The 60,933-nt window shown below is 39.5% G+C and overlaps 1 protein-coding gene across 1 annotated transcript; it reads right to left on the bottom strand.

Moving 5' to 3' along the window:
- Positions 1 to 25,781: 25,781 nt before the first annotated feature.
- Positions 25,782 to 33,811, bottom strand: LOC136850348 (uncharacterized). The gene is made up of 2 exons (XM_067123970.1): positions 33,564 to 33,811; positions 25,782 to 26,076 (listed from the first exon to the last, which is right to left on the bottom strand). The coding sequence occupies exons 1-2, from the start codon at positions 33,809 to 33,811 to the stop codon at positions 25,782 to 25,784; spliced, it is 543 nt and encodes a 180-aa protein (XP_066980071.1).
- Positions 33,812 to 60,933: the final 27,122 nt, after the last annotated feature.

Genomic DNA, 60,933 nt, shown 5'->3' with positions numbered 1-60,933 from the left:
GGGATGGGACTCCTGGCTTTTGTCCGGAAGCCCACCAACATGCTTACGGTGGGGAGTAGGTCCCCATTGGTGGGGGCAGAGCTCTCAGCAGGCGGATAGGCTTATACCTGGGCCACTGAAAGCGTGTTGGTGCTATCCCGTCAGGGTAGGGTATGGGGTGGACCATTGGGAGTCAACTCTCACTTGTGCCATTGGCGGAGAATCCCAATACCTGACTGATCCACGGTGCCTTCTTGATATAACCAAGCAGTATATAAAATGCTCTTCTCAAAATGGATTTGGCCTCATGTATTCCCTCCCCTGGATCTGGCGACTTACTGGCACGGAAACGACTTCTCCCTCCCGGCGAGACATGGACACGAGCTCGACCATGGATTGGACTAACTGTTGGACAGACTCCGAGACACCAGGGAGGTATCAAAACTGGTGGAATTGACTTAGATAGAGTGCTCTATTGCACTAACATTAGCCTATCATTGGACTATGAATGCTTGTTCAGTGTAGCCAAGCAATTTGGAAAAGTAGAAAGAATAAAATTGACTCTAGAAAAAGACAAGCGGACTTTTTCTGCTTATATTAAATTCTCTTCTTCCCAGGAAGCATATGAGGCTCAGAAGAAATTACATGGCCATGTCCTCAACGATGCAGTACTCAGCACGAAGGTGTTTTCAGTGAGAAATGTGAATGATGATCTATTTGATTTTGTACCAAAGGATGAAGAACGTGAATCGTCTCCATGCAGCAGAACACTTCCCCAATTTGGCATGTTGCTAGCTTTAAGGAGGGAAGGGATAATCTCATAAAAGGTGCCGAATGCATTGAGAACAAAGTGGGTACTATCCCCATCGGAAATTTGAAAAGGTATGGGAAGAACTTATTAATAAAAGCAGGAAACGAGACTCAAGCAGTATTGTTAACCAAATTCAAACCACCTGAAGATGGGAATATTGAACATATTTCATCCCATAAATTCTTTAACACTTTAAGAGGGGTGGTATACTCTAGAGATCTTCATGCCTTTAATGAGGAGGAAATTCTCAAACGATGCCCCCTTGCATATACCAAGTTAAAAACTGGGAGGCGATGCAGCCATCCTACTAACCTTCTCCTCTAGTTATTTACCTGACACCCTCATCGTCGGCCATGAAAGGATGCAGGTAAAAAATACAAACGAAAGCCAAAACAATGCCGTAAATGTTACGAATACGGCCATATTCAAATCTCATGTATTAATAAAAAGATGTTCTGTATGCTCTGTAGAGCACGACAACCCTGAGTGTGAAGCAGCCCGGTACTGTTTTCAGTGCGAAGGCGACCACACTCCAAATTCTAGGACCTGCCCCAGGCACAGGTTCGAAGAAGAAGTGCTGGCAGTGGCAGACAACGAACACATCAGCCTTAGTGCAGCAAAGCGGGTGGTAATGGCAGCAAACAGAAGTGCCAACTCCACTTATGCTTCTGTCATAAGGTTGATGAAGAATCCAATAAAGCAAAGCCTCCAATAACATCTACTAGTAGGCTCTGGAAACCTGCTTTTCATCGGCCAAAATACAATAATCAGAACCCTGAATCACGAAGTACTTTGAAGCCTAGTACCAAACACTGCACTTCAAAAAGCATGGACAATCTACACCACAAAGTGGAAATCTCCAAAAGTAAAGGCAGGAGATTCAGCACCCAAACAAAGCTTGCAAACATATGCTGAACATTCCCACCAAGAAAGAATCTAAGGAACAGCCCCAAATAAGGAGAGCAAACTCTAACCCTTCAATCGTTACTACCACTAACAAAAGGGATAAAACTAGCAGCTGCTTCCACAAGAAAGCGCACAAGGAACACATCCCCAGTGATGAGGGTTTTATAATAAAAACATCAAATGGGTTCAGTGTTTTGGAAGAGATCTCCCCTCCCAGAAAGGTGAGTCCAAATGTATATAAAGCCCAAAAACAGGTGAGTGCAATTCCAGTCATGCCGTCCTAAGACTCAAAGCAACAGCAACAACAATATTCAGAAGACCAGTGAACACCCTGACCATCAAAGGCATAACACAAAATCTGATGGTAAGCCAAAAACCCTGACCTTTAACAAGGACGAAAAGGGATCAAAAACCACCTCTGATAAAGGAGAACTTTCCTCTCCAACCTAGGATCAGCACTTCCCCTCCAGTGAGTGGGAAGTAGTACTTTAACTTTTTTACATTCACTTACGACATCCTCCAGTGGAACTGCAAAGGTCTCAGAGCCCGTTCTGAAGATCTTAAAGTTTTAATGAATGAATTCAGCCCAGGGATCGTATGCCTGCAAGAAACAATGATAGGAAACTCTCCTTACAACCCTGGACTTGATTATGCCATGTTTAATTCATACTCCCCCCATTGGTGATCGTGCTCATGGAGGTGCTGCAATTATTATCAATAAGTCTTTGCAGCACTCCACAATACAACTAAATACAACTCTCCAAGCGGTTGCAGTGTCTGCCATCTTAGACAAGAGGATCACAATCTGCTCACTATACCTCCCACCAGACCTTTCTTTTAACATTGGAGATATTCAGTCCTTGATTAACCAACTTCCCGCTCCTTTTCTCGTATTAGGAGATTTTAATGCCCACAACCCCCTTTGGGGAAGTCAGTGTTTAGACGGCAAAGGAAAATAATTGAGGACCTTATTGATACGAATGATGTTGCACTATATAATAATGGGTCAATGACCTTCCACAATATTCATCATAATCATCTTTCTGCACTGGACCTTAGTATTTCTTCAACAAATATCCACCTTGACTTTAACTGGTCTGTTAATGAAGATTTGAATGGCAGTGATCATTACCCGATCCATCTGAAATATGCTGTAAATGCCCCATCTGAAACATTACCTAAGTGGAAGGTAGAGGATGCTGACTGGGACAAGTTCAGTCAAGGAGTCAATCTAGATAAGGAATTTGAGTCATTTCATTCTCACCTGGATGCCTATGACTACTTCATTGAATCCACTCTGAAGAGTGCCGAGGGCTCGATCTCTAAGACAAAAGGTAAACCTCGCAGACCTGCAGTTCCCTGGTGGAATAAGACATGTGGTACTCTGAGGAAAGTCACTAGGAAGTGCTACAGACGATACAAAACTAGTGGCTCCCCTCAGTCTAAATTAATCTATAATCGTGCGTTAGCCAAGAAGCGGCGCGTTTTTATAAGAAAGCCAAAAGAGAGAGTTGGCTTTATTATATCAATGGAATCAATTCCAAAACTCCATTGAGAGTGGTGTGGCGCAAAATTAGGAAACTGAGTGGAAAATTTGTTGCGTCACCATTACCCTCATTAAAAGTCAATAACACTCTGATCACAGAGCCCACTGAAGTTGCCAGTGAGCTGGGAAAACACTTTTCTCAAGTTTCCAGCCCTGATAATTATTCTCTAGAATTTCAGAGAATTCGGAAGGCTGAAATGACACTGAAATTTGATTCAGGAAAATCTGAACCATACAACCACAAATTTTCCTTAAGAGAATTTCGGGAAGCACTCTCTTCAACTGAATCAACAGCTCCCGGGGGTGATTCAATTTTATATGAAATGCTTAAACACCTCCCAGATGATGCCAAAAAGTATCTACTCAAGATTATAAACAAAATATGGGAAACTGGAATTTTACCCAAGGACTGGAAAATATCCATAATTGTCCCCATAAAAAAGCCTAATAAAGACGCTTCCCAAGCCACCAGCTATAGACCAATAGCTCTTACCAGCTGTGTTTGTAAGCTGATGGAGAAAATGATAAACACCAGATTAGTTTGGCACCTGGAAACTAAAGGACTAATAACTCCATTTCAATTTGGTTTCAGGAAAAATCGTTCCACCCTTGATCCTTTGCTGAGGCTGACCAATCAAATCCAGCAAGGATTTGCCAAACGATGTCAGACTATCGGGGTATTTTTCGACCTAGAGAAAGCATATGACACTACTTGGAGAATTGGCATCTTAAAACAATTGCACAAAATGGGCATATGTGGAAGAATGATTAAATTCATATATTCCTTTTTAACAGAGAGATTTTTTAAGGTTAGAGTGGGCAACACACTCTCCCAACCTTTTGTGCAGGAGGAGGGTGTTCCACAAGGAAGTGTGTTAAGTGTGACACTTTTTTCAGTTGCAATAAACAGTATTGTGCAACAAATATCATCACCTGTTAAATGCTCGCTTTTTGTTGATGACCTTGCAATATACTGCACAGGATATGATGCCTCGTCAGTATGTAAACATTTGCAAAGGTCTGTTAATGCTATTACAAAGTGGGCTGATGAGAATGGTTTTAAATTCTCTTCCTCGAAAACAGTTTCTGTAAGATTTACTAGGTGCCAGCGTGTGGAAGAGGTTCCCACCCTTAGTTTAAAAGGATCTATCATTCCTTATGAAAAGGAAGTAAAATTTTTGGGAATGACCATTGACCAGAAATTGACATGGGCCAGCCACATAAATGCCTTAAAGACTAATGTTAAACAATCTCTCAATATTTTAAAGGTTGTCTCTGGATTTAGTTGGGGAGCTGATAAAAAATCCCTGCTGAGACTGTATGACTCGTTGTGTCGATCCAAGCTAGACTATGGCTGTCAGATTTATTCCTCAGCTTGTAAAACCAAGCTGAAGGAACTGGACGTTGTACACAATATGGGGCTGAGAATATGCTCAGGAGCTTTTAGAACTTCGCCTGTTGAAAGCATATATGTTGATACAGACCAACTTCCCCTTGATCTAAGGAGGCAAGAACTAGGATTAAGATACATGGCTAGAATTAAAAGTGCTCCCAAAAATCCCTCCTTCCAAGTGCTGAGGGAAGCAGACTCACGGGTCTTTTCTGGTACAAGAGCCTCTAGACCATTCCAAATTAGACTAAATGAAGATGTTAGGAATAGTCATCTTAAATCCCAGAAAGTCATGGAAGTGAAACATCCTGTGTATCCTCCATGGCTTATCCCAGCAGCATCCGTGTGCAAAAAAGCATATAACAAAAAAGACTGTCCTGAGGAAGAGATTAGGGGAAAGTTCTTGGAGCACGATACTGCCCATACTAATTTGACAAAAATCTATACTGATGGATCAAAGTCGGATAGTGGTGTTGGCTGTGCAGTTATCCTTGGTGATACAGCATATACAGCTAAACTACCTGACTTTGCATCCATATTCACAGCAGAACTAACAGCCATAGTCTCTGCCCTGGATATAGTTTTTGAAAGTAGCGACACTAATTTCGTCATCTACTCGGACTCCAAAAGCACTTTAGAAGCAATAAAAAAATTCAATAGCTTCCATCCATTAGTTCAAAAGTTCAGGAATCGCTCTTCCATTTGTATTATCTGGGTAAATCTGTCTCTTTCTGTTGGGTCCCTTCTCATGTGGGGGATTTGTGGAAATGAGATGGCAGATAGGGAAGCGAAAGGTGCTAGTGTCTATTCAGAAACAGCCTTTAGTAAAGTGCCTCATACAGACCTAAAAGGTCCTTTTAGATCTTATATTTTAAACAAATGGCAAGAAAGATGGACTTCTTCTCTTGCCAATAACAGAAAGTATAGAAAAATCAGAAATAGTATATTGCCGTGGCTTTCGTCTTTCCAGTCGGATAGACGAACAGAAATAGTTTTAAGCAGAATGAGGATTGGGCACACTTATTTGACCCATCAGTTTATTTTAGAAGGGGCAGCCTCCCAGAGTGTGCTTGGTGTGGTGAGATGCTAACAGTGGAGCACATTCTGGTTGTCTGCCCCAGATATTTTAACCAAAGAGAGAGATATTTTAGAGGTAAATCCTCTGATATTTTGGGAGATGAAGCAGATATTTCTGCTCTCATCCCCTTTTTAAAGTCTATAAACATTTTTAATAAAATTTAATTATATTTTATTAATCACATCATAGATATATATATATTTATTTATTAAGCATTTTCTTCATTAATTCATTCATTTATCATATTGTAATTTATCTATGAACCATCTTCATCATACACTCATTAACTCATTTTTCATAATATAATTTATTTAGTTTCCATTACGGCGCTGAATGGCTTCTTTGGCCCCAGTGCCTGGGCTTTTGCCCTAAAACTCATACATCCATCCATCCATCCATTGTAATTTTGTTTCATATGCAGGAGAGGCGACTCGGAATACGACTTTGAATGCCACAAGTATTTGTTGTCCAAAATTTGACCTCCTCATAACTATTCTCTTTAAATAACCGCCGACACGAAAAGTGGATGGGTCCGAGTCTACATTGAAGTAAGAGTTTCTACCGGTTGTATTATGTTTGTATGTTGGTGTCCATTGACCATGAACGTGTCGAGGGCAACAAACACTTTAATTCCTGTCGCTGAGATTTTATGGTGGTCTGGTTGCAGTGCACTTCTCGCTTCAATCGATTTTATGGCGTCCAGCGGCATAAAAAGCCTATGTGAATGATACTAATCACCCTATCCATAAAATTAATCAGTTTCGTCGAGGTGTGGGCAGATTCCCCGGGGCGACTTTTAGTATCGACCACCTCATCTCTCTTCCCTCACACACACACACACACACACACACACACACACACACACACACACACACACACACACACACACACACACACACACACACACACCTGCCTCCTTATGGAAGCCTCATACAACTCTTTCGCTGACGCAAGCCTCACGCCCTTCACCTTGCACCAGCCTCATGTGTCGCTTTCCGAATGACTTTTTATTTCATCGAATCACGTACAAGTTTGGGAATGTACGGTAGGTGGCGGGTACCGAGAGAAGCTGAAGTGGGAAGAAGCATTGACATCAGTGTTCTCTTTCTTTGCCAGATGGGGTTAGCCCGAAGTTCGATACGCGAGTATTACCATATTTGAAAGCCGTTTAAGAACACGGCAGCATTGAAATTGCAGCCGTTTCTTCCATAAAACTTGATATATGAACATAGGTGCGAAGTTCAAACGGTCGTGGTATCGTATAGTGTTTTATGGTGGAAATAGAGGCAGGAAAGGGAGGGAGCTGGGGAAGTTTGGCATATGTGTGTGTGGGGTGGGGGACCCATTTCGGCGAAGTCTACCACACTAACGAACGCTTAGTGCTTGATTCTACTCCCTTTGTATTTATTGCCGTTAGGTGTTCTAAACTGTTGGACATTTCTCGTCTTACGTTGCACCGTTCAGTATTTGATGCTCCAAAGTGAGACAAATTGACTTTACAAGACAGATTCTTCATGATAGCCATAAAATAAATGATGACATTGACAATAACGCTGCGGTGCATTTATCTTACAGTATCAGTTACGATGAATGCGGGTCACTGTTTCCATTTTTTAGTTGTTGTTGTTATTAGGTTTAAAAATTCTGCTTTAAGAAATGTTTTAGAGACACGGAATATTATTTGTGCTGTTTGACACCTTTAGTCCAAGGAGAAAAAACTGTTGGCTTACGTATAAAATATTGTTAGTATCTGTAACTTAGAATTTAGTTTTCCTGTGCTTTTCAGTTTGTCTATTGATTTCTCATATCCTAAACAATTATCATCCTCGCTCCCATATCCGAATGTCTGCTCATTCACATAGGGCTGATTTATTGAGCAAACCTCTGCGCAGCATACAATTGACTAATGCACCCGATATGTTGTTCTTTTTCTGAGAATTCTATTTTTACTGAAACTAATACTTTACAAACTAGTTATTATAAGTAAAAAGCGAAGTCTATTCCTTTAGAATTATGTTTATCTCGATGAAATTCTGTTTTTGTTCTGCCTAAGAAGTTCATCAAATGTTTTTCTGGCTGGTCTATACCGACACTGCAGGGTTCACAGATACCTTGCCCCCTCAACTTGGGACCACCTTGACGTGGTGAGGGGCGCTTCAACCCCACGAATTTGGTCCCGGGTTTGAGTACGAGAGTCCCATATATCATTATATATTTTTTTGGATTAATTTTTTGTGGAGTTTTCCACTTTTGCTAAAATTTATTGGACCTGATAAATAAGAAAAGATATCATTTATCCGAAGCTAAATGTGGGAACTGTGGTAGGACCATCAACTGCCCGATAATGTTCGGATCTGAGAGATATCAGGCGGAACTATTCTTCAGGGCTGGACCACGGATTCCTGGGGGTCTGGTTCTGGGGATAGGACTCTCGGTATTACATCCGGTTTGGCCCTGATGTGATTAGGGTGGCGACGATAGTATTCTTGCAATACTCTCAGTCCTAGCAAGCGGGTTTGGCTTACACTTGGGCCACTCTAATCATGTTGTGCCATCCCCTGTGGGGTAGGGTAGGGGGCGGAAATTTGGGAGTCGGTTCTCACTTGTGCCATTGGTGGAAAAATAAACTTCATGAAAGGCTGATGATATCTTTTTAAGGTTTTCAGTTTTATTTATTTTTGTATACTTTAATCTTTATGACAGGTAAAAATAGACTCCTGGGCCCTTTGATGGTACCGACTCGACACAGTTGATGACCACTGGAACCTCCTGTGACAACCTTTCTTTAGAAAATCCAAAAAAGATCTTAGTGTCATTACATTGGAACCCTATGCTCCAGTACAGAGCAAACCCCAAAAAAAGTAAACATCGTCTTAACCCAACATTGACTCTCTTCGACTCCCTCTTTGGGAGTGGAAGTTGGCCAAGGTTTCCAGCCATGGAAACAGAACGGAAAATTTCAGCCCTAAAGTTAGAAAACTACTTATTAAACAGACATTCAGCGGCAAGAATGTCGTTTAGACAGATAAGAGAAAAGACATGGCTTATAGAAGCCACAACAAAGGGTCAGTCTGAGGACTATATGTCTATAACAACAATAGATAATACAAAAGTAAAAATTAAAAATCATGACACTATGAACAGCATTCAGGGTACCATTGTGCTTCCTGAGAACAGTGACGAACCAATCGAAAAGAATATTCTCATGGACTCTTAAAAAGATATTCCAGAGTCCAAGATTGTGAGGTATATAATATACGGAGTAAGCAAAGAAATAGGCAAATGTTAAAAATCACCAAAATAAAATTTGAAGGTCAAGATCTACCTCAAAGAACTGAAATATTAGGCCAAAACAGAGAATTAAGACCATATGTCCCGAAGCCACTACAGTGTCAAAATTGTAGGAAACATGGGCGTGCAAAGAAATATTGTAGAAAGGAACCTGTGAGCGCGTACTGTGGATCTGACGAACATGCCACACAATGGAAGTGCAGTGAACCAAAGCAAAGTGTATAAATGGTGGGCAAGGCCATCATGCTACTTCCAAAGAATGTATGTACTATGTATACAATACAGAGTTAAAAATGTTACAAGAAAGAACCGGTATGTCTATAAAAGAAGCTAAATTAGCATTGAAAGTGAGAGGAATTCAAGGTCCGTCAGAGAAATATACATATTCTTCAATAACAAGAAGCATTAATGAAAGAAAAACGCATACAGATAGTAGTAACAGAGCACAGAAAAATAAATCTCATGAAGAAATTGATACTTTACAGAAAAAAACAAAAATTGTAAAGACTCTAGAAACAGGTGCAAATGATATGGGTATTTTATCAAATTCGTTTGGAATAGTAATGCAAATAGGAGCATAAGAAGATACTAGCACAGAAGTATCAGGAAAGTTGTGATGGACTAGAAAATAAAGATAAAAAAAAGGACCTTTGGACAGAACATCACCCAAATGCGAAGAAAACAACTATTATTAGACAAACATCAGTTAAACCAAAGACAAAGAACAAAAACAAAAATAAGCTAAGATTATACCTTTGTCTCCTAAAATAATAGTAAAACCTATGGAAGCAGATATCCAAAACACCGAAGCAGCAGAAGAGATCCATACCATAGATAACAATGATTAAGTCAAGGGAGAAGAAATTACATCACCTCCAATAATTGGTACAAGAACAAATGGAATAAGAAATATGCATGATAACAAATGTGGCTGTAACGATTGTTTCATTGAATTGTGCAGTAGTAATAAAAACATAACAAAAGATGGTTAACAAACATTATAAGAAATTATATGAAATATAGAAAAAAACTACTGATTTGAGCACCCATGAAAAAGGTTGCCTGTGCATTGCACACTCAATATATTATAGAGAAAAACAAGTAAATGTCGTGAGAAAATTATTAGGAAAAAATCCAAATTGATAATACCAAAAATGAAAGCAAAACTCGACCGCTATTACTTAATATTTTCAATAGCTATATTATACAATGGAACGTAAATGGTCTACAGACCAGATTACACCTCGGAGAAGTACAACGATTACCAAAAGAATATGAACCAGTGGTGTTATGTTGGAACACGTCTACAAATCTATATCAACAATAGCTAAATACACGTTAGCATCAACATCACGAGAGGAAGAAGGAAATTTAGGTGCAGCCATATATGTACATAAAAATGGTGAAGAAATAGATTTAAAAATCAGAAATCATTCCATACCAATTGACCAAACAACAAAATTTTTGGGATGAACATTTGATACTCAGTTGAACTGGAAAGCCCACTTAACATACGCGAAATCTAAATGTAAAAGATCATTAAATGTAGTTAAAAAAAACTATCGAACACTACTTGGGGAGCTGATAAACATGCTCTTAATTTACTGTATAAAGCAACAGTGTTGTCTGTCATTGATTATGGAAGCGAAATATATTGCGCAGCATCAGACACATCGCTGAAAACGTTGGATCCAATTCAAAACGAAGGTCTTAGAATGTGTTCAGGAGCCTTTAGACCATCACCAAAATCATCTTTACAAGTCGAATGTGGTGAACTAGCTCTGTCTCTCCATAGAGTTAAGTATACCTTAGTTTTACCAGACCACTGAGCTGATTAACAGCTCTCCTAGGGCTGGCCCGAAGGATTAGACTTATTTTACGTGGCTAAGACCCAATTGGCTACTTAGCAACGGGACCTACAGCTAAATGTGGAATTTGAATTTCTGTCACCAGAAATAATTCCTCTAATTCATTAGACGGCCGGAGACTCGAACTCGGGCCTAGCGGGTGCTGGTCCACAACTCTATCGGCTTGCCTAACGAGGAACTCTCTCCATAGAGAGTTTGTAACAATGAAGAGTGCCCGGAGAATTCAGAAAAGTGATTCTCCAACAAAAAAAAAATAATTTGAATTAAGAGATGTATATATAAACAATCATTCGCCACCTTTCCCTGTTAGAGCTAGAAGATTGTTTTGAGTCGGTGAATGTAAATATGCAATTGCTTTCAATAGTAATTACCTCCTCCGAGGACTATGAAAAAAATAAGAATTTCTACACACTTAAAATACTTATCAAAAAGTTACTCATATACCCCGGAACATCGTAGACAACATACAGTAGAGCATATAAGCCGAAAAGGTCCACATTACGCAATATACACAGACGGATCTAAATCAGAGCATGGGGTGGGATATGCTGAAGTATCCCAAGACCAAATGTATCAGTTCTCCTTATCAGATAGTGCCTCGGTATTTACAGCTGCGTTATGCGCAATAGCATCAGCCATAAAATTAATTAAAGAAACCTCATGTAATAATTTTGTGATTTTCAGCGATTCTAGAAGCGCCATCGAAGACATTCAGGGTTACAAACCAATAAATAACGTTGTACAACAAATAAAGTTGTTACTCCATAAGTTAAATAATAATGGGAAAAATACAGAAATATGTTGGATCCCTGGCCATGTCGGGATTAAGGGAAGTGAAGAGGCTAATAAAACAGCTAAAGAAGCAGCCCACATGACAAATATCCCTGTTAACGATTATATAAGACATATAAAACTAGGTATTATAAACAAATGGCAAAATAAATGGAATGAAGAACCTGAAAATAATAAGGTGAAGCAAATAAAATCTGAAGTTAAAAAATGGAGTTCATCATGCCAAAGAGAGAGACATACGCAAGTAATTCTAACACGTCTCCGAATAGGCCATACTTGTCTGACACATGGTCACTTGATGAGCAGCCCACATGAACCAGCTCCTGAATGCTCAGAATGCAAAGTTATAAAAACAGTTTAACATGTGTTATGCAAATGTCCCAAATATAACCAACATCGATTATCAACTTTTGGGAATGGATCGTTTGGTGACCCAATTTTAATATTCATTAGGAAATGCAAATTAATTGATCAAATATAAAATTAATTTATGAAAATACTACAGCCCACGGGGCAACTAATATATAAAACAATCCGTATTTTAAAAATCTCAAATTATTCTGGTTTTTATCATTACTCAGTTTTATCATTTTTTTGTGCATATGAAACTTGACTAAATGTATTTAATGTGTGCATGTGTTCCAGTGTGGAAGCATATGCCTTTTTTGCATATTTTTAAAATTTCATTATATGGTCTCATCATTTAGTCCCAGTTCTTAGCCTATGGCATAGACCTGGTACTCCATTTCATTTTAATCCTTCGGGCCAGCCCTATGAGAGCTGTTAATCAGCTCAGTGGTCTGGTTAAACTATTTTAAGAATAATAATTTGCAGCAACGTTGTGAAATTGTTAGAGAAAATCCTATTTGTTGCTTGGGACTTGAGCTGACGAAGACATGTGAACATGAAGGAAACGATCCTTCACTCGGCATTTTAACCGTACAAAATCTTCTCAGCTTAGTAACGTTTCTATACAGGGTCGCCGATTTGGAGGAGCCGCTGCCATCTGCCTCTGTGGTGCGCTTCTGCTTTGTCAAGTCCCTTCTCTGTCAAGTCTCCCTCACACAATCTCTCCATCTCCTTCATGGTCTTCCTCGTCTTCTACCCTCTACTTCCATCTCCATAGCATACCTTCCAATATGCTCTTCTCTTTTCAGTGGGTGGCCTTACCATCTCAGTCTCACCTCCTGCACTCTTTTAGTTTTCTGTAAAATTAAACTATTGAGATGGCTTTGTCTGTCCATCCGCACTTTTTCTGTCTGCCCCAAGATCTTAAAAACTACTGAGGCTAGAGGGCTGCAAATTGGTATGTTGATCATCCACCCTCCAATCATCAAACATACCAAATTGTAGCCTTCTAGCCTCAGTAGTTTTTATTTTATTTAATGTTAAACTTAGCCATGATTGTGTGTCTGGCAGTTCTATAGGACAAGTCACCACTGGTCCATGGCTGAAAGTTTCATGGGCTGCAGTTCATACAGCATTATATGCTGTACAGAAAACTCGATTGCGCCAAAGAAACTTCTGCATATTTTTTACTTGTTTGATTTTTCAACCACCCTTGTTGGCCGGCCCTCTTATATACTCATTCCTAATCCTATCCTCCTTTGTTACACCAGACATCCATCTTAACATTCTCATCTTTGCTATATCCAGTTTCTTCTAATCTGTCTTTGTCAAACTTGCCGTTTATGTACCATACAGCATAGCTGGTCTTACCCTGCATTATGGAACTTCCCCTTTAGTCTTAGTGGCACTCTTTTGTCACAAAGTACTCCAGAGGTACCTCTTCAGTTGTTCCAACCTGCTTGCATCCTATGTTTTACCTCATCCATTCTCCCATCACCCCCTGCTATAGACCCTAGGTGTTTGAACTTGTCTACTTTCTTTATCGTCTACTCTCTTTATTTCTTCTCCATCCAACCTTATACTCTCCCTTCCATCCCCCCTCGATGATGGTACACATATTCTGTCTTTGATCTACTTATCCTCACTCCTCTGTCCTTCAGTGCTACTCTATAGAGGGATGAATGAATTTTTACTTAGCATTTCCCAACATTCTGTGTGTGAGAGAGAGAGAGAGAGAGAGAGAGAGAGAGAGAGAGAGAGAGAGAGAGAGAGAGAGAGAGAGAGAGAGTTTTGTTTGCCGTTTGAGATGGTTGTGTAAAGTAACTTAAGTTTTGAGAGAGAGAGAGAGAGAGAGAGAGAGAGAGAGAGAGAGAGAGAGAGAGAGAGAGAGAGAGAGAGAGAGAGAGAGTGAAATTGTCGTTAGTGAGTGTTTCGGTTGTTGGAAGAGGGATAGGGGTCGTTAGTTGGAGTTTGTCTGTCTGTGAAAATGTGAAGGAGATTTCGGTTTTGGGGGAGTCTGGAGTTGAGGTTCAACCTTGAAAGTGGACGGTCAGTTCGTCTGAGTTTTGGGTACCGGTTACCGACATTGATGGTGCATGTGTCTCTTTCTTTTTGCTCGTTGTTGGTTGAGAGTCTGTTTTCAGTTTTGTTTGTGTGGTTTTGTGTGCTGTGTTGGCGACCGTGGACACCTTAATCCATCTCCCAGCAACCGAGGATCAGGGTGAGTGTTGTGTGTGGTTATATGTTCTATGTATCTGTGTTGTGTGTTGCTTTTGTGTTTTTGAATTCCGCCACAACTCTCCACCTCTCCAACTTCCCCTCCAGAACTTCACTCCTCTCTGCACAAAACACAATGTCATCTGCATTTAATATGCTCCATGGCACTGTCTCTCTTACCTACCCCGTCATGCTATCCATCACAATGTTGAAAAAAAAAAAAAAATGGGCTGAGGGCTGATCCATGGTGTCAACCAACCCTCACCTCAAATCCCTCAGTCTCTCCATTGCTGTTCCTCACTCTGGTATACACATCCTGATACACCTGAATCATCTGTACATACTTCTTTGGGGCCATCTCCCTCAAACTCCTACAAATTTCCTGTCCAGAGAATTTTTTTTGAAGGTCTGTGAATATGTAAGTCCCTTTGCTTCCCTCTGAATTTCTCTATTAGCTGTCTCAGTCAGAAAATACCATCTGTTGTTCCAATTCCTTTCATACATCCCAGTTGTTCTCTCCCTATTTCTACTTCCTCTTTTAGTCTGGCATCTATCATTCTTTCTAATATTTTCAAGGTGTGGGACATCAGTTTAATATCTCTGTAATTACCACACTTATGAACATCCCCCTTGCCTGTGAAAATTGGCATCAATGTATTTCCCTTCCACTCCTCTGGTATCCTCTCTTGATCTAAAATCTTTACCATCAAAATATAAAGCGTTTCCTCTCCTCCATCTCTTAATATCAGGCCTTCCATACTTCACCTGGGATCAAGTCTGGTCCGGTCGCCTTCCCAGTACTTCTTGGCTAGGGAAACCTATTACCATTCCCATGTTCACATGTCCATCCTCTCTTATTAGTCTTCATTATCTTCATTCAGCAGTTGTCCAAAATACTCTTTCCATTTTTTCAAGATGTCTCCTTCCTTTCTTAGTACATGATGTTTAATTTTTTTGATATGTGTGATATCTTTGGTGCTTGTGTTTCTGGCCTTTGATAGTTTCAACATCTTCAGCTCTTCCCTTGTTCCCAGTTCTCTATATACGTCATATGCCCTTGCCTTAGCTTGAGCCACCACCTTCTTACCTCTCTGTTTTTCTCCCTAAGCCTGTCTTGTCCTCCCCTAACTGTGATTCTTCCCATCTCTTCTTTGCTTTCTTCTGCTCTCTCATTAGCTTCTGCATGTCTTCATCCCACCACCAGCTCTCCTTTTCCTCCCATATCATCCCAGATGTTTCCCCAAGTACATCCTTTCCATACTTCTTAAGTACTGCTGCATTATGTGTCTACCTTTCCAGGGCATTATCAGTTTCGAGATTAATTTCCTCCAACCCTTTCCTTTTAAACATGCTTCTCTTATCACCATCCTTTAATAATTTATACCACTTGATTTTCCTTATTCCTTTTGTTTTGGTTTCCCTTTCTCTTTTCAGCTTCAAGACCATACATAAAAGTCTGTGCTGGGGACCTATGTGGTTGCCTGTGATAACTTTGCAGCTTTTGACTTCCAATAGCCTTTGCCTTCTTTAAAGAAAGTAATCTTTATGAGAGCATCTACCACCACTCCTATAAGTAATCAGGTATTCCCTTTTCTTTTTGAAAATGAGTTTATAATTGCGCCATTTCACCTCACGTTTCCATTTCCCTCCCCTGGATCCGATGACTCACCAGCACTGGCAACGACTTCTGGCTTGGAAAAGGATATTGGTATTGACTTACAGATTCCACTTCAGAAAGAGGAAACTAAAGTTGATGCAGCCTCTCCACAAAGAACTCCACAAAAGAAAGATTCTAAGCGTGAAGAAAGTCACCATAGAAAATAAAAATTCTGCATGCATATGAAATACCCCTTGAATGCCAGTAAGAGTCTATTTTTGCATCATTTAAACAATATGGGAAGATTTTAGAGATACGTTTAAACTACAATGAAGCTGATGAGAAATGGGAAGCCTGGATCTCTTTTGAGAAACACAAAGATGCCTTTATGCCACATGTAACATAGAAAGTTTTCTTTTTCATAATTGTGATATAAAGGGAGCATTTTGTGACAAATTCCCTAGAAATTTAGATGTTTTATCGCCCAGTTGACCGAAATGAAAATGAGTCTCCGACTCTTGAAAATAATCTGCAGAGAGTACCTAAACTCCCCCAATGGCTTATAGCGACTGCAAAAGAGGAGAATTATAATTATTTTAAATTCAGTAAATATTTACAATAGAAAGTAGACACTATAGGAAATGGTGACATTTCTAGATTTGGTAAGAAATCTGTTCTTATGCAAAATCCAAGACACAAGCAGTTATGCTCTACAATTTAAAAGTAGAAGACAGTTAAATGTTAATAGATATCAAACCCCATATTAATTTTAGTTTTTGAAGAGGGATAATCTTAAACAGGGATTTATATGACTTCAAAGAAGAGGAGATATTAGATATGTGTCCAAAACAGGTATGGCAGGTACGTAAAATTCCAAAAACTACAATGATAATTATCGCTTCTGAGTATCGCTTTTGAGGATCTTAGTTGTAGGTACGCCCATACAAACAAAAACCCTTACCGTGCTTCAGTTGTTTCAGATATGGTCATTCTTCTTGAGTCTAAAAATGACAAATTGTGTGACAGTTGTTCTGCACCAGCACATGACGAATGCACATTAGGCACTCAGTGCATTAATTGTAATTTGGGTCATAAGTCCATTGATGGAAAATGCCCATGGTTTCAAATGGAAACAGGTGCTCTACTAAAATCAGATGCAGAGCATATAAGTGTGGGTTATTCCAGAAAACATCTAACTAAGGAAAAGAATTATGCTAAGGCCTTGAAATCAAATATCAGCAAGCAAGATAAACAAAAAATGCCAGGTAGGCCAGTGAATGCAAACATAAGTTCAGATATAAATGCTCAGCCCCCAGTTCAGGAATCAGTGCCTCCAATTTTTGATATTACTCCCTTTCCCTTTGCACCTTCTTTTCCTAAGATGAGCAGCCCTAGGCTTTCATCTTGGGTGCTCTCTCTGCCCGATTTAGGAGAGGATTTCGGCACTCAAGAGCATGTTAATGCTCTCATAACAGAGGGGAAAATACCAACATACCTCTCCACTTTCCAATAGGAAAAGAGGAAGACCACCTTCCTTTTCCCCTTCTGTTACAAGACATGCTGAAATGCCTAGCAATAGGTATGAAATATTGTCTCTAAACAAAGTTATTGGATCAAAATTGCCTAATGAGATAATTCACTCAAAAACCACTGTTGATAATGCACCACAATCCTCGCCAATCAGATAGGAAGACCTAGACAAAAATATATGGATGGATTGGTGAGGATGACTGGAGGAAGAATGTCTGCAGCTCAGTTGCTGCAGAGAGCTGGAAATAGAGAGGAGTGGCGAGCCATGATTGCCGACGTCCTTGGGGATATGGCACCTGGATGATGATGATGATCTGCTTTCTCAGTAGGACAACGGCAATCTGTGAGACTGAAAACAACTTCGGTAAGGCCTAAAGAAAGTACAAACAAAGCCAAGGTAAACCAGGTTAAAGGATGTGCATGTTGCGGAGGTAACCACATATGGACACAATGTAAATCTTATGTAACCAGAGGAGGAAAGATAGAGTGACTCAGAGTTCTGGTTTGTGTTTCATATGTGCATCCAGTAAACACTTTAGTTCTGACTGTGACAGGCAAGGTTGTAATAACGGTTGCACTGTTAGACATCATAGTGCTATATGCAATCGAAACCAGCCAAATAAATCAAAGGTAGGTGGGGTACAAGTTGGAATTCTCTCTCTGACAAATACCAGACAGGGAAATAAGGAGACTAGGAAGTCGATCTTACCTATAGCCACAATAGCCCTAAAAGGTAAAAAGGGTCGCATTGTGTGAAAAAGAGGGTTGTTAGATACCTGTGCCGAGAGATCGTTTATAAAGAAATCTGCTCTTGAGGGACTCCACTATAAAAGCAAAGGAGTTGAAAACATAACATTGAGAGGGTACTTAACTACTACACCAGTTAAGGAATATGAACATCGCTGTACCTCGTCGGGGTAGATTAATAAATATGGATTGTTTAGTGGTAGACGAGTTACCAGAATATACAAAGAAATTCGGCGTTAAGAAGAACTTAAGGTCGTTGTGTAAAATGAAAATGAGCTTAGCTGATAGAGATTTTGATCTACCCATAGAGAAGCAATCACCTATTGAATTGTTAATAGGGGTTGACAATGTGTACAACATCTTACACCCAGGGTTTAGAAAATTTGAAAATTTAGTATTGCTGCCAACCATATTTGGTTACGTGGTAACTGGAACATGTAGTTCTCCTCCCACCAAGGAGACTTATGTTGCCATTTTAAAACTGGTAGTGGAAACAGACGACATAATTATGGCTGAAGGGGCTACTCAATTAAAGGATCCAAGGGAAGATCTTGAAAGGTTGAGGAATTTGGATCATTTAGGTATTGACTGCAGTGAAATAACGAAACAGGAACGGAAGGTATTAAAGAACTTTGAGAGTACTATAACTTATTCCAAAATTGACAAACAGTATGCTGTGGCATTGCCTTGGAAAGGCAATAAAAGGAGATTTAACTTCCAACTTTGGGTTGGCCTTAAACAGATTAAAACAACAGTGTGTCAAGTTTCAGAAAGACACTCAGTATCTAGAACACTATCAGAAAATCCTGAAGGATCAGGAGGATAGGAGATTCATAGAGAGAGTGGAATGTTTTAAAACAGAAGACTGTCATTTCTTGGCACACCATGGCATTAAGAAGGACAGTGCAACAACCCCTATTAGGATAGTATTTGACTGTTCGGTTAGACAGGGAAAAGTGGGTTGAGCTTGAATGATTGTTTGTGGATGGAACCACATATAACAGCTGACTTACTCAAAGCTCTACTGCAGTTTTAGGCAAGGATATACCTGCAGAATTTGTGGAAGCAACAACTAGATTGGGATGAACAACTCCCAGACCCGTTACAGAACTAATGGGTTGAGTTATCCGAAGGTTTAGAAAAATGTCTTGATATTTTCTTTCCTAGGAATACTAGCCTAGGAAAGGGGGATTCCTTACACATATTCTGCGATGCCAGTGAGTCAGCATATGGTTGTGTAGCTTATAGAGTAAAGAACGAAAACTCTCAATGATAGCAAAGGCAAGAGTAGCACCCATTAAAGAATTAATTGTTCTGAAACTTGAGTTGATGGCATTGTTGCTAGCAGCAAGAATGGCCAAATTTATTAAAGAATCCTTTGAGAAGGATGCATTTGTAGAACTGTTCATTTGGTCAGACAGTAAAGTCGCCCTAAGTTGGCTAGTATCGAAAAGTGTTCTCCCTGTGTTTGTGAAGAATAGAGTATAGGAAATAAACTCTTTAATTCCAGAGGTGGTCTTGTCCTGTGTGCCTACAGATGATAATCCCAGTGACTGGTTGACAGGTGGGAAAAGGACAGAAATGATCTTGGATAGTTCTTACTGGTGGGAGGGACCCCCTGGGTTAAAAAATTCCTCTTGGCCAATAGATAGGTCATGGGTAGGGAAGAGAACATTTTGGTCAATACTGTAGGGGACAATCTGAATGGTAATACTCACTTGCTGAATTGGGAGAGATTCAGCAAAGTTAAAAAGGTCCATAGGACCACAGCATGGATCCTACGATTTTTTAATAATTGTAGGAGTTCAATCAGTATGAAGAGGCATGGTGAATTGGCCTTGGAAGAACTCCAAGAGGCAAAGAATAAGACCATTGCCATCATACAGAGAGAATATTTCCAAGAGGAAAATGAGAGTTTGATGAAGGGGGTAAGAAAACCAAAACTGGCTCTCGTACACCAGTTGAATCTTTACCCGGACAATGGGGTAATAAGGTGTGAGGTAGACTAGGACACACACAGTTACCCAAATCTGTTACACAGTTACCCGAATCTGTTAAGTTTCCCATACTATTGCTGAAGAGTTGCTATGTTACTCGGGTAATTATTAAAGAACATCATGATGCTAATGCTCATATGGGTGTAAGTGCCACTGTGGCGAGTGTCAGACAGGAGTTCTGGATCCCACAGATAAGGCAACTAACTAAGAGTATAATACACCATTGTGTTATTTGTTGGAGAATGCAGGGGAGGCCGTATAGGCCCAATATAGTTCTTCCATTACCCGAGTTCAGGGTGCAATGTAAGCAACCGTTCAATACCACAGGCGTGGACTACACCGGCGCATTATGGACTAAGGGAAAAGGACGAAGCCCTGAGAAAGTTTATCTCATCCTATTTACGTGCCCGATAACCAGAGGCATACATGTGGAGCTAGTTGACAACCAGTCCTGTGATGCGTTCCTCATGAGTTTTAGAAAATTCTGTAGCAGAAGAGGTTTCCCAGCACTTATGTTGAGTGACAATGCCACCACGTTTGTAGCGGCATCAGAATACCTTAAGACCATGTTGGAGAATCCCAGGGTAAAAGAATATCTGTTAGATATAGAGTGTAACTGGAAGTTCATTCCAGCGAGAGCACCATGGTTTGGTGCTATATTGGAAAGGCTGATAGGACTTCTGAAGTCATGCCTAAAAAAGATCGTAGGCCAAGCCTTACTCAGTTGTGAGGAACTGACTTGTATACTGGTGGAGCTGGAAGGAATTATCAATGACAGACCATTAAGTTACACGCCTGGGGGTTTGAATCAGCTGGAAATTTTAACCCCTAACCATTTGATCCGAGGACAAAAGGTCAAGTCCTTCCCAAGAGAAGTAGTAAATTGGGAAGAGATCTCCGGTGACCCTACCTATGGACGGAGAGAGTTCACCAAGAAAAGATTCCTGTATATATATATCCAAGTTGTGTGTCGACTTGTGGAAAAGATGGGAGAGGGAGTATTTAACAATGTTAAGAGAGACCCATCAAGTAGGAATGGAGCATGGCTCCGGGCCCAGGATCGGGGAAGTTGTCCTCATTCATGACGAGGGGCCAAGGAGCAAGTGGAAGTTGGGCCAAGTGATTGAGTTACACTTGGGGAGGGACAAGGTCCCAAGAGTGGCTACTCTAAGAACGGCACACAGCCAGCTTATGAGACCTGTAATTAAGTTATACCCCCTAGAGCTGTGGCAGGAGATAAGGGAAACTAATCCTCCGACAGATGACATTCAGTCAAGCACCTGCCCGAGCAGGAGGACTGCTCAGATAGCTGCAGAAGCCAGAAAGGCATTGATAAGGACAGGACTACTGTAAATAATGTAGGCATAAGTTTCTTACGGGGGAGTATGTCGAAACTTCGACAAGAGAGATTGTACTTTTGAGCAAGATGCGGTATGGTTTTAAGTATTCTCTTTAAGTTTAGGTAAAGTGGAAATGCATATTATGTAGAAGAAGGATATTGTTTCGTTGTTTGTATTTAGTAGTAAAAAATGTTGTCTTAGTTGTTTTGTGTGTTTGATTGTAGGTATACTTGTAGTATTGTACACACTTGAAATATTTATCAAAAACTTATTCATATACCCCAGAACACCATAGACAACTTACAGTAGAACATATAATCCGAAAAGGTCCATATTACGCAATATACACCAACGGATCTAAGTCACTATACGGAGTGGGATGTGCTGCGGTATCCCCAGACAAAACGTATCAGTTCTCTCTACCAGATGACCCCGTCGTTTTGGGACCACCTTGACGTGGTGAGGGGGCTCTTGAACCCCAGGAATCTGCTCCCGGGTGTAAGTCCAAGAGTCCCACATACCATTATATATTGGTTTGGATTAAATTCTGTGGAATTTTTCACTGTTACTAAAATTTATTGGACCTGATAAATAGGAAAAGATATCATAGCTGGGAATGGGTTTATATCCGAAGCTAAATAGTGGAAATTGTGGTAGGACCATCAACTGCCGGATAATGTTCGGACCTGAGAGATATCAGGCGGAGCTATTCTTTAGGGCTGGACCACGAATTCCAGGGGGTTCTGGTTCTAGGGATAGGACTCTCGGCATTCTATCCGGTTTGCCCATAAGATGATTAGGGTGGGGATGATTGTATTCTTGTAATACTCTCAGTCCTAGCAAGCAGGTTTGGCTTACACTTGGGCCACTCTAATCATGTTGTGCCATCCTCTATGGGGTAGGGTAGGGATGCGGACATTTGGGAGGCGGTTCTCACTTGTGCCATTGGCGGAAGAATGAAAACCATGAAAGGCAAATGATATCTTTTTAAGGTTTTCAGGTGTATTTATTTATTTTTATTTTTTGTTTTTTTGGTTTTACTTCAATCTTAATGGAAAGTTGTGTTAACGATTTAAGTACCCCTGGACCATTTGATAGTAGCAACTCGGCACAGTTGACAACCGCAGGAACCTCCTCTGACCTCTCTCTGGAAAAATCAGGAAAAAATATGAACGTAATTACTGTACACTGGAGCCCTATGCTGCAATAAAAAACAAACCAAAAAAAAAAAAATATCTTGACCCACTTCGACTCCCTCTTTGGGAATGGAAGTTGGTCAAGATTCCTGACCTTAGAAACTGAGAAAAAAATATCGTCATTGAAACTGGAAAACTTCCTATTGAATCGACACTCAACTACTGAAACGTCATTCAGACAAGTAAAAGAACAGATGTGGTTAATAGAAACCACAACAAGAAATCAATCAGAAAATTAGTTAAATATAAAAAATATTGACAATGTAAAAGTCCATATTAAAAAACATGACCATATGAACAGTGTACAGGGTACCATAGTACTTCATGATAATGATGAACCAATAGAAAAGAAAATATTGCTAGATTCCCTTAAAAAAAGGTACAGCATTGTACAAGATTGCAAAATATACGACATAGAAAGTAGACGGAGTAATGGAAAAACACAAAAAATAGCAAAGATAAAATTTGAAGGCCATGAATTACCCATAAAAATTAGAATCTTGGGCCAAAGCAGAGAAGTGAGACCGTATGCTCCAAAACCACTACAGTGCCAAAACTGTAGTATGTATGGACATATAAGGAAAAATTGCAGTAATACATCTGTATGTGCGTACTGTGGATCTGACAAACATGCCACACAGTAGAGGTGTGGTGAACCAAAATGCGTGAACTGTAGACAAAATCACCATGCAAGGTCTAAGGAGTGTATGTATTATAACTATACAGAATTAAAATTACTTCAGGAAAGGACAGGAATGCCTATAAAAGAGGCCAAATTAGAATTAAAGGTTAGAGGAATGCATGATCCCGCTAAGAAACGAACTTTTTCTACAGTAATAAGATCAAACAATGAAACGAAAATGGAAATAAATAAGAGTAACAAAACCCTGATAGATCAGTCTCAAAGAAAATTAACCACTTTGCAAGAAGAAACTAATATAGCAAAGGACCAAGAAATGTATAAAACTCCTTGCTCAAATTCATATGAGGTATTAAGAGAAATGGAAACACTAGAAGACAATACAAGCACCACAGAAATATTAGAAGATAGTTATGATGAATTAGAAACTAAAGAAAAAAAGAGGCCTTTAGAGAGAACTCCACCCAAGACCAACAAGAAACCAGCTATTATTAGAGATACATCCATTAAAATAAAGGCGGGAGACCCCAAGAAAGAACATAAACCAAATAATAAGAAAATACCTTTGTCTCCTAAAGTAATAATAAAACCAATTGAAACAGATACGCAGAACATCAAAGAAATAGTAGAGGAACAAACCATTGACAAGAATGATTATGTGATGGGAGAAGAGATTGGCAGGGAGGGATCGATGATGGCACAGTAGTGGTTCCTCCTGACATTCTGCTAGCCGTTGTCCCTGTCCCCACTCATATTTCTAATGAAGTCAATGGTAATGTTCGCAGGTACTGTCTTCTTATCAAGACTGAATCAGTATTTACTTCTTTTCTATTCTGGCAAGCTTCTCAGGAATAAGGAAAAATTATTCATTATTCTTTCTATTTACTTTTTGTTTTTCTAGTCAATGGACCATTTACCCACCTCTCGGTGATGTCATCAGGCCTGGATTACAAATTGACATACGAGGTTTTTATTACTGCCGATCTAAAGAGTTACCATACAAGCCTATGAAATATATGCCAAATACAAAGAAAATATAAAGTATTCTTTGAAAAAAATTTTTTAGTCTTCCCCATGATAAAAAAGTAAATTAACTTGATTGTATCCAGATTCAAATGGGATGTCTAATTTTGTCCCAAGTATACAGTACACTGGCTCACTGTGCATAGTAAGATTTACCAGCAAACCCTTTTAACATGTCGTACATTTACTTTTGTCAGTAGTAACGTTCCCAGATCAGAGTCATTTGAGTAGAGTGAAAATAACGGTGTATAACGATGTAAAACACGTAAGCTACTATAGTCCATTGGCTGCTGTGGGAAAGAATCTTTGTGCCAAGGGTACATGCATTTCTCTGTTTTTCTCAGATCTTCTTTAACAACATCCATCCACCTTTGCTTCGGTCTTCCTCTCACTCTCCCACCAGGCACCTCCATCTGTATCACTCTCCTCCCTGCATATATCTCATCCCTTTTCATCACATTGCCATACCTGTCCATTTTTGTTACACCACATATTCATCCAAGCATTTTCATCTCTACTGCATCCAGTTTCTTATCTTGCACGCTCTTTACTGGCCATGTTTCAGCTCCATATATCAAAGCTGGTCTCACTACTGTCTCATACTCTTCCTTCAACCTTTATGTTGATTCTGCTGTCACACAAGACACCTGACATCTTTCTCCAATTTTTCCATTCAGCCTGCACTGTGTGTGTTATTTCTACATCCAAATTTCCATCACCAGCTACTGTTGAATCATGGTACCTAAATTTTTCTGCTCGGTTCAACTTTGTCCCTTCCATACTAATCTCAGAGTCTCGATCTTCATTGAACCTTATGTATTCAGTCTTCTTTCTACTGATCTTTAATCCTCTGTCTTCCAGTACCTTCCTCAATAGCTATAGTTTTGACTCCACTACCCCTCTGTTAGTGCTGCATATCACAACGTCATCAGCAAACAGCATGCACCGATGGGCTTGATCTCTTATTCCTTGAGATAACACATCCATAATCAAGTCAACAAGATAAGAACTTAAATTAAATCCCTGATGGAAACCAATTCTTACTGGTATCAATTCAGTTAACCCAACACTGTTTCTAACCTGCATTTTTGCTCCTTCATACATATCTTGGGCCAACCTCATATACTTTGCTCGTTTACAACTCCAAATCTCTTGGCGTGGGACTCTATCATGTGCCTTTTCCAGATCTATGAATACTATGTGCAGTCCTTTCTGCTTTTCCTGGTGTTTTTCCATCATCTGTTGAAGGGCAAACACTGCATCTATCATTCCTCTTCCTGACATGAAACTAAACTGTTCTTCACCTGCAGATGTTTCTTTTCTAATCCTCTGATCCGTTATTCTTTCCCAGATTTTCGTGGTGGGAGACATTAGATTTATTCCCCTGTAATTTGCACAATCCTGGATGTCACCCTTCTCTTTATAGATAGGCACAATAAAGCTTTCTCTCCATTCTTTTGGTATCTTTTCCTGACTGTATATTTTCTATGGTAGGTCCCACAGCTTGTATATTCCTTCTCTCAGGCTCCTCCACACTTCTGCACCTGGTCCTATTTCTTTACCATTTTTCATCTTTGGTGCCTTCTTTACCACCTTCCTGCTAGTTGTATGTGTCATACTCAGGTTCTGGAATCCAACTTCAAAGATTTTTTCAGGATTTTCTTCATTTAACAGGTGTTCATAATATTCTTTCCACCTCTTCTTTATCTTAGCCTTGTTCCATAAAACTACTCCGTTCTCATCTTTAACCTGTTTTATATGGGAGTAGTCTTTGGTGTTCCTGAATTGAATTGAGTTGAATAAAGAATTTAGGCCAAAGGCCAAGCACTGGGACCTATGAGGTCATTCAATGCTGAAATGGAAATTGAGAGTAAAAGGTTTGAAAGGTGTAACAGGAAGAAAACCTCACAGTTGCACTATGAATCAATTGTTAGGAGACGGTGGAAAGTAAGATGGATGAATGAGAATATGAAAGGAGCTAGAGTAAAAGGAATGAAAGGGGTTGCAGCTAGGGGCCGAAGGCACGCTGCAAAGAACCTTAAGTAATGCCTACAGTGCACTGCATGAGGTGCACTCCCCTCGAAGTAGGTTCCTTCACGTGGTGAGGGGGTAAGGGGCCCTGGCTTTTCTTCTTCGTTCTTACGAAGAATAAGAGCCCGGGCCCTGACGGATCACCTACAAACCTTTCGATTTAAATGGCGTGGATATTTTCACTTTCGTACAAATTTCTTGGACCTGGTAAATAGGAAAAGGTATCATAGCTGGGATTGGGTTTATATCCGAAGCTAAATAGTGAGAACCGTGGCAGGACCATCAACTGCCCGATAATGTTCGGACCTGAGTTTTCAGGCGGAACTATTCTACGGACTGGACCACGGATTCCAGGGGTCTAGTTCTGGGAATAGGACTCTCGGCATTCTGTCCGGTTTGCCCATAATGTGATTAGGGTGGGGATGATTGTATTCTAGTAATGCTCTCAGTCCTATCAAGCGGGTTGGCTTACACTTGAGCCACTCTAATCATGTTGTGCCATCCTTTGGGGTAGGGTAGGGATGCGGACATTTGGGAGTCGGTTCTCACTTGTGCCATTAGTGGAGGAATGAACTCCATGAAAGGCTGATGATATCTTTTAAGGTTTTCAGGTTTACTTTTTTTTTTTTTTTTTTTCCCCTCCTCAAATCTTTATGGTAAGTGAAATTAAAGATTCAGTACCCTGGGCCATTGATGGTAGTGACTTGGCACAGATGACGACCACTGGAACCTCCTGTAACAACCTTTCTTTGGAAAAACAAACAAGAATGCAAATGTAATCACACTGGAACCCTATACTCCAGTACTCATTAAATAAAAAAAAGTAAATATCGTCTTGACTCCAACCTTGACTCACTTCGACTCTCTTTTGGGAGTGGAAGTTGGTCAAGGTTTCTGACCATGGAAACAGAACAGCAAATCTCAGCCCTAAAGTTAGAAAACTTCTTATTAAAAAGACACTCAACGACAGAAATGTCGTTTAGACAAATAAAAATGAAGACGTGGCTTATAGAAGCCACAACAAAAAACCAGTCTGAGGACTATCTATCAATAAAAAGTGTTGACAATATAAATGTACAAGTAAAAAAGCATGACACTATGAATAGCATTCAGGGTACTATTGTACTTCCTGAAAATAATGACGAACCGGTTGACAAAAATATACTGTTGGACTCTCTTAAAATGAGATATACCAAAATCCAAGAGTGTGAGTATATACAATACCAAGTAAACAAAATAATAAGGCTTTAAGAATTGCAAAAATAAAATTTGAGGGCCAAGAGTTACCTCAAAAAATAAAAATTTTGGGCCAAAATAGAGAACTGAGGCCTTATGTTCCCAAACCGCTACAATGTCAGAATTGTAGTAAGTATGGACACACAAAGAAAAACTGTAGAAATGAACCTGTATGTGCTTATTGTGGATCTGACGAACATGCCACACAATGGAAATGTAGAGAACCAAAATGTGTAAACTGTGGACAGGATCATCATGCTAGGTCCAAGGAGTGTGTGTACTACATATACAATACAGAACTGAAAATGTTACAAGAACGAACAGGGATGTCTATCAGAGAGGCTAAATTGGAATTAAAAGTGAGAGGAATGCAAGATCCATCTAAGAAACATTCATATTCCTCAATAACAAGAGCAAAAAATGAAGCAAAAACGGAAACAGATAGAAATAACAGAGCACAGACAAGTAAGTGTCAAGAAAAAATTAATAATTTAGAAATAAAAATAAAATAGAGAATAAAGAAACAGGTACAAATGAGATGGATAATATTTTATCCAATTCATTTGAAATATTAATGCAAATAGACACACAGGAAGATGCTGCTACTAAAGTAACAGAAGAGGGTAGAGATAGACTGGAAATTAAAGATAAAAAGGCCTTTGGAGAGAACACCACCCAAAACGAAGAAACCAACTATTATTAGAGAAACATCAGTTAAACCAAAGATAAAGGAGATGAAAAGGAACAAAAACAAAACAAGCTAAGAATATACCTTTATCTCCTCAAATAATAATAGAACCTATGAAGGCAAATGTCGAGAAGACTGAAGAAGTGAAAGAGAATCATACCATAGATGATAATGATTATGTCAAGGAGAAGAGATTACTCCTTCTCCAGTAATTGGTACAAGAGCAAATGAAAAGAGAAATACACATGATAATACTCGTGGATGTAATGATTGTTTCATTGAATTATGCAATAACAACAAAAGCATAACAAAAGATGGTTTAACAAACATTATAAGAAATTTTATGAAATATAGAAAAAGAAAACACAGATTTGAGTAACCATGAAAAGGGTGCATGTGCATTGAGCACTTAGTCTATTATAAGGAAAAACAGATGAATGTCGTGAGTAAATTATTAGAAAAATTCCAAATTGATAATACAAAAAAGAGAGTAAAACCCGACCGCTGTAAAAATATTTTCAATAGTTATATTATACAATGGAACGTAAATGGTCTACAGACCAGATTACACCTAGGAGAAATACAGCAGTTATTAAAAGAATATGAACCAATGATATTATGTTTGCAACATGTCAACAAAACAATATTAACGATAGGTAAATATACCTTAGCATCTTCATCTAGAGAGGAAGAAGGAATTTAGGAACTGCTATATATGTACATAACAAAGTATGTTATGACAAAGTACCTGTAAACTTTACTGATTTGCAAACGTCGAGTATTAGAATACGAATAAAAACGATAATTATGTAATTCATAATTTGTACAATCAACCTAATAAAAATTATGACGTTGACAAACTCAAAGAGTTACTTAATAATACTAAGGAACCAACGTTAATAGTAGGTGATTTTAATGCCCACAACCCAATGTGGGACTGTAATTGTACAGAATCAAATAGAGCAGGAAATAAAATAGAGGAATTCATAGATTCATATGACATGTGCTGTATAAATGATAACGAAATCAGCACATATTTTTCTAAAAACACATGGAACATATTCCTCAATCGACCTAACTCTATGTACAACAAACATAGTAGACAGATTGGACTGGAATACGGTAGACAACTTGCATACAAGTGATCATTTCCCCATATTAATTTCTTTTATTACAAAATAACCCCACCAAACATGCCCCTCGATATAGCATTTATAAAGCAGATTGGGAACAATATGAATTCCACACCAGGAATATCCCACCATTTGAGTATTTGAAAGACCATAATGAAACTAATAAATTTCTTGTTGATTTCATTACAAATGCTGCTGATAAAGCAATACCAAAATCCAAATCTCATCCAACAAAACACAAAGTCCCATGGTGGTCTGAAAAACTAACAGAATTAATAAAACTAAAACACCAGATTGGAAGACGACTAAATAATTTGAATAGAAAATTCAGTAAATTAAACAAAACTTTGCCGATATTAGTAGGAACCTTACAAAACTAACTATATTATTATTAGAAATTGATACATTAAAACCTCTTTATAATAAAATATCTGCAAAGTTTAAAAGAGAAGTAATTCAAGGAAGAATCATTTCATGGAAAAAATATGTATCAGATCTCTCTAAAAATACTCCCATACAAAAAATATGGGAAAAATTCAGGAAAATAAATGGTACCCATGTCAAACCACCTAGGCATGCCATAATAAAAGATGGGAAAAGAATACTTGATCCTAAAGAAATTAGTAATGTAATAGGTGAAAATTTAGCAAAAGTAAGTAGCAACAAATTTTAGATGAGCATTTCCGCACAAAGAAAAATAATATAGAATTAATAACAATAAATTTTGAAACAGTAGAAGATATATATTATAATAGAAAATTTAGTATGGAAGAGCTGGAATTTGCTCTGTTGAACAGCAATAAATCTGCCCCTGGAGGTGACAATATTTGTTTTGAAATGATATGCCATTTAGCACCTTTGGCAAAGACATACTTGTTAGAATTTTATAACCACTTATGGCTTAGAAATTTATTTCCTGATGAATGGCGCAAAGCCATAATTATTCCAATCCCCAAACCTGGAAAAGATCCCAGTAATGTAAGCAATTACAGACCTATTTCTTTAACAAGTTGTTTGTGCAAATTACTAGAGAAAATGGTAAATGCTCGACTAACATGGCACATACGAGAAAATAAAATTTTAACTCCCACTCAGTTTGGGTCACAGTGTAACAGATCTACATTGGATTCTCTCTGTAACTTAGAAGACCATATACGCCGAGGTTTTGAACGAAAACAAATTACTGTAGCTGTCTTTTTTGACATTGAAAAAGCATACGATACTACATGGAGGTATGCTATATTAAAAACTTTACAAAACAACAACATCTGTGGACATTTACCTAGGTTTATACAAAACTTTTGACAAATCGCAGTTTTCAGGTGAGAATAGATGATGTTCTGTCTAGAACATTTCCTCTAGAAAATGGTGTTCCACAGGAAGCGTCCTTAGTGGCACACTGTTTACTTTAGCAATTAATGATATCAGTAAAAATCTACCTACTGGTATTAAAAGTAACCTATATATGGATGATTTTGCCATATATTATTCAGCATCTCGAATAAAACATGCAGAACGAATCATTAATAAAAGCATAGTAAAATAGATGAATGGGCTTTATCTGTAGGCTTTAAATTTTCCATAGATAAAACCCAAAGCAATCATGTTTTATAAAAACAAAAATGGAAAAAAGGAGAAGAAATAGACATAAAAATCAGAAACCATAGTATACCAATTGGCCAAACAGCAAAATTTTTAGGATTAGTATTTGATACTCACATGAACTGGAAAGCCCACATAACATACATGAAATCAAAATGTAAAAGAGCATTAAACCTAATTAAAAACTGTCGAACACTACTTGGGAGCCGATAGACATACCCTTACTTTATTGTATAAAGCAACAGTGCTGTCTATCGTTGATTATGGAAGTGAAATATATGGCTCGGCATCAGACGCAACGCTGAAAACGGTAGACCCAATTCATAATGAGGGTCTTAGAATATGTTCAGGAGCTTTTCGATCATCACCAACATCATCTTTACAAGTTGAATGTGGTGAACTACCTCTGTCTCTCCATAGAGAGCTAGTAACGATGAAGAGTGCTCTGAGAATTCAGACAAATGATTCTCCAACCAAAAAATTATTTGGATTAAGAGATGTGTTTATAAACAATCATCCACCTTCTTTCCCAATTAGGGCTAGAAGATTGTTTGAGTCGCTAAATATGTATATACAATTACCTGTAATGTTAAAATCGCCTCCTCCTTGGACAATGAATAAAATGAGAATTTGTACACACTTGAAATATTTATCAAAAAATCATTCATATACTCCAGAATACCATAGACAACATGCAGCAGAGCATATTATCCGAAAAGATCCACATTACGCAATATATACTGACGGATCTAAGTCACAATACGGAGTGGGATATGCCGCGGTATCCCAAAACAAAACGTATCAGTTCTCTCTCCCAGACAAAGCTTCTGTATTTACAGCTGAGTTATGTGCAATAGTATCAGCCATAAAAATAGTAAGAGAAGTCTCATATAATAATTTTGTAATTTATAGCGACTCCAGGAGTGCTATAGAAGCTATTCAAAGCTATAATAAAAAAAATAATATTGTACAACATATAAAGTTCTCTCTCCATAAATTGTATAATAAGGGAAAAATATTGAAATATGTTGGATCCCTGCCCATGTAGGGATTAAGGGAAATGAAGAGCTGATAAAGCAGCTAAAGAAGCGGTCCACATGACAAGAACAAATGTAGACATCCCTATCAGTGACTATACAAGATATATAAAAACAGTCCTTGTAAAAAAATGGCAAAATATATGGAACGAAGAACCTGAAAATAATAAATTAAAACAGATAAAATCCAGTGTTGGAAAATGGAGTTCATCATATCAGAGAGAAAGACAAGCACAAGTGATTCTGACACGTCTTCGAATAGGCCATACTCGATTGACACATGGACACTTAATGAACAGTCCATGTGGCCCTCTTCCCAAATGCCCAGATTGCAATGTGCTGATAACAGTTAAGCATATACTGTGTGAATGTCCACAATATAACCTGCAGCGATTATCAAATTTCGGAAATAGACCGATAGAAGAAATTTTGTCAGAATCTTCAACGTTCTCAATAGTACCCATTTTAATGTTTATGAGAAGCTGCAAATTAATTGGAAAAAATATAAGAAAAAATCAGAATAATGAATTTTAAAACAAGTAAATTTTATGATTTTACTAATTTATTTTGAATTTTTATATACCTTTTTAGCGAGTATGTATGGAAGCATGAGTTTAAATGTATTTATTGTATGAGTGTGTTCCAGTATGAAAGCGTATACCTTTTTACAGCTTTTAATTTCATTTTCATTCATCATCATTGACAAGTGACTTACTAGGTCCCAGTGCTAGGCTTCTAGCCTAGACTTGTCATTCCATCCTAATCCTTCGGGCCAGCCCTATGAGAGCTGATGGTCAGCTCAGTGGTCTGGTTAAACTATTTTAATAATAATAATAATGAGGTGCACTGACAGCACTACCTCCCTATGGGGCTTTGGTGTTTTTGCCCCTTGACTTTGCAGTTCTGTGAATTTTTCTCTCCCCCTCAGATGTTTCCAGCTCTTTGTACATGTCATCTAATGCTTTTGCCTTTTCTTGTGCAGCCGCCTTGTTTACTTGTTTCTTATGTCTTTTGTACCACTCCTTATCTTCTTGCTGTCTGTACTTTTCCCAGACCTTTTTTTGCAATTTTTTTTTTTTTGGTTTTCACCACCTCTTTCCTTTCATCAGGAGGTTTCTTCCCAAATGTCTTTTCCAACACCTCTCCACCCACTCTCTTTGTCACATTACTGTTGTGATTCCATCATTCTTGCACTTCCTTTAGCAATCTAACTTCTCTCAACACTCTCCTTAAATTCCTGCCTCATTTTCTCCTCTTCTGTCAGCTTCCATCACTTGATTTTTGGTGGGACATGTGCAGGCCTACCTTTTATTGTGCTTTTTATTTCAAAGTCCATTACCACCACCCTGTGCTGTGCTGCCACACACTCCCCATTTACAACTTTACAATTTTTCACCCTCTCAGATGTGGTCTTCTGCACATGAAGTCAATTTGGTATTCTCTTACTCCACTCTTGTATGTAATGTATTGATTTACTTTCTTTTCAAACCAGGTGTTGACAATAGCCATATCAAATGACACTGAGCAGTTCACAACTCACTCTCCCTTGTCATTTCTCTCTCCAGTTCCCCAGCCACCATGCCCCTTCTCAGTACCCTCTCTGGTGCTTCTTACATGTCCATTCATGTCACCACCAATAATTAACCTCTCATCTGCTGGTATTTCACTCAACTGTTGGTCCATTTCCTCCCAAAATGTCACTTTCTCAACTTCATCACATCCTGTTTGAGGGGCATAAGCACTCATGAGGTTTACTATTTTTCCCTCTAGGCACAGTTTCACAACCATTACTGTCACTTGTCCTCGTCACACTTGTTATGCTGTCTTTTAAACTTTTTGTGAATTATTCCCACTCCATTTTTACCTTCCTCATTTGCTCCACTATAAAGCAAGTTATATCCACATCCCAGCTCTCTAGCTCTTTACTCCTCCACCCAATCTCCTGCTTATCCTTCTTCACTTCATCAGATCTGCCATCTATCTGCCCTTTCCAGTCATCGTCCCCACGTTCTAAGTTCCAACCCTCAAAGCTACCACCCTCTTCCTTCTATCACGCTTCTTCTTCTTCTCTGGGCTTGCTTCTTTAACCGGGTGCGCCCACTACCCAGTAGCCCTTGCCCATTTGTCACAGGGAGCAGGTGAGGCCCCTGTATCTTGCCCGTGGAAAAAACCTAGCACTATCTGATTTCTGATGGAAGTACCCTGTTATATTTGGTTTTGGCTGATCTCTACGGCTGGATGCCTTTCCTGCTGCCTACCCTCCCCATTTATCCGAGCTTGGGACCAGCACTGTGTAGACTGGCTTGCCCCCCTTCCCCAGTGGCTGGGTTAGGCATTTTTCTGTTTTTATGATAATTTTTTATTTACTGTTTTTAAGAATAATTTATACACTTCATTCAAAGGTCATATACAGTAATTCTGATTAATATTTAGCAACCTTCATCTAGGATTAGGATAGGCCTTTCAAAAACTTGACCCTTGGCCTCTTGGAAGCATTTTAAATTTCCGAAACTTACTTTAGGAAAACATAGCGTCTTCCACACCACCAAATGCGGCATATATATATATATATATATATATATATATATATATATATATATATATATATATATATATATATATATATATATATATATATGTATACATACACACACACACACACACACACACACATACATATATATATATATATATATATATATATATATATATATATATATATATATATATATAAATTTAAGAGGCAAGGGTCAAGTTTTCAAAGGCCATATATATATATGTGTGTGTGTGTGTGTGTGTGTGTGTATGTATGTATGTATTTATCAGTGTGTAGTTGTGTATGATTCGCCAAATGAAATATTTAAGGAGCTCGTAGACAGTGGAGATCGTTATTTGTTTATGATGACACGACTGCCTGTGGTGGGGTTAACGACATATTACGAGGCGCCGTAAATCTCTTTTTGTAGTCGGGATTGTTGCCAGAAAAAGAGAATTGCGGAGCTGTAAGGCGTTTCATCCCGCATCGATTGCCAGGCGATGGCTCTGATTATATCACGGTCATTTTTAATGTTTTAATGAGTCTTTGTGTGTTGGTGATGTGCGTCGTCTGAACGAGACGTGCCTAAAGATAATTACAAAAGAAATCTTACAATAATTTATTCGTTATAGACAAGAATAGTTACGCGGTTGGAAATATCTACAGTGAATGGTTTTATAATGATAGAGCGCTTTGGCGTGCTACATATCTCTGTGCCTGGTAGACATAAAATTGTAACTGATGTAGTGAATCCTTCTGAATTTCTTGCGTATGAGTATGGTGGTGTTGTGGGGCGGAGGGAGGGGTGGGAGAAGGTTGGGCAGTGACGATGGTCGAGGATGGTCGGGAGCGCTGGTTCTCTTTTTGCAGGTTGTGTTCTATTGCTGCAGATCATAAACTAGTGCAACAATTTATGCTCCAGTGGTTTCCTTCTTTGCACGTGATAGGACAGACAGGGCCTCTACGACCTTTCACCCGCTCTTGTTTTCGGAGCTTTCTATTCTAAGTCTTCTTTCTCGGGAAAGAGAAATTGGTTTTACCGTACAAATTCACGATGATGATTTCATATGTTTTCCAGTATCTATTCGTTAGGCAGGAGGGGGAGGGGCGGGAAATGAGTAATTTTGCAGGTGAGTGAGAGAGTGTTTTCGTGATTCACTTCTTAGACTCTTTGGCTACAGCGACTGAGTCAGTTTCTTCTTGCAGCAGGACGTGGTCCTCGATTTCTCTTACTGCTGTAAACAGGGTTTTCCCCTCTGCACAGACCACAGAGCTTCTCCTTGGAAAACAAAGGTCATGTTCATTTCTAGTTAAAAGTTTCCCCCTGCCGAAGTGCTCTGCAGCTTCCTTCTAACGTCGAACAACTGCAGAGATGTCAGCACTTTTCTGCTGGATAAACATCAACTTTCGGACTTGGCCTGCAAGGAAACAATGTTCTGCTCATGAATAGTATAACAATAATCCTAAATTCTGATGTAGAGATTTTGTTAGTGACAAACTTCTTTTTTTCTGGCATTTAGAATTATGTAATGAACGTTGAATCTTATTTTGTCATGCTCCCTTTCGGAGGCATTATTTTCAGACCCGGATAATGAGTATAATGCATTGTGCATTTGTGTTATGTTACATTCATTCAGCCTGTTTATTTGTGTATTCTTTTATTGCGTTGCATATCGGGAAGTCACTGAGACATATCTGATCGCTATAATCAGCTATGAAACTGATATTTCCGGCATTCCGGTGCGGCCACAGCAAATAACCTGTTTGAAACTTGTAAATATTACTGAACGCTTATTCGCTGAATTGCAACACCAGTATGCAGTAAATGTGCCTTGCTGTTGAACTTCTCAGTTCCAGAGGTCCTTTATTCCTCTCACCGTTGGACTGTGGAACAGTCTCCCAGAGGCTGTCGTGCAAATGGAACTTCAGAAGTTCAAGCGAAGATGCAATGCATTACCACCCTAAAGCTATTTTCCTTGCATATTAATACATGTTTAACTACTAATTTATTAATCTAGTTTTTCTTTTTTAATAAGTGGGATTTCTTCTTTATGTATTTCCCTTTACCTCCTCTTACTTCTTCCCAGTGAACACCTTAATATTCTGTGGAAGCTCGACTTTCAAGTCAGTGGCCCCTGTGGCCTTGTTCTATATGTATAGGGTTCATCTTCTGAAATAATAATAATAATAATAATAATAATAATAATAATAATAATAATAATAATAATAATAATAATCCTTAGAGGAAGCCACATGGTCATACAAGTTAGTGGATAGCTTCCTCAGAATAGAATGTCAAAAGGTGAAAAAGTAAGTAAAAATACAAAAAAAGGAATTATATAATAATATATATATATATATATATATATATATATATATATATATATATATATATATATATATATATATATATATATATATATATATATATATATATGTTACAGTCATCATGCGTAATCAGTCATTACGTGTAATGACTGAAATTTCAGTCATCACGCGTAATGCACTTTAGGGGACATTTGATCCCCAGGAGCTAGTACTAAACACGGCGAAACAGTGAGTCACCTACACTGTTTCGCCGGGTTTAGTACTAGTCCCTGGGGGTCAAATGTATTTCGCCGTGTTTAGTACTAGCTCTGGGGGATCAAATGTCCCTAAGTGCATTACGCGTGATGACTGAAATTTCAGTCATTACGCGTAATGACTGATTACGCATGTTGACTGTAACATATATATATATACGATGTGCGAATTTTCATCACATCACCCGTGACTTTTTAAGCTATGTATGTCGTTTAATATCCAATTCGATCTGCCTCGGGAATGTCACTGAAGGGGAGTTATGACTGATAAACTATATTATAGTTGGCCGCTGACAGTGAGTACCGACGACTTCAGGGACAGTAGCCACTCTGCTGTTAAGTTGGCACTGGCTGTTTAAGTTGGCAGCCATTCCCGGGTGTCGAATCGTTTATCGATTATAATTCGCCTTCCATGATATTCCAGAATGCAGAGGTGCAGCGAATTGGATGTTAAACGACATTTGTAGCTCAATGTTCGTGAATGCAAAAGGTACGGTGTATGTGATAATTTATAAATAGCTACGTGTTTCAAACGTGCCAGTCGGCTAACATGGTGGAATGAATTTTTATTTATGCTTCTACTTGTGTGAATGGATATGCTGAGATGTGCCAGTACACAGGGGAACAAATAACACACCGGTAGAATTCCAAGCACGTTTTGTCTTAATACCCTATCATTATTTCCGTATGGTGCACATTCATATATGCTTCACCCGTTTCAGTGATTTCAGGCCTGCATATTTGTGTGTGTATATATATATACACAGTACTGTATATATGTGTGTGTGTGTATATATATATATATATATATATATATATATATATATATATATATATATATATATATATATAAATCACTGAAACGGGTGAAGCATATATGAATATGCACCATAAGGAAATAATGATAAGGTATTAAGACAAAACGTGCTTGGAATTATACCCCGTGTGTTATTTTTTCCCCTGTGGTATTGGTACATCTCACTATCCACACAAGTAGAAGTAAAAATAAAAGTTCATTCCACCATGTTAGCTGATACACACACACACACACACACACACACACATATATATATATATATATATATATATTAATAAATATATATACATATATATATGATTATAATCACTTTCACGTGATTCATTTATCACACACACACACACACATCAATATATATATATATATATATATATATATATATATATATATATATATATATATATATATGTATATATAGATGTGTGAGTAACAAAGTTAGGAAAGTTGTGGTTGGATGTACTCATAGGTGAAGGAACTCAACCCGTGGAAAAACGGCTATGGCAACCCAAGTCTGGGAATATTGGTTATAAGGTCATTGCCTGCTGAGAGGCAAGTGAACGTTGTATCTGAGATTACCGAGCACCTACAGGTTACGGCACGGCACAGATACTTCAGTCAGGTAAGCAAAACCAATTGCTAATAGTAGTTCCTTAAATAAGTACTTCAACAAGTCTGCGTTATTTTCATGAAGGAGGTCTGGAAAGCGTCTTAGCCTTCGTACTGAAGGGGACAGGTGTCCGTTTAACCTTCCAGTCTCAGAACAAACGTCTCAACCACCTCACTTGGATTGCGGTCAGCTGGAGAGGCTTGGAAAAACAAAAGTGACTGAGGCTCTGGGTTGCTCTGTTGAAGTTGGGCATTTTGTCGTTTGTTTCGTAGAGCCTCGTTCGTGGCATCTGGTTTTTGTTCCTGCCGTCAGAGGTAGATGAGTGAATGCACAGCGTGCGCTTTTGAGGGCTATCGCTTAACTCTGCTCAGCTTCAAATCGAGACGACGTCGTAACAGTAGATTTAAATCGCCTTCAAGTTAATTCTCCAAGAGGATTAAATTGCGGTCGGCTTTCTGCTCTTCATCGAATGGCTCCTCTCCGGTTTTACGATCTCATTATACTCCGTATTTTTTGAAACTTGTTTTTACATTGCTGTGTGCTCTGTCTTGACACTACGGTAGAGATATATATAATGCCAAATAGTGCGAAGTACACAGTAGCGACTATTTGTGTGGCTTTGAGAATGCTTTCCTTTCTTTTAAGAGCATACTTAGGGTACATTATATGACCCTTATGCCCTGATTACGCCCCATCTAAGAAACTGAATTCTCCGAAATGACTTTCAAATCCAGTAACCTTTTCCTGTATGTATTATCATTCAGATAGAATTCACCTTTGTATTCCTATTCCTTGTTATCACAAATAAGGCTACTTGAAGAAAAGCTAAATTTCCCCCTCTCACCCTCTTTTGTGTGTGTGTGTGTGTGTGTGTATGTAACGCAGCGATTGCAGCGTCGATTAAAAAACGAGGAACTTCGAGTTCGATCTACTGATGAGGAAAGGAGCGGTATGGTTGTGTGCCCAATAATTCACCCTGCCTTTGTTGACCTTGGCAGTTAGTTATAGAGCCAGTTAGTTGCTAGTGGACTGTTGCGATTTTCAGCGGAAGGTGGATGGAGACTGGTTGAAGAGAGAGAAGAAGAGAGCCCAAGTGATCAGTTCCCATTGGAAGAAAATCGCTTCCATCATGATTAGAGAAGAGAGTCGTAGCCGGGTGACTGTCTTGTACCTTGCTCGAGATTCCAGTTTCGTGGTCACATTCATACTTGTGATACGGAGGTTCATTCCGCACTAACAATTCTTGCAAGGTTTTGAGAGTTGCTCCTGAATAGGCCTCTTGATAAACTTATTTTCAGATTAAACTACTTCATAAGCATAGAAATATTTTTTATCTTCCAGAACAGGTTAGTTGCTGAGATCTGCAAGCGTAATCTCAATCAAACTTTGTAGGCGGCGGTAGTTATGAAACTGATTACCGATTCTATTACATGAGGCCTGGCCGGGTTTCATTTTATAGAAATTTTGTTCAGTGGAGTCGAGTTAGTTTCCATGGCCATAAACTCAAATCCTCCTGGATGCTCTGTAAAATGCAATGTGTGTAGTGGATCACTAAGTTCATGTTTCGGGTCCAAGCCAGTCAAAAACCATCCTTCAGATATCTTAAGATCATTATTGTTGTGTTAACCGAGATTCATAGATATGTCTGAAAACGTAACTTCATAGCAGAGGCAATGAAGTGTTTTCTCAGGCACCGCAAACTGGTTTTAGAAATAGGTTGGATGAAATTTCCCCCACTGGAAATTAACGCTGTCTTGGATCCGCATCAAAGGAACCGGGAAGAGTGTGCTGTGTATGGCTTTTTCTTACACGTTGTCGGATAATGAATTGTTCTGTAATGTTTCTTGTTTCAATTGATTTTCTGTATAGCCATAATGTTTTTGGAGTCGTCTAGTTACTTAAACATATCGTTAGTCATAGTAATTTCTTGGGGAGTAGATCTGGAGGAATGTGATGAACGTCAGTTGGTGTGTATTGCAAAAATAGTTTCCAGAGCCAAGCCCGGGAGGTTTCCAGTGACAGAATTGGATGATCTTTTTGATAAATTGCCTAATACTCCAACCTCGTGAATGTATTGAGTTTCTCCAGGACAAAAACTTGAAGGTTTCTCTGGAAGGCTTAATCACAAGGGCTGTTGCTCTTCAGACACTTGTGAGAGTGAGATGAATTATGGTGACTAGTATGTTCCAGGGTTTTTTGGTAACTTTAGAGTAAGCTGGCCTTATGCCAGCACAACCTAAATTCGACACGGAAGTGTGATAAGGTGTTAATGGTAATAAGAAGTTTGATTGGATCTCTGGATTCGGTCAGCTGACCGAGGCAATGTCAGGTCAGTCTTGGATCGCCTTCAATTTTAGAACCTGGAAATCATTCATGTCCTCTTTAGTTTTCTGTAGAAGAAAACTATTGAGATGGCTTTGTGTGTCCGTCCGCACTTTTTCTGTCCGCCCTCAGATCTTAAAAACTACTGAGGCTAGGGGGCTGCAAATTGGTATGTTGATCATCCACCCTCCAGTCGTCAAACATACCAAATTGCAGTCCTCTAGGCTCAGTGGTTATTATTTTATTTAAGGATAGGCCACCACCGGGCTGTGGTTAAATTTCATGGGCCGCGGTTCATACAGCATTATACCGAGACCACCTTGATTATACGCTGCAAAGAAAACTCGATTGCGCCGAAGAAACTTCAGCGCATTTTTATACTTGTCATATTTTAGCGTCTAATCTCTTTCTTATGCGAAGTATTTCATCATATTGTAAGAAGAACAACTGAAATCTGAGTACTTCAGGTTTTCATTTATGGGGGAAAGAAAAAAAAGAATGACTACCGTGGAATCCAATTTTTATAGCCACAGATGATGATTGACATCACTCTTCAGTATATTTCTTATCATTGAACTTATCCCTCACATTGTGTGGCCGTCGAGAGAGGATCGCTTGTGATGGATATTTTTTCTTCTCTGTCTCACTGAACGAGGTACAGTAAAAGTGATTGCAGTCTTCCGGGGTAGCGAAGTAAATGATTGTGGTGGGGAGCTATTGTACTGTCCGTCTTCGACCGATTTCTCCTTTTTCTGCGGGTCTCTGAAGAGGGGGGAACTTTTTTCTTTAAACCTCATTTTATGGGAGGGGAAAAAGTGTCATGGACGCTGCGGAAACACGAGAAAGATCCTCGACACGCACAAATGCACTTGCATCCACGTTTGAAGGCACAGAAGAGCACCATGTGTATATGCAGTATGTCTTTGAAAAGGTACCTGGTAGTTAGAAATATATTATTTTCGGTAGGTTTTCCTACTCTGAATTCATTCTGTTTAAACACCTGACGAGTTTACAGTACATGACAAATCAGTTTTTTAAGTTTTACTTCGTCATGAAAAGTGGCTCAGCTCTTGCAAGCTGCAAATCCATAACGCAAGAACGTCCTCACTGCCCGGTTCTGCCCCTTTTAGACCTAACTAATGAAGAAGTTGTAATGAGGCAATCTCCTGGCAAGACAAATTTTTCGAAAAACGTGTTGAAGAAAAATGGTGGGGCTGAGGGCAGGATGGCAGGCAGATACAGTATTCTGTAAGTGGCTGTACAGTAATTGTCTTAACAAGCTCATCAACTTGACCGTTTCTGTCGAAAAGAACTTGGCGTCAAACACAACTTGAAGATTCACAAAACGCTGACCATATTGTTTCAGTTTGTATTTTGTCCGACAGACTGCATATCCTGTGGATCCTTTCTGTCTGCCTGTACATTTTCCGCTATAAATATATATATATAATATATAAATATATAATATATAAAAGAGGCGCAGTGCAATAGCCATTGCCACATTCATCCTTTTCATTGGCGATTCATAATAAACCCCTTTGGAGAAAACTTGCACAGTATATCCATTCACACATCCATATCTTGCCTACTCCCCCGTGCTTGCTGGACAAAGCTGCTTCTGTCGCTCTATCTCTTCCGCTCCTTTTCAGCGCTTCTCAGATGAGACCCCCCCCCCTACCTGAAGTAGCCTACAGTACTCCCGACCGACCAAGGTCTATAGTCATACCTTGCTCCCGCCCGACACTCAGGAATTATGCGCTCTTTCACGAATGCACCTTCTCTCCTCTTCACACATGGAAGTCTCTGTAATGTCCGGTCTGGACACGCTTATTCTACAAGTTTATATCCAGACCGGGAATTAATGAAGTCAGAAACTCGATCTTCCCTGGCTGGACTCGACCTCAGCATGAGAGGGTCTAGCATTCATCTCACATATACTGTGTCGAATTCCGATACATTTTGCTAGAGCTGACTTGACCCATTTGCACCATCCTGCTCTACTAATTATGCTCCTATTGCTTTTCAGACTGAAGTATATTTAGAATCTACTGGACATTATATATATATATATATATATATATATATATATACATATATATATATATATATATATATACATATATATATATATATATATATATATATATATATATATATATATATATATATATATATATATATATAATATATATTTATATATATATATATATTAATATATATATTTATATACAGTATATGTATATATATATATATATATTTATATATATATATATATATATATATATATATATATATATATATATTGTCAATTTGTGTTCATATATATACACATGTATATTGGTCTAATATAAATATGAGCCCGACTGACATAATTTCTCGACTTCCTCACACGTTTTTGGATATGCGATTGAGTCTAGTCAGCTTTAGTGAAATATAATACATAGGCATTCAGTAGATATATGTAGTATATGAGCTGAACTAGTCTTATTGGTCTCAGTAGCCGAGCCCATCACTGCGTTGCTACTAGATCTTCTGGCACATGGGGTCGAGTCCTGCCGCGGAGGGGAAGTTTCTTCTTTTCATCGCGACCAGGATAAAGCCTCTTTGTGATAAGTGTATATGAATACGAGCGAGAAATTAGAGAAGTAAAGACGTCAGTGTATGCGTATATATATATATATATATATATATATATATATATATATATATATATATATATATATATATATATATATGGTGTGTGTTTGTATGCATTAATAATTCAGAGGCAGGCACAACTCTTAATGCTGAATACCACAAGGACTAAATGGAACGAAAGGTTTGCTGTTCACCGGTTTCGTCAAGACATTTTCAAGGGAACTACAGTAGCATTGTATGTAGTAGCTGGAATATGCGATAGATAATTATGCTGTGATGAAAAAGAGTAGAAAACTATTCTACAGAGTGGGAACATTAGAGGGGTAAGCAGAGCGCACGGTGAAAGTTAAGAATGTGAATTTCGATTATGTTTTTAACAGGTAGCTGACATGTACTTTGTTAGTCTGTAATGGGAATTTCGCATCAATTTCTGTTGTGCGTCGTTTGACTTTGTACGTAAATGACAGACTTGTAAAGTGGGCAAAATTCTCTTTCTACTTTTAACTTCAAGCATGAAAAGAAAGTAAAGCTTTCGAATAGTACCTTTTTTTCTAGTAGAAGGAAATTGAGCATATACATATATTAGTTTGGTTTAGATAAAAGAAAAATGCATGGCTATCACTTCCCACTTCAAGAATAAGTATACTTCCCACTTCAAGAATAAGTATGCAATGCAATGCTATTGACATTTTACGTACGAAAACGTTTTTGAGGAATGCGCTTTCTCGGTGAAGCCACATTGTTTGTCATTACCGAATATACATACAAAACTGAAGTATGTGTGTGTGTGTGACTGTGCGTGCATTTTGGGCAAATGACATTGCGTGTTGTATCTTTGTGTGCACATGTGATAGGGTGGGATTCTACTGTATATGTAACCGCCTGAGTGTATCCTGTAAGCCAGCAAGAATCCATAAAAAGTGTCGGTGTTTCTTTGATGGATTAGTGAGGGATCGTTGGCGGTTGTGTTGGAAGGAGAGAGAGAGAGAGAGAGAGAGAGAGAGAGAGAGAGAGAGAGAGAGAGAGGAGGAGGCTGGGTGGAGATCAGATCTGAGGTTGAGTTGGGGTCGGTTTCATCGTTGTGTTGCCTCTCTCTCTCTCTCTCTCTCTCTCTCTCTCTCTCTCTCTCTCTCTCTCTCTGTATTATTGATTGTTATTCGGAGTGAAGATGGAACTGTAACATTTCATAAAAAGAAAAGAAAACAGTCGCAATTTATTTACTATAGGAGAAGCAGCGTAATGGCGAGATTAGAATTATTTGAGACACCGACTCATGTCACTGAGGAGAGTGAAGGTATTATATTCTACCAAACGATATTTATGTGTATATACGTATGTGTGTGCGTGTGTGTGTGTTTTGTGTAGATGTTGAAAATGAATAAAATTACACATTTGCTTAGGCTGTTCAGATGAATTGATTTTGCAGTGCATGTGAAAAGTATGATTGAAAGGACAAGATACAGAGAGATGCAGTAGTGTCTAAAGGTTTGTGTAGGCGTAAAGTTAGATGATGTTTTGAGATGATTTAGTTTTGTGGAGAAACAGAAGACAATAGCTAGGTGATAAGAATGTATTGCTACAAAATGTTGGGAGGAGAGGAAGAACTAGGAATGCCAGGTATATGAAGTGGGAAAGGCATGGACTGGAAAGACCTTCATATCCAGAAGGCAAGAGAGGGCGGATGAAGTAGGTTGAATCCCCCTGGAGTTTGTTCCCGGATTTGAGTCTAAGAGTCCCATATACATTGCATATTACTTTAGGTTAATTTTTGTGGAATTTTCCACTTTTGATAAAATTTATTGGACCTGATAAATAGGAAAAGTTATCATAGCCGAGGCTGGGTCTATATGTGGAACTAATAGTGGGAATTGCGGGAGGATTATCAACTACACGATAATTTTGGAGCTGAGAGATATTAGATTGGTAGCTCAAGGGCGAAACTATTGGGCAGGGCTGGACCATGGATTCCAGGTGGGTCTGGTTCTGGGGGTAGGACTAAAGCATTCTGTCTGGTTTGTGCTTAATATGATTAGGATGGGGATGATTGTATTCCTGTAATACTGTGTCCCAATAAGCGGGTTTGGCTTACACTTGGGCCACTCTAATTGTGTTGTGCCATCCCTGTGGGGTAGGGTAGGGGGCAGACATTTGGGAGTTGGCTCCTACTGGGGCCGTTCATGGAAGAATAACCTCCAAGAAAAGCTGATGATACTTTTTTAAGGTTTTTGGGTTTACTTAATTTAAATTATATTCAATCTTTATGAGTAGTGGCAATAAGGTAGCAATAAGGAATCAAGCACCCCTATACCCTCTGATGATACTGTTTTGGCACAGATTACGACCTCTACACCCTCCTGACAACCTATCTGGTAAAGGCTAGGAACACACCTAGTGTAGTTACACTGGAACCCTATGTTCCAGCACGGGGCAAGGGAAGTTGACCAGAAGTGTATGTGAAATAGGACCAGGAATATTTGAAACCTCTTATGATAAGTATTTGACCTTTAATCTGGAAGATTCTAACTGTGACATTTTTAATGTGCACAGAGACATTGTGAAGTCTTGTGGTCAAGAGCCTAAGATGTCATCTGGAGGTCGAGGAAAACTGACACTAGAATTGGCCTCAGTAAAAGAAAGTGAAAAATTAAAAGCATTACTGCATCTTGGAGGAGTTAAAGTAGACTGCTCGGTACATGCTTTTTTTGAATCATCGCAAGGGAATGATATTTGCACCCCAACTGACGATGTACTCAGAACAGAAACTTGTAGAAGAATTTAAAGATCAAGGTGTGATTAGAATTGAAAGGATGAAGAAGATGATCAGTGGGGCCTTCGTTCCACTGCCGAATTTAATTATTACATTCAATTCGACCTGCTTAGCATGGTTACATTTTAAGGTTAAGCAATATATCCCAAGACCAAAGAGGTGCTTATATTGTCAAGAATATGATCATATGTTAGGGTCTTGTAGGCAGAGGTTACAAGGCAAGCCTGCTAACATGTGTTAAGTGTAGTGAACCAGAGTATGTTATAAAAAAGCAGTGTATACTTTGTGGAGAGAATCATCCATCCTCTTCGCAAATTTGTGATGTTTACGTCATGGAAAGGGAGATACAGACTGTAGGAGTAACAACGCATCACATTTAAATGCTAAACATAGAGTTTTAAGCCAATATGTTAGACTAGGAATATCCTTTTCGAGCATTACTGAGAATCATAGAAGAAATGTAAATGTAACCAGAAGTGGTTCCTTTGGTAATACGAAGGAAAGATTAGTGGTGACATATACTCCTGCCTCTTTAGAGGCTGTGCCAGTGATTTCTGGCATTCCTTCCTCTTTGAAGGCTATGCCAGTAATATCTGGCACATTTGCCTCTTCAGAGGCAGAGCCATGGATTTCTGGCATTCCTGCCTCTTTGGAGCCTGTACCATTTGTTTGTGGTGCTCCTGTCTCTTTGGAGGCTGTGCCAGATATGCCTGGCACTTCTGCCGCTCTGGAGGCTACACCAGTGATACATGGTGTGTCTGCCTCTTTGGAGGCTGTATTAGCTGCATCTGGTCCTTGTGTCTCCTTTGAGCCTGCACCAGCTTTCACTGGCACTCCTGATGCTTCAGAGGATACACAAGTTGCATGTGACATTTCCACCTCTCCTCAGGCGGTGCCTGCTTTGTCTGGTGCTCCTGAGCTTGACATTCCCTTGACAAAAATGCCATCAAAGCTGCCCAACACTCATAATACTGGGGAGGCTGGGCCACCTGCAGCAGGTTCCTCCTCCATAGAAAGGCACAGTCATCAACCTTGAAATGGAAGGCAGCAATAAGCAATCAGTCTCCTTCCAGAAAAAAGCAGGTGCAAGGCAGTAAGTTAAATCACTGAAAAGGTGTTTCAGTTTAATGGCCTCAAATTCTAATTAAAATTCTTCAGTGGAACTGTCAGGGATTAAAAGCTAAAGGATGGCAGTGGCTGAATGCCACCTTCATCTCTTCATTGATAATAGTAAAGTGGCTGAGATGAATGGTTTTAGGTTTTCATCTAGCATCTGGTAAAATGGTAACGATGCACCTTTGCCATATAAGATGATTCTATCTTCATCCAGATCTGTTCATACATGGACAGAGAATTCCATGTGTTTGTGAAACAAAGTTTCCTGGGTTAATTTTTGATTGCAAGCTGACTTAGATCCCACATCTGAAATCTATCAAGACAAAATGCTTGAAAGCAAAGAATGTGCTGAAAGTTATGTCCCACGCTTTGTCGGGTGCAGACTGAACTCAGATGTTGAGACGATATAAAGCTTTGGTCTTTTCAGTTGGCTTCTGGGTGGGAAGTGTACACCTCAGCAAAGCCTAATAGTCTTAAAATGCTTAATTCCGTCCATCATGGAGTAAGATTGTGTACAGGACCATTTAAATCATCTCCCTCTGAAAGTATACTGGTAGATGCTGGTTAGGTGTTTCTGGATCTTCATTACCCATGTCTGCTTGTTCGGAGCTAGTACAGATTTCTGAGGCTCCCTATGTCTTTGTATCCGAAGTGAAAAGCATTGTCAGTTCTATGTAAACCACCCCCAAGTAACCCCAACCATTTGCTTTTAGAGTGCAACTTATAACCTGTCAATTAAATATCCCAAGAACAGCGATTTTTCCAGCTATGTATTTAATTAGCCTCCATGGAACCTTCCAGAGGTAAAATTTTGTAGATATTTTCAGTTAACAAAAGCTGAAATGTCCAGTGAGGCAATGAAATAAGTATTTTTGGATTATTCCTCTCAACATGATAACTCTATTGCACTTTTCACAGATGGCTCAAAGTCAGATGCTGGCTGGCATTGGCTTTGGAGTGGCCTTCCCTAATGTAGAAAGAAGCAGGAGATTATCATGTGTTGCATCTGTTTTTACAGCAGAACTGATTGCAATTTTAAAGGCCTTAAAGGAAATTTTGACTCGGAATGGGAATAGCTTTACTATATATTGTGGCTCAAGAAGTGTTCTTCAGTCTTTAGAATATTTTAACTTTTTTAAATGGCTGCTTTTAGTGAAAAGAAGGGGTAAAGAAGTGGATTTTTGCTGGGTGTGTTCCCATGGTCAGAATTCATCTCCCCAGAACCCAGAAGATCCCTGGTAACATAATGGGATTTATATTCTGTAGTAGACCAGAATCTTTAAAAGCTTTGGCAGTCCCTTTGGGAAAATATTGCAACCAGTCAAAAAATGCTCAGTATTACGCCATCAGTGTCTCCTTGGTCATATCTCTATATGCCCAGGAGACAAGAAACATTGTTGTGCTGGCTAAGGATTCGACATAAAGACTCACTCATGGGTTCTTGATGTCCGGCGAAAATCCTCCATTGGGCGATGATTGTTTGTTCCCTTGACTGTGAGACATTTGCTGGATGTGGTGAAAAATTACGCATTTCACTACCTTGTTGGGCCCCTGGGCGCCAAAAACCACGTTGTCTTTCCTGATCGCACATGCGGCCGCACTAACATAGCTCGATCTCGTCTGGACGGCGCTGGTGTGTGACTTACACGTGTCCAGTTGGTGGGAAAGTAGCAATTACGCATCGTTGAATGCTAATTAACGAAGCACCTATGAGGGTGAATCTCATTTTTTCTAAGTAACGTCATCAGTAATAAGTATGTGAAATTTGAGCCTTGTTGGATAAGGCATTCTAATACACAAATTGGCACAACTGGAGAACCTTCCCGCCCTTCTCGAACGACTGTAAAGAGTGGGAGCAGGCTCAGATGACCGGCTCTCCGATCCAGGACATCATAGAGATAACTTGCAAAGTGTAAGCACTACAAGGTTCTTTGTTATATCACCCGTCCTATGGTACGGCAAGTAAGGAAGGATAAGTAATTGAATTCTGTAAATGTGTCCACCGAGGTTTAATTGTAACTTATTTCAAACCAGTAGTAAATATTTAAAGTGAATTTCTTTGCTATTCGAGTGTGGTAATTGATATTTTGAACAACGTAACGAAGCCTGTGTCGGCTTCACGTGTGCTGTGTAATTCGTTTTACTATTTGTGATATTATTTAGCTAAGAGAATTCCATTGTGATTATGCATCCATTAGTGATGAGTGTTTATATGTAAATAATTGTGTAAGTAAAGTAGTTTATAAGTCAACATTTTAAAAACTGTTGTCTCATTGAGCCTTCCCTAGATTGTAGACGTTCTCATCATCTTTCGTAATCCTATAGCTAATAGCATCAGCAAGAAACAGTGCGTTGTGACTGAGTTTTCACAACACTGGACGAATGTCCCAATCTAAGACAGGTTTCTCTCTTGGGGAAGTGACAGAGAAGGACATTTTATCTTTGCAACGATTCTCGGGGAGGATTGTAATTTAGGGCAGCTATATATCTTTGTTAGGGAGGCGGGCCTCCTCAACTCAATTTAGATCATACATATACATGTATTTACAGATAATTATGATTACATATACATATATATATATATATATATATATATATATATATATATATATATATATATATATATATATATATGCATATCGATATTTTTTACATGAAACTCCTTCTAAACTTATTTATCTTTTTAATTTTCTATGTCGCTATAGTTTTAATAGACGCAAATCAATCAATCAGCCAAATAAGGTGAATAGCAAATTGTGTTGGGATGTTCACCACTCTGCTAAGGAGGTTATGCGGTGTATGAGGCCAATACACATTGACAGCATGATAGTAGTGTCTTGTGTGTGTTTGTGTTTATCTTCAGCCACCCACAGTTAGGCAAATTACTGAAAGTTACTTTTCAGGACGGTACAGCAGTTGCTATACTGCTGGCTGTTGGATAAACGAAGTTGAAAAACGCAGGGTGTGGTCGTCAATGCTTACGGGTCTGACCACCAAGAAGGGCAGGCGCCGGTGGTGCATAATAGCACTGAGCATCCACCCTCTAATTATATAACATACCAAATTGCGGCCCTTTGGCCTCAGTAGTTATTTTTTATTTAAGGTTGAAGTTAGCCATGATAGTGCGTCTGGCACCGCTATAGGTGCCAACAATACAGGCCACCACTTTCAAACTTGGAGTCCTTGCAACTGTTGAGAATTTCTATCACTTTCAAACCTGAAGTCCTTGCAAGTGCTGAGAATTTCTATCACTTGCAAACGTGGAGTCCTAGCAAGTGCTGAAATTTTCTATCACTTTCAAATGTGGGGTCCATGCAAGTGCTGAGAATTTCTATCACTTTCAAACGTGGGGTCGATGCAAGTGCTGACAATTTCTATCACTTTCAAACCTGGGGTCGATGCAAGTGTTGAGAATGTCTATCACTTTCAAACATGGGGTCCTTGCAAGTGCTGAGAATTTCTATCACTTTCAAATGTGGAGTCCTTGCTAGGGCTGAGAATTACTATCACTTTCAACCCTGTGGTCCTTGCAAGTGCTGAGAATTTCTGTCACTTTCAAATGTGGGGTCCTTGGAAGTGCTGAGAATTTATATCACATTCAAATGTGGGGTCCTTGCAAGTGCTGAGAATTTATATCACATTCAAATGTGGGGTCCTTGCAAGTGCTGAGAATTTCTATCACTTACAAGGCTGGGGTCCTTGCAAGTTCTGTGAATTTCTATCACTTTCAAACGTGGGGTCCTTGCAAGTGCTGAGAATTTCTATCACTTACAAGGCTGGGGTCCTTGCAAGTGCTAAGAATTTCTATATCTTTCAAACCTATGGTCCTTGCAAGTGCTGAGAATTTCTATCACTTTCAAACGTGGGGTCCTTGCAAGTGCTGAGAATTTCTAACACTTTCAACCCTTGAGTCCTTGCAAGCTCTGAGAATTTTTATCACTTTCAACCCTGTCCTCCTTGCAAGTGCTGAGAGTTTCTATCACTTTCAACCATTGGGTCCTTAAAAGTGCTGAGAATTTCTATCACTTTCAACCCTGGAGTCCTTGCAAGTGTTGAGAATTCCTATCACTTTCAAGGCTGGGGTCCTTGCAAGTGCTGAGAATTTCTATCACTTTCAAGGCTGGGATCCTTGCAAGTGCTGATAATTCCTATCACTTTCAAGGCTGGGGTCCTTGCAAGTGCTGAGAAATTCCATTACTTTCAACACTTGGGTCATTGCAAGTGCTGAGAATTTCTATCATTTTCAACTCTGGAGTCTTTGCAAACGCTGAGAATTTCTATCACTTTCAACCCTGCAGTCCCTGCAAGTGCTGAGAATTTCTATCACTTTCAACCCTGTGGTCCTTGCAATTGCTGAGAATTTCTATCACTTTCCACGTTTTCAAACGTGGAGTCCTTGCTAGTGCTGAGAATTTCTATCACTTTCAAATCTGGAGTCGTTGCAAGTGCTGAGAATTTCTACCACTTTCAAACGTGGGGTCCTTGCAAGTGCTGAGAATTTCCTTCACTTTCAAACCTGGGGTCCTTGCAAGTGCTGAGAATTTCCATCACTTTCAAACCTGGGGTCCTTGCAAGTGCTGAGAATTTCCTTCACTTTCAAACCTGGAATCCTTGCAAGCGCTGAGAATCTCTATCACTTTCAAACCTGGAGTCCTTGCAAACGCTGAGAATTCCTATCACTTTCAACCCTTGGGTCCTTGCAAGTGCTGAGAATTTCTGTCACTTTGAGACATAGAGTCCTAGCACGTACTGAGAATTTCTATAACTTTCAAACTTGGAATCCTTGCAAGTGCTGAGATTTTCTATCACTTTCAAACGTGGGTTCCTTGCAAGTGCTGAGAATTTCTATAACTTTCAAACGTGGGTCGTTGCAAGTCCTGAGAATTTCTATTACCTTCAAAGGTGGGGTCCTTGCAAGTGCTGAGAATTTCTGTCACTTTCAACCCTGGGTTCCTTGCAAGTGCTGAGAATTTCAATTACTTTCAACCCTTGGGTCATTGCAAGTGTTGAGAATTTCTATCACTTTGAACTCCGGAGTCTTTGCAAGTGCTGAGAATTTCTATCACTTTCAAACGTGAGGTACTTGCTAGTGCTGAGAATTACTATCACCTTCAACCCTATGGTCCTTTCAAGTGCTGAGAATTTGTCACTTTCAAACGTGGGGTCCTTGAAAGTGCTGAGAATTTCTATCACTTTCAAACCTGGGGTCCTTGCAAGTGCTGAGAATTTCCATCACTTTCAAACCTATGGTCCTTGCAAGTGCTGAGAATTTCTATCACTTTCAAACGTGAGGTACTTGCTAGTGCTGAGAATTACTATCACCTTCAACCCTATGGTCCTTTCAAGTGCTGAGAATTTCCATCACTTTCAAACCTGGGGTCCTTGCAAGTGCTGAGAATTTCCTTCACTTTCAAACCTGGAATCCTTGCAAGCGCTGAGAATCTCTATCACTTTCAAACCTGGAGTCCTTGCAAACGCTGAGAATTCCTATCACTTTCAACCCTTGGGTCCTTGCAAGTGCTGAGAATTTCTGTCACTTTGAGACATAGAGTCCTAGCACGTACTGAGAATTTCTATAACTTTCAAACTTGGAATCCTTGCAAGTGCTGAGATTTTCTATCACTTTCAAACGTGGGTTCCTTGCAAGTGCTGAGAATTTCTATCACTTTCAAACGTGGGTCGTTGCAAGTGCTGAGAATTTCTATCACTTTCAAACGTGGGTTCCTTGCAAGTGCTGAGAATTTCTATCACTTTCAAACGTGGGTCGTTGCAAGTGCTGAGAATTTCTATCACTTTCAAACGTGGGTTCCTTGCAAGTGCTGAGAATTTCTATCACTTTCAAACGTGGGGTCCTTGCAAGTCCTGAGAATTTCTATTACCTTCAAAGGTGGGGTCCTTGCAAGTGCTGAGAATTTCTGTCACTTTCAACCCTGGGTTCCTTGCAAGTGCTGAGAATTTCAATTACTTTCAACCCTTGGGTCATTGCAAGTGTTGAGAATTTCTATCACTTTGAACTCCGGAGTCTTTGCAAGTGCTGAGAATTTCTATCACTTTCAAACGTGAGGTACTTGCTAGTGCTGAGAATTACTATCACCTTCAACCCTATGGTCCTTTCAAGTGCTGAGAATTTGTCACTTTCAAACGTGGGGTCCTTGAAAGTGCTGAGAATTTCTATCACATTCAAATGTGGGTTCCTTGCAAGTGCTGAGAATTTTTATCACTTTCAACCCTAGGGTCCATGCAACTGCTAAGAAATTCCATCACTTTCAAACCTGTAGTCTTTGCAAGTGCTGAGAATTTCTATCACTTTCAAATCTGGGGTTCTTGCAAGTGCTGAGAATTTCTATCACTTTCAAACGTGGGGTCCTTGCAAGTGCTGAGAATTTCTATCACTTACAAGGCTGGGGTCGTTGCAAGTGCTGAGAAAATCTATCACTCTCAAACCTGAGGTCCTTGCAAGTGGTAAGAATTTCTATCACTTTCAAACCTGTTGTCGTTGCAAGTGCTGAGAATTTCTATCACTTTGAAAGGTGGGGTCCTTGCAAGCGTTGAGAATTTGTCACTTTCAACCCTGGGTTCCATGCAAGTGCTGAGAATTTCTATTACTTTCAACCCTTGGGTCGTTGCAAGTGCTGAGAATTTCTATCACTTTCAACTCTGGAGTCTTTGCAAGTGCTGAGGATTTCTATCACTTTCAACCCTATGGTCCTTGCAGCTGCTGAGAATTTGTCACTTTCAAACGTGGGGTCCTTACAAGTGCTGAGAATTTCTATCACTTTCAACTCTGGAGTCTTTGCAAGTGCTGAGAATTGCTATCACTTTCAACCCTATGGTCCTTGCAAGTGCTGAGAATTTGTCACTTTCAAACGTGGGGTCCTTACAAGTGCTGAGAATTTCTATCACATTCAAGCCTTGGTTCCTTGCAAGTGCTGAAAATTTCCATTACTTTCAACCCTTGGGTCGTTGCAAGTGCTGAGAATTTCTATCACTTCCAACTCTGGAGTCTTTGCAAGTGCTGAGGATTTCTATCACTTTCAAAAATGAGTTCCTTGCAAGTGCTGAGAATTTCTATGACTTTTAGACGTGGGGTACTTGCTAGTGCTGAGAATTGCTATCACTTTCAACCCTATGGTCCTTGCAAGTGCTGAGAATTTGTCACTTTCAAACGTGGGGTCCTTACAAGTGCTGAGAATTTCTATCACATTCAAACGTGTGGTCCTTGCAAGTGCTGAAAATTTCCATTACTTTCAACCCTTGGGTCGTTGCAAGTGCTGAGAATTTCTATCACTTTCAACTCTGGAGTCTTTGCAAGTGCTGAGGATTTCTATCACTTTCAAACGTGGGGTCCTTGCAAGTACTGAGAATGTCTATCACTTACAAGGCTGGAGTCCTTGCAAGTGCTGAGAAATCTATCACTTTCAAACCTGGGGTCCTTGCAAGTGCTAAGAATTTCTATCACTTTCAAACCTGTGGTCGTTGCAATTGCTGAGAATTTCTATCACTTTCAAATGTGGGGTCCTTGCAAGTGCTGAGAATTTCCATCACTTTCAAACCTGTAGTCTTTGTAAGTGCTGAGAATTTCTGTCACTTTCAAACGTGGAGTCCTTGCAAGTGCTGAGAATTTCTATCACTTTCAAACGGGGGGTCCTTGCAAGTGCTGAGGATTTCTATCACTTACAAGGCTGGGGTCCTTGCAAGTGCTGAGAAAATCTATCACTTTCAAACCTGGGGTCCTTGCAACTGCTAAGAATTTCTATCACTTTGAAACCTGTGGTCCTTGCAAGTGCTGAAAATTTCTATCACTTTCAAACCTGTAGTCTTTGCAAGTGCTGAGAATTTCTATCACTTTCAAATCTGGGGTTCTTGCAAGAGCTGAGAATTTCAATCACTTTCAAACGTGGGGTCCTTGCAAGTACTGAGAATTTCTATCTTTTTCAAATGTGGGGTCCTTGCAAGTACTGAGAATTTCTATCACTTACAAGGCTGGGGTCCTTGCAAGTGCTGAGAAATCTATCACTTTCAAACCTGGGGTCCTTGCAAGTGGTAAGAATTTCTATCACTTTCAAACCTGTGGTCGTTGCAAGTGCTGAGAATTTCTATCACTTTCAAACCTGGGGTCCTTGCAAGTGCTGAGAATTTCTGTCACTTTCAACCCTGGGTTCCTTGCAACTGCTGAAAATTTCCATTACTTTCAACCCTTGGGTCATTTGCAAGTGCTGAGGATTTCTATCACTTTCAAAAATGAGTTCCTTGCAAGTGCTGAGAATTTCTATCACTTTCAGACGTGGGGTACTTGCTAGTGCTGAGAATTACTATCACTTTCAACCCTATGGTCCTTGCAAGTGCTGATAATTTGTCACTTTCAAACTTGGGGTCCTTGCAAATGCTGAGAATTTCTATCACTTTCAACCCTAGGGTCCATGCAAGTGCTGAGGATTTCCATCACTTTCAAACCTGTAGTCTTTGTAAGTGCTGAGAATTCCTGTCACTTTCAAATCTGGGGTTCTTGCAAGAGCTGAGAATTTCTATCACTTTCAAACGTGAGGTCCTTGCAAGTGCTGAGAATTTCTATCACTTTCAAACGTGGGGTCCTTGCAAGTGCTGAGAATTTCTATCACTTACAAGGCTGGGGTCGTTGCAAGTGCTGAGAAAATCTATCACATTCAAACCTGGGGTCCTTGCAAGTGGTAAGAATTTCTATCACTTTCAAACCTGTATTCCTTGCAAGTGCTGAGAATTTCTATCACTTTCAAGCCTGTGGTCGTTGCAAGTGCTGAGAATTTTTATATCTTTCAAACGTGGGGTCCTTGCAAGTGTTGAGAATTTCTATCACTTTCAAAGGTGGTTTCCTTGCAAGTGCTGAGAATTTCTAAGACTTTCAACCCTTGAGTCCTTGCAAGTGCTGAGAATTTCTATTACTTTTATGCCTAGAGTACATGCAAGTGCTTAGAATTTCTATCACTTTCAACCCTTGGGTCCTTGCAAGTGCTGAGAATTTCTATCACTTTCAACCCTGGAGTCCTTGCAAGTGCTGAGAATTCCTATCACTTTCAACCCTGGAGTCCTTGCAAGTGCTGAGAATTTCTATCATTTTCAAGGCTGGGTCCTTGCAAGTGCTGAGAATTCCTGTCACTTTCAAGGCTGGGGTCCTTGCAAGTGCTGAGAATTTCCATTACTTTCAACCCTTGGGTCATTGCAAGTGCTGAGAATTTTTATCACTTTCAACTCTGGAGTTTTTGCAAGCACAGAGAATTTCTATCACTGTCAACCCTGCAGTCCCTGCAAGTGCTGAGGATTTCTATTACTTTCAAGCCTTGGGTCCTTGCAAGTGCTGAGAATTTCTATCACTTTCAAAACTGTGGTCCTTGCAAGTGCTGAGAATTTCTTATCACTTTCAAACATAACATCCTTGTGAATGCTGAGAATTTCTATCACTTTCAACCCTGGGGTCCTTGCAAGCGATGAGAATTTTTATCAGTTTCAACCCTTGGGTCCTTGCAAGTGCTGAGAATTTCTGTCACTTTTAACCCTGGGGTCCTTGCAAGCGCTGAGAATTTCTATCCCTTTCAACCCTTGGATCCTTGCAAGCACTGAGAATTTCTATCACTTTCAAACCTGGGGTCCTTGGAAGTGCTGAGAATTTCTGTCACTTTCAACCCTGGGTTCCTTGCAAGTGCTGAAAATTTCCATTACTTTCAACCCTTGGGTCATTTGCAAGTGCTGACGATTTCTATCACTTTCAAAAATGAGTTCTTTGCAAGTGCTGAGAATTTCTATCACTTTCAGACGTGGGGTACTTGCTAGTGCTGAGAATTACTATCACTTTCAACCCTATGGTACTTGCAAGTGCTGATAATTTGTCACTTTCAAACTTGGGGTCCTTGCAAGTGCTGAGAATTTCTATCACTTTCAACTCTAGGGTCCATGCAAGTGCTGAGAGTTTCCATCACTTTCAAACCTGTAGTCTTTGTAAGTGCTGAGAATTCTTGTCACTTTCAAATCTGGGGTTCTTGCAAGAGCTGAGAATTTCTATCACTTTCAAACGTGAGTTCCTTGCAAGTGCTGAGAATTCCTATCACTTTCAAACGTGGGGTCCTTGCAAGTGCTGAGAATTTCTATCACTTACAAGGCTGGGGTCGTTGCAAGTGCTGAGAAAATCTATCACTTTCAAACCTGGGGTCCTTGCAAGTGGTAAGAATTTCTATCACTTTCAAACCTGTGGTCCTTGTAAGTGCTGAGAATTTCTATCACTTTCAAGCCTGTGGTCGTTGCAAGTGCTGAGAATTTTTATATCTTTCAAAAGTGGGGTCCTTGCAAGTGTTGAGAATTTCTATCACTTTCAAAGGTGGGGTCCTTGCAAGTGCTGAGAATTTCTAAGACTTTCAACCCTTGAGTCCTTGCAAGTGCTGAGGATTTCTATCACTTTTATGCCTAGAGTACATGCAAGTGCTTAGAATTTCTGTCACTTTCAACCCTTGGGTCCTTGCAAGTGCTGAGAATTTCTATCACTTTCAACCCTGGAGTCCTTGCAAGCGCTGAGAATTCCTATCACTTTCAACACTGGAGTCCTTGCAAGTGCTGAGAATTTCTATCACTTTCAAGGCTGGGGTCCTTGCAAGTGCTGAGAATTCCTGTCACTTTCAAGGCTGGGGTCCTTGCAAGTGCTGAGAATTTCCATTACTTTCAACCCTTGGGTCATTGCAAGTGCTGAGAATTTTTATCACTTTCAACTCTGGAGTTTTTGCAAGCGCTGAGAATTTCTATCACTTTCAACCCTGCAGTCCCTGCAAGTGCTGAGAATTTCTATTACTTTCAAGCCTTGGTTCCTTGCACATGCTGAGAATTTCTATCACTTTCAAAGCTGTGGTTCTTGCAATTGCTGAGAATTTCTTATCACTTTCAAACATGACGTCCTTGTGAATGCTGAGAATTTCTATCACTTTCAACCCTGGGTTCCTTGCAAGCGGTGATAATTTCTGTCAGTTTCAACCCTTGGGTCCTTGAAAGTGCTGAGAATTTCTGTCACTTTCAACCCTGGGGTCCTTGCAAGTGCTGAGAATTTCTATCCCTTTCAACCCTTGGATCCTTGCAAGCCCTGAGAATTTCTTTCACTTTCAACCCTGGGTCCTTGCAAGTGTTGAGAATTTCTGTCACTTTAAACCATGGGGTACTTGCACGTGCTGAAAATTTCTGTCACTTTCAAACATGTGGTCCTTGCAAGTGCTGAGAATTTCTGTCACTTTCAAACATGTGGTCCTTGCAAGTGCTGTGAATTTCTATCATTTTCAAACCTAGAGTCCTTCCAAGTGCTGAGAATTTCTATCCTTTTTAAGGCTGGGGTCCTTACAAGTGCTGAAAATTTTTATCACTTTCAAACCTGGGGTCCTTGCGAGTGCTGAGATTTTCCTTCACTTTCAAACCTGGAGTCCTTGCAAGTGCTGAGAATTTCTATCTCTTTCAACTCTTGGGGCCTTTCAAGCGCTGAGAATTTCTACCACTTTCAAACCTGGGGTCCTTGCGAGTGCTGAGAATTTCTATCACTTTCAACCCTTGGGTCCTTGCAAGTGCTGAGAATTTTTATCACTTTTGACCCTGGGGTCCTTGTAATTGCTGAGAATTTCTATCACTTTAAAGGCTGGGGTCCTTGCAAGTGCTGAGAATTTCTATCACTTTCAGGGTTGTGGTCCTTGCAAGTGCTGAGAATTTCTATCACTTTCAAGGCTGGGGTCCTTGCAAGTGCTGAGAATTTCTATCACTTTCAAGCCTTGGGTCATTGCAAGTGCTGAGAATTTCTATCATTTTCAAAGCTGGGGCCATTGCAAGTGCTGAGAATTTCTATCACTTTCAAGGCTGGGGTCCTTGCAAGTGCTGAGAATTTCTATCACTTTCAACCCTGGGGTCCTTGCAAGTGCTGCAGATTTTTATCACTTTCAACCCTGGGGTCCTTGCAAGCGCTGAGAATTGCTATCCCTTTCAAACGTGGGGTCCTTGCTAGTGCAAGAATTTCTATTACCTTCAAGGCTGTGGTCCTTGCAAGTGCTGAGAATTTTTATCACTTTCAAGTTTGGGGTCCTTCCAAGTGCTGAGAATTTCTATCACTTTCAACCCTGTGGTCATTGCAAGTGCTGAGAATTTCTATCACTTCCAAGGCTGTTGTCCTTGCAAGTAATGAGAATTTCTATCACTTTTAAAGTCTGGGGTCCTTGCAAGTGCTGAGAATTTCTGTCACTTCCGACCCTTGGGTCCTTGCAAGCGCTGAGAATTTCTATGACTTTCAAACCTTGGGTCCTTGCAAGCACTGAAAATTTCTATGACTTTCAAACCTGGGGTCCTTGGAAGTGCTGAGAATTTTTATCACTTTCACGCGTAGAGTCCATGCAAGTGCTGAGAATTTCTATCATTTTCAACCCTAGGGTCCTTGTAAGTGCTGAGAATTTCTATCACTTTCAAACGTAGGTTCCTTGCAAGTGCTGGGAATTTCTATAACTTTCAACCCTGGGGTTTTTGCAAGTACCGAGAAATTCTATCACTTTCAACCCTTGGGTTTTTGCAAATGCTGAGAATTTCTTTCACTTTCAACCCTTGGGTCCTTGCATGTGCTGAGAATTTCTATCACTTTCAAGACTCGGGTTCTTGCAAGTTCTGAGAATTTCTTTCACTTTCAAACCTGGGGTCCTTGTAAGTGCTGAAGGCTGCGCCTCCCTTGACTCTTGTCACCTTGGGTGAATTCATTTTGATAATTATTTCCACATATCTGCTGTGGGCTCCAGAACACTCCGAGACACAACAGGTTACAAACTTCGGTTCATTCTTCTGTATCGTTGAGCCTTTTTGGATGTCTGAAGGGTGAGTTTCTAATCCCTTAAACCAGGGAAATTCACAGATAGTAAGTAAAAATTACAATGTATTCTGGCAACAATACTCCCATATTTTCGAGATTTGGAACGTCAATTCCAATTTTTTTAATACAGCACTAAGTTTAACACTATTGACGCAGGATTAACACTAATTTAATCACGAAAATAGCAAGACACAAAGACAAATGAATATACATAAATAACAAGGATGAAAATCGGAAATAAAAAATCATGCCCGACACATTACAACCCACGGTAATATTTTACGTATAAACAACACAGTTGAACAGAAAAAAGAAAAAGAAAAGAAAACAAAAGAAATTAAATAAATATCAGAACAAAGCACATTCTCATGTACAGCAACACTTATATTTACTGCGTTCTATTCTCCGGCCGGCCAATGAAGAATTAGAGGAATTTATTTCTGGTGATGGAAATTCATTTCTCGGTATAATATGGTTCGGATTCCACAATAAGCTGTAGGTCCCGTTGCTAGGTAACCAATTGGTTCTTAACCACGTAAAATGAGTCCAATCCTTCGGGCCAGCCCTCTCTAGGAGAGCTGTTAATCAGCCTATAGTGGTCTGGTTAAACTAAGGTATACTTAACTCGGTGTCAGCTGATCTGTCATCGAAAGATGTCTTCAATAAACATTTGTGGCAACACTGC

This window comes from Macrobrachium rosenbergii, chromosome 22 (genome assembly GCF_040412425.1).
Source record: "Macrobrachium rosenbergii isolate ZJJX-2024 chromosome 22, ASM4041242v1, whole genome shotgun sequence".
Taxonomy (NCBI): Eukaryota; Metazoa; Arthropoda; class Malacostraca; order Decapoda; family Palaemonidae; genus Macrobrachium; species Macrobrachium rosenbergii.
The sequence above is the reverse complement of the archived record's forward strand: the minus strand, read 5'-3'. Positions and strand labels throughout refer to the sequence as shown.

Coding starts and splice junctions, on each gene's coding strand:
- LOC136850348 (XM_067123970.1), bottom strand. CDS start 33,811: ATGGTTGTGAAACTGTGCCTAGAGGGAAAAATAGTAAACCTCATGAGT. Junction 26,077..33,563: donor GAGAGAAATGACAAGGGAGA/GTGAGTTGTGAA, acceptor AATTCAATTCAG/GAACACCAAAGACTACTCCC.